Genomic DNA, 72,089 nt, shown 5'->3' with positions numbered 1-72,089 from the left:
CAAGAGTGGGGTGTACTCTGTGGACTGTAAGTTCTCAGTTCCTCCACAGTGACAGAATCAAAGGAAAGGAGTTTACTCCTCTCCTAGCCAGCACTCTGGTGTGGTAGCAACTGCAAGTACTCTGTTCTCCCCAGAATCTGCCAATAGGGTTAGCTCTCCAGAGTCTCCACCAGCTCCACTGCAAGCACTGTTCCTCAACCCAGGAGAGACACTCAGGGCTGCAACTCAGATCAGCTGCTCATTTCCCCCAGAGACTTTAAGTGGAGAGCTCCAAAAATGGATGCTGTTGCTTCAGTGGCTGCTGCTGGTTGGTCCAGATCATGTTCTCTTCTCCCCTAGGTGAAAGAGCTTTCTCACTGATCTTTCAAGCTATCTTTGGCGTTTGTGGGTTGAGTAATCTAGGAACTGCTGTTGCCAGTGGTGCCCTGAAGCCTGTTCTGGGTTCTGTCCCTGCCATGCTGCGTGATTCATCTTGGGCTGCACTCTACTCCACACCCAGTGTGATAAACCTTTCCTGTCAGTCTCCCAGGCTGCCTTGGACTGGAAATCTCTTTCACTCTGTTGTTTTGTGGCTTCTGCTGCTCTAGAATTTGTTAAAAATCATTTTTCCAGGTATTTTATGAGCTATGGGGGGAGCTTCTACCAGTCTGTCTTTCTATTCTGCCATTTTGGCTCTGCTAACTCCTTCATTTTAAAGAGGGAGAAACAGAGGCCAAGAGAGGAGGAGTGACTTGCCCAAGGTAACACAGCTAAGGCAAAGCAGAACTTGAACTCTGACTCTGGTCCTCTGACTCCAAATTTAACATTCTGTCCATTCCACCACTCTGTAGTTGGCTGGGAGTGGGGACAAGGAGTACTTTACCTTTGTGAAAATAATTGGATCTTGGAAAATAGGCCTCTCAGCTCAGCTCTTCTAATTTATTCCCAATAAGACTTTGGGACATTCAGTTCCTTTCTTTGAATATTAATTTCCTCATCTGTAAAATGAAAGGGGTTGAAATAAATTATCACTAAGGTCCTTTTAGGTAAGACATTTTATGTTCTAAGATCCTTTTTCACTATGAGACCTGTAACCAATCTAAGATCATTTTCTTGTTTTGAGAGAGAAAAATCCCAAATCATTTGGCTTTTAAAAGACTCCAAGCCAGAAGTGTGCTGGTAAGTATTTCACAACTAGCTCTGTGAAAAAAAAAGTAAGCAGGACACACTTTTAAATTTATTCTGCCATTATCAGCATTTTCTCCATCACTTTCTTAATTTTGTTGTGTTCAGTCATTTTTCAGTCGTGTCTGACTCTCCATGATCGAATTTGATGTTTTCTTGGCTGAGACAAGCTCATTATACAGCTCATTATACAGATGGGAAACTGAGGCAAAGAGGGTGAAATGACTTGCCCAAAGTCGCACAGTTAGGATGTATCTGAGGTCAGATTTGAACTCAGGTTTCCTGACTCTAGACCTGGCACTCTAGGTTTCCCAGCACCACCTAACAGCCCTACCATCACTTCCTTTAGTCTTGACATTCATTAAAATATGAATCAAGCCTCAATTTGTAGGGTCTGCCAATGAATTAATGAATAAACAACAATAATTATTATTATTCTGCCCTCTGCTTTTATGAGAAAAAGACAATGAACCAGTAAACCAGCATTATTCCAAAGGATTTAGTCCAAAAAATTATCCCTGGGAACTTGTAAGCACTTAACTCAAGCCCTTATACCTTCTCCATCTCTGTCTCTAATCATCTGTCTCACACATTGAGAACTAATGAAATATTTGCAGTAGTGATCCCAAGTGATTTGTGAATTAGAAAGGGCTCATGACAACATGATAAAGAATGTTATTGATAGTAAAGAAAACCTTTATTTTGGAAGCTCTCTTTCCTCATCTCTACCTGCTGACTTCCCAGACTTCTTTCAAGTCTCAGCTAAAATCCCATCTTCTGTAGGAGGCCTTTGTCCATTGAACCTCCTTATTGCTTGGGCCTTCTCTCTATTGATTACCTACAGTGTATCCTGTCTACAGCTTGTTTGGATATCATGTTGTCTCCCTATAAGACTGTGAACTTCCTGAGGTCAGGGACTATCTTTTACTTTTCTGTATCCTTAGCACTTAGTACAGTGTCTGGAATGTAATAGGTACTTAATATATGTTTATTGACTGACTAATGAGCAGCGAGGTGACTCAGTGAATAGAACTCCGGGCCAGAAGTCAGGAGATCATGAGTTCAAATTTGGTGTTTTTATATTTACTAGCAGTGCGACCCTGGGCAAATCACTTCACCTCGTTTACCTCAGTTTCCTTATTCGTAAAATGAGCTGGATAAGGAAATGGCAAAGTACTCCAGTATCTCTGCCTAGAAAACCCCAAAATGGGGCCATGAGTCAGACACAACTGAAAGAACTCAACAACAACATCAACTGTTTGACTGCCTGATCTTTGTGAAGTCACTCTGCCTCTCATTCTTCTCATCTATAAAATGGGTATAATAACTCTCACACTATTGCCCTCACCATGCTGTTTGTTGTAAGGACAAAAGCTTTGTAATCTTTAAGGTGGTAGATATAAGTACTTTTTAAAAAGCACTTTGGTTTTCGGTTTCCTCATCTGTAAAATAGTAGCAAGAATTCTTGTCCCACTTTGACCTCTGATTTGTTGTGAAGAGACAAGTTGTTTTGTAAACTTTGAAGTTCTGGTGACATGAGTTATCAGAGCTATTATTTGGAGAACATCAAAGAAAAGGTGAGTTAACTGTCCTATGGCTTAATTTGGAAGCTGATTTTACTGCATTCTTATTCTTTAGGGGGAGGTGATAAATATTCTGTAGAATGTTTATTTAATCAGAAGAACATATTACTTACTTATTCTACATAATAGAAGCTTCCTGAATTAGTCATTATCCAAAAGTCACAAAAAATTGCGTGGTGTCTGGTTCTAAATTGTAACTGTCCCAGACAAGCAATAAGGTAGAGAATTTAGAAGCCCCCAGAATTGCCCTTTGGTAGGCCAGAGGTTGGTAGGTTGCCTGTCCTGTCTGAGGCTCTTGGGCTTTGGGCCTTCACCCTTGTCTCCAGTCTTTTCCCTCCTACTGTTCTTTACACACAACACACACACACACACACACACACACACACACACACACAAAACCTAGATCCTAGGGCAGCCCCTTCAAGGAGCCCTGGGAGTCATTAGTACCACCCAGGGAGCAAAGCTCAATAGTGAGAAAAGGCAACCAGACAAGGATGGCTGAAAAGCAGTTATTTCAGGGTCTGGAGGCTGTAGTCAGAAAGGAGCCCAGGGGCTTGGCAGGAACTCCCCCAACCTGTCCTGGTTACTTCCCTAATGGAGGGAGAGCAAATAGGATGGTTGTTGCTTCAGAAGCAACAGGAAAGGAAGCCTGGACTTATACAATCATAGAAAGCCTGAGCTGGAAAGAGGCCTTATACCAGAGAAAACTAGAATTAGGAATGACCTCAGATATAGGATCCCAGAGCTTGGTAGGACCTGAGAACATAGAATGTAAGATTTGGAAGGGGCCTTAAAACAGAGAATATGAGACTGGGAGGGGCCTTTGAACATGGAATTGGTGACAAACAATTGGAAAGCAGATGGCCATCAATTGGAAGATACCTAAACAAGTTATGGTATATTAATGTGATTGAATGCTATGGTGCTGTAAGAAATGAAGAAGGGGATGGTTTTAGGAAAATCTGGGAAGACTTCTGTGAACTGAAACAAAGTGAAATGAGAAGAACGAGAAAAAGCAACTTACAAAGTAACAGCAAGAGCATAATAGTGGTCAACTCTGAGAGACTCAATGACTGATCAATACCATGATCTATGAAAATTCCAAAGGACTCATGATAAAACATGCTTTCTACCTCCAGGTATAGAACTGATAGACTCAGAGTGCAGATCGAAGCATATATTTTTTTCTCTTTCGCTATTTTTCTTCTCTTTTTCTTTCTAGAACATGGCTAATGTGGAAACATGCTTTGCATGACTTCAGTTGTATAATGGGTACCATATTTCTTGCCTTCTCAATGGGTTGGGGAGGGAATAGACTCAGGGAGAGAAAATCTGTAAAAGAAAATAAAAAATTTCAAAAACAAACAGCAAATGTCAGAACTGTCAGGGACCTTAGAGCTGGGAAGTGCCTTAGAACACAGGATGCCAGGGCTGGGAGGGCCTTTCCAGATCATTTCTGTGATATAGTGGTAAGATGATTGTACTTGGAGTAAAAATCCTCCAATGTGAATCCAAAATCTGCCATATATTACCTGTGTGACTTTACATAAATTACTCTATTTCTTAATGTCGATTCTGGATTAGATTCATTAACCTGTAATGTTTTGACAAGTTCCTAAATCTCACATTTATAGCTGCGGCTATTGGTCCATGCCAAGTAGAATAAACCCTCAGGGTCAGAAGTGTTGGGGAAAGGAGACTTATTTTGTTGGCATTCTCCATTTATGTGGATCCCAGTCAGCATAACTACTAGGGATACTTTGTAACTAAGTCAGGAAACATTAGTAATCACCTACTATGTGCCAGATACTGTGTTGAGGGCTTTACAAACGTAATCTTATTAGGAGTGGAGTCTATAATGATAATTACATACTCAACTTGTAATAGCTCAAGGGCAGGGATGGAAGGGTTTATTAAAGAAAATACTGGGGGCAGAACCAAGATGGTGGAGTAGAAAGACACACATATGCTAGCTCCAAATCCACAGCCCATAAAATATCTGTAAAGAAGAACTCCCAACGAATTCTGGAGCAGCAGAAGCCACAGAACAATGGAGTGGACGAGAATACTGTTCCAGAGAGCCCTGAAAAACTCTCGCAAAAGGTCCGTCATGCCCCGGACCCGGAGCTGAGCCCAGCCCTGCCTTGGCCCCCCGGCACAGAGAAGAGCGGATCTGAACGGACTTCAGGGACGGAATCTCCAGCAGCCGCGCAGGTCCTCCACCCAGGGGCCCCAAAGGTTGGTGAGAGAGTCTTCTCGGCTTGCTGAGAAGGGAGTGGGGTGCCCCCATAACTCAGGCCCCCTCGGGAGGCAGCAGCGGAGGCAGGAGCAGACCAGGGTTCCCCAAGTAGGCAGGAGCCCGGATCCATTATTGAAGGTCTCTGCATAAAACCCCCTGAGGGAACTGAGCCCGTGAGGTGGCCCTGCCCCCACCTGAGCAGCTGAACTTAATCTCACACTGAATAGCAGCACTGCCCCCACCAAAAGCCCTGAGGCTGGGAAGCAGCATTTGAATCTCAGACCCCAAGCACTGGCTAGGAGGATCTGCAGGCAAAGTGGATGTGAAGAGAATACCCAGAAGTCAAGTCACTGGCTGGGAAAATGCCCAGAAAAGGGAAAAAAATAAGGCTATAAAAGGTTACTTTCTTGGTGAACAGGTATTTCCTCCCTTCCTTTCTGATGAGGAAGAACAATGCTTACCATCAGGAAAAGACACAGAAGTCAAGGCTTCTGTATCCTACACATCCAAAATAAATATACCATGGACTCAGGCCATGGAAGATTTCAAAAAGGATTTTGAAAATCAAGTTAGAGAGGTGAAGGAAAAACTGGGAAGAGAAATGAGAGAGATGCAAGTAAAGCATGAAAAGCAGGTCCACACCCTGCCAAAGGAGACCCAAAAAAATGCTGAAGAAAATAACACCTTGAAAAATAGGTAACTCAACTGGCAAAAGAGGGTCAAAAAGCCAATGAGGAGAAAAATGCTTTAAAAAGCAGAATTAGCCAAATGGAAAGGGAGGTTCAAAAGCTCACTGAAGAAAACAGTTCTTTCAAAATTAGAATGGAACAGATGGAGGCCAATGACTTTATTAGAAACCAAGAAATCACAAAACAAAACCAAAAATATGAAAAAATGGAAGATAATGTGAAATATCTCATTGGAAAAACAACTGACCTGGAAAATAGATTCAGGAGAGACAATTTAAAAATTATGGGCCTACCTGAAAGCCATGATCAAAAAAAGAACCTAGACATCATCTTTCATGAAATTATCAAGGAAAACTGCCCTGAGATTTTAGAACTAGAGGGCAAAATAAGTATTCAAGGAATCCACAGATCACCGCCTGAAAGAGATCCAAAAAGAGAAACTCCTAGGAACATTGTGACCAAATTCCAGAGTTCCCAGGTCAAAGAGAAAATATTTCAAGCAGCTAGAAAGAAACAACTCAAGTACTGTGGAAATACAATCAGGATAACACAAGATCTAGCAGGTTCCACATTAAGGGATCGAAGGACTTGGAATATGATATTCCAGAAGTCAAAGGAACTAGGACTACAACCAAGAATCACCTACCCAACAAAACTAAGTATAATACTTCAGGGGAAAAAATCGTCTTTCAAGGAAATAGAGGACTCTCACACATTCTTGATGAAAAGACCAGTGCTGAAAAGAAAATTTGACTTTCAAACACAAGAATGAAGAGAAGCATGAAAAGGTAAACAGCAAAGAGAAGTCATAAGGGACTTACTAAAGTTGAACTGTTTACATTCCTACATGGAAAGACAATATTTGTAACTCTTGAAATTTTCAGTATCTGAGAACTGGATGGGATTACACACACATGCACACGCATACGCACACGCACACAGACATAGAGACAGAGTGCACAGAGTGAATTGAAGAGGATGGGATCATATCTTAAAAAAATGAAATCAAGCTCTGAGAGAGAAATATATTGGGAGGAGAAAGGGAGAAATGGAATGGGGCAAATTATCTCTCATAAAAGAGGCAAGCAAAAGACTTTTTAGTGGAGGGAAAAAGAGGGGAGGTGAGAGAAAAACATGAATTTTACTCTCATCACATTCCACTAAAGGAAGGAATAAAATGCACACTCATTTTGATATGAAAACCTATCTTACAATACAGGAAAGTGGGGGATAAGGGGATAAGCAGGGTAGGGGGGATGATGGAAGGGAGGGCATGGGGAGGAGGGAGCAATTTGAGGTCGACACTCATGGGGAGGGACAGGATCAAAAGAGAGAATAGAAGTAATGGGGGACAGCATAGGATGGAGGGAAATATGGTTAGTCATATACAACACGACTATTATGGAAATCATTTGCAAAACTACACAGATATGGCCTATATTGAATTGCTTGCGTTCCAAAGGGAAGGGGTGGGGAGGGAGGGAGGGAGGAAGAGAAGTTGGAACTGAAAGTTTTAGGAACAACTGTCGAGTACTGTTCTTGCTACTAGGAAACAAGAAATACAGGTAAAGGGGTACAAAAAGTTATTTGGCCCTACAGGACAAAAGAAAAGATGGAGACAAGGGCAGAGAGGGATGACAGAAGAGAAGGCAGATTGGTGATAGGGGCAATTAGAATGCTCGGTGTTTTGGGGTGGGGGGAGGGGACAAAAGGGGAGAAAATTTTGTGAAAATGAATGTTAAAAGTTAAATAATAAATAAATAATAAATAATAATAAATTATTATATATAAATTATTATATAAAAGTTGAATAATAAATAAATAAATAATAAATAGATAATAAATAGTAAATAATAAATAAAGAAAAAAGAAAATACTGAGGAAGAACCTTCAGGGATCCTGTAGGGGAGCTATATAAGACAATAGAAAGAGGGGGGAGTTTGCAGTCAGGAGAACTATTTATAGCTCTTTTGTATCTAACATGGAAATAAATACATTTTCGGTACTCTTTACATCTGTCTGGTTTCTGGTCTTCATCTTTACCTCTCCCCTACACAAGTCTTGGCCTCAACCCATTGGACCTCCTCAAGGTGAAGTTTCATTTTATTACCTAGAACCCAGCTATTAACCAAGTCACTCTGGTCAGATGATTCTCTAGCCCACTCCTTCCTAATCCCCCCTCTAGGAATTGTCTTCCCTCATTAGAGCTTCTTGAGGGCAAGGACTTTCTTGTTTGCCTTTATTTGCAGCCCCAAATATTTAGCTTGGCGCCTGACATATAATAAGCATTTATTACATGCTTTGCCTATCAATCTATTTTGTTGTTGTTTTATTTCAGTCATGTTCCACTCTTTGTGACCCCATTTGAGATTTTCTTAGCAAAGATGCTTGAGTGGTTTGTCATTTCCTTCTCCAACTCATTTTGCAAATTAGGAAACTGAGGCAAACAGGGTTAAGTGATTTGTATAGGACCACATATCTAGTGAGTGTCTGAGGTCAGATTTGAACTCAAGTTCTCCCGACTGCAGGATCAGTGGTCTATCCACTATGATGCCATCTAGCTGCCCTCAATCAATCTAAAAAGACGTGAATTACCTACAAAATGGCCTACGTTTAAATTCTGCTCTGTTTCTACCCATGTGACATTGTACAGGTCACTTATTATCTATGTGCCTCAGTTTTTTTCTCTGGAGAATGAAAGGGTTGGATTAGATATCTTTGCGGATGGGGGTGGCAATAAGGATGGGAGAGACTGAATCTTTTCCTCTTAGCCCAAGCTGGAAGCCACTCACTGGCCTGATTCCAATACTAATTGACATGGAAGCTTTTACCTGCTCTATTCCCAGGGGTTCACCATATCTATGCTAAGTTTAGTGAGTACTCCTGATTGACTTAAGCCCAACTTCAGCTCAGAACTCCTGAACTTAAGCAATCCACTACCCTCAGCCTCCCCCAGGAGCAGGGACTATAGGCATGTATCTGTCAACTATCTGGGTAAGTAAAAGTGATTACATGATTTCTAAAGGTCATTTTCAGGTCTATCATTTTATTTTCTGGGCTCTAAAGTTCCTCCTAGTTGTAACATTTGATATTCTAATGGCCCTTCCAGCTCTGACAGTCTGTGTTCTAAGGTCCATCTGTCATTCCATGTTATAAGGTCTCTCCTAACTCTGACACCCTCTATTATAGGGTCCAATTTAGCTCTGATATTTTGTATTATAAAGTCCCTTCTCTCTTTGACATTTTGTGTTCCATGTTCTTTTAAAAATATGCCAGTCTAGCATTCTTTTGATGATGCATTTCAAGGGCTTTTTTTTTTTTTTAATCTCTATTCCCTGATCCCCTACAAGTCCATTCTACAACCTTCAAAAGTGGAAGTGAGTGAAACATTTCCAAATGCATGTTAGCTAAAGTGTCCAGGTTGTACCATTCCTAACTTCTCTGTAAAGGTTCTTCATATACCACCATCAAAACCATCAAGTCCAGGTTGATCCTTAAATGTTTTAGGAATATCTTCATCTGCCTCTGTGAGCACAGCTAGGAGATTAGCACCTCTTACATCGTAAAGGCTCCCACTTTTCGAGCCCAACAGGCATCATCTTCTTTCAACAGTTCATTTTAATGTTCCTCGAGTCCTCCACCCACTACCATATTGCAGCCATCTGCTCACACTGGCCTGCCAAGCAACCCACTTCCAATTTGACCCAGGTGCGGAGCCCCAGTCCTGGCTGAGCTGAAATGTCAGCCCAACCTATTAATGTCAGAGCTGCCCAGCAACATGGTACCTGTGTCTGGATTTGGTGCCTTTTATTTTTTTGGGAAAATTAGCCCAGACATGCTTTATAGGGCACCTTCACTTCCCCATGGTGACCATTTCTGGTTACATGACCTGGTAACTGCAAAAGCTGCCGAGTCTTGCCAGACTTACCTCTGTCTCAGTCCCCTTCCTGCTTTGCCATTCTATGGTTCAAGTTCCGAACAACTTAACTCTGAAACTCTGTTTTTCTTAGTCCTTGGGAATTCTGTGACTGATGGCTGCTGGTGCTTAGCAATCTCCCATAACTGATCTCCAGAGCAGGGATATGAAGAGTCCAGTGAGGATGGATTTCACCCCGAGGGGATACCAGGGACTTTTATAGAACTGCCTACACTACAGAATAGATATACACTTTCTTCATATTGGTATGGCATGACCAATGGGTCAGGAAAGGGTGGGGAAAAAGTAGCACTGTCACAGGGGCATAATGACAATAACATTGAATGTATAATCAAGAAACCTGTGTTTAAATCTTGTCTAAGACATTTAGCAACTTTATGACCCTGGTCAAGTCATCTTCCCTGCCGGGCCTTCATTTGTCAAGGATTGGGCTGGATTAAATAGTCTCTAAAGAAGCTTTCAGTTATAACATTCTATGCTTTGCAGAATACTTTTTCTTCCATTTTTGCACAGGAACTAGGGCCAGTGCTCCACAAACAGATTTCTCTGACCCCCTGACTGAAACAATGGGTGAATGACACTCCATCAGCCCAGCTGTGAGGATTTTTTATTGTAATTCAATTCGTCTAACTTATTGAGTTTCTTCTACATTTAGAATCCTGTACTCAACATTGGAAATACAAAGATCAAAATTATATGGTGTCTCTGTCCTCAACAATCTCCACTCTCTAGGGAACTATAATATCCACCATGCACACAGATAAGAATACTATGAGATAGAATTTGGAGGAGAAGAAGGAATAGTCTTGACAAGGTACTAGAAGAGAATCTACACAGGACTAGTCTATGAGAATGGCCAAAGTGGAGGGGGGCCGGAGGAGATTGACACATTAAGAGTAGTCCAGTTGGGCTAGCATGTCAAATACAGGAAAGTGAGAGCCACACAATGTAAGGTCTTGAATGCTAGGCTAAGGAGTTCCTGTTTCATCTGATAGCCAATAGGGAGCCACTGAAGAATTTTGAGCAGCAGAGCTCCATGGTCAGATCTTACCTTAGGAAAATTATTTTGATATATACCAAAGATTGGTGTGGAGAGAGCCTAAAAGCTAGGAGACCAATTAAGGGTAGTGACCATTCTTTAAATTCTCCAGAATGCTAATGATACTTCCAAGGATAAAATAACTTGTACAAACTCAATGTGTCCCCTGTTCCAAAAGAAATTGATTTATAATTGTGAGTCAAAAGGTAGGAATAGTTTAGTAACTTCTCCCCGCCCAATCCCTAATTATTTTCCAACATGGGTAGACAATTCTCAGTTCAATGCATTTGAATAGCTTCCCACAGTCTGCCAGTCTCAGTTATTGTCAGAAGTTGTTTCCAGCCATTAGTTTATCATCTCTGTCAGCTTGATGCATGTGAGTTGAAACCTCAGAGTGATTTTAGTTTGTATTTCTCTTAGCAAGTTGGAGTATTTCCCTAAATGGATTCTGACAGCTTGTATTTCTTCTTTTGAAAAGGAGCTTCTCATATCCTTTGTGCATGTGACAGTGTGTGCTTCGTGGGCATCTCAGGTGATGCTTGATGAGCTGAAGTAGCAAATGCAACCTATACCAGCTCATAGCCTGCCTCCCAGAGACTTATAGAAAATTAGGGTGTCACTTCTCCATTTATCAGCAAAGGGAGTGTACTTTACCATTTTGCCCACTAGGTGGCACTCAAATTCAACCTAGTAGTAAAAGCATGTTGGAGGTGGATGCAAAAGTTTCCCTCTACGTACACGGGTAGGCAGCCCAGCTCCTCCAAACCAACAGCTTTCAAAGACCAGGAAGGAAAAGGCCCATTTAGGTTTAAAAGGAATCTAGATTATACATATATAAGTTTAATTCTGCATTATGTAAATAGGATGATTTATTGGTAAAATGGGAATAAAAAAGGAATCCATTTCCCAAAGTTGTAAGAATCGAGTGAAATAACATATATAAAGGACCTTGGAAAACTGAAAAATAATTACATATTAATGCTATGTAGCCACCTATTTATTGTTATCATCATCATCTAGAAGCCCCATCCCAGCTGTCTTGAATATTTCCTGGTTGTCTTAACCCCAGATGTTGATATGACAAAGGTAACCAAATTTTCTGTTTCCCTGGTTGATTAGATATAATAAAATTGCAAAGAAACTGTCAGTAGCCTCATATATATATATATATATATATATATATATATATATATATATATATATATATATATATATATATATATATATATATATATATATATATATATATATATATATATATATATATATATATATATATATATGTATGTATGTATGTATGTATGTATGTATGTATGTATGTATGTATGTATGTATGTATGTATACGTATATATACGTATATATGTGTATATATATGTATATATATACCCCATTACCTTTTTTTATATCTATTTTCAGTTTTCAACATTCACTTCCATAAAATTTTGAATTTCCAATTTTCTCCCCATCTCTCCCTGTTCCCCCACCCCAGGACAGCATGTATTCTATTTTTTCCCTCCGATCTCTCCTCCATTCTATCACCCCATCCCCTCCCTATCCCCTTCCCTTCTATTTTCCTGCAAGGTAAGATAGATTTCTATACCCTATTGTCTGTATATCTTATTTCCTAGGTGCATGTAAAAACAACCTCTAACATTCATTTTTAAAGCTTTGAGTTCCACATTCTCTCGCTTTCCCCCTCCCCACCCACCCTCATTGAGAAGGCAAGTAATTTGCTAAAGGTTAAATATGTGTGGTCATGCAAAGCATCTCCATAACAGTCATGTTGTGAGACACTATATTTCCCTCTATCTTGCCCCGCCCTTCATTTATTCAGTTCTCTCCTTTGACCCTGTCTCTCTTACCAAAGTGTTTGTTTCTGATTATCCCTTCCCACAATTTGTCATCCCTATTATCCACCCCGCTCTTATCCCCTTACCCTCTGGTTTCCTGTAGGGTAAGATAGACTTCCATATGCAATTGAATGTGTAGGTTATTCCCTCCTGATGAAAGGAAAGCTCACTTATTCCCTCTCACCTTCCCCTTCTCCACTGTAAAAACTTTTTCCTGCCTCTTTTATGTGAGATGATTTACTACATTAAACCTCTCCCTTTCCCTTTCTCCTAGTACATTCTTTTCAATGCTCAATTTTCCTTTTTTATGTAACATCCCTTCATGTTCAGCTTACTGTGTGCACCTCCCCCTCCCTCCTCCTTTCCTCCCTCTCTCTCTGTTTCTCTCTCTCTTCTTTTTCATGATTTTCTTGCATCACTCTCATTTCTCTTCCCAATTTTTCCTCCACTTCTCTTACTGATTTTCGAAATTCTTTTTGAGCTCTTCCATAGCCTGAGATCAATTCAGATAGAAATATATATATATATATATATATATATATATATATATATATATATATATATATATATATATATATATATATATATATATATATATATTCCAAGTCCTTCCTTCCATCCCTTACTGTAGAAGTTGGTATAACCTGTGTTATCCTGCTTTTGTTTCCACAATACTTGAATTGTTTCTTTCTGGCTCCTTGTAGTATTTTCTCCTTGACCTGGGAACTCTGGAATTTGGCTACAATATTTCTGGGAGTTTTCCTTTTTGGGATTTCTTTCAGGAGATGATGGGTGAATTCTTTCCATTTCCAGTTTTCCTTCTGGTTCTAGAATATCAGGGAAGTTTTCCTTGATAATTTCTTGAAAGATGATGTCTAGGTTCTTCTTTTGATCATGGCTGCCAGGTAGTCTAATAATTTTTTAATTATCTTTCCTGGATCCATTTTCCAGGTCAGTTGTTTTCCCAATGAAATGCTTCACATTTTCTTCTATTTTTTCATTATTTTGGCTTTGTTTTATAATATTTTGATTTCTCATAAAGTCATTAGCTTCCATTTGCTCCATTCTAATTTTTAAATAATTATTTACTTCAGTGAGCTTTTGGACCTCTTTTTCCATTTGGCTCACTTTGCTTTTTCAGACATTCTTTTCCTCATTGATTTTTTTGGACGTCTTTTGCCATTTGGGTTAGTCTAATTTTAAAGTTCTTATTTTCTTCAGCATTTTGGGGTTTTTTTCTTTTAGGAAACTCTTGTTTCATTAGTTTTTCATGATTTTCTTTCATCACTCTCATTTCTCTTCCTGATTTTTCCTCTACTTCTCTTATATGACTTTCAAAATAATTTTTGAACTCTTCTATGGCCTAAGAGCAATTACTATTTTTCTTAGAGGCTTTGGATGCAGGAGCTTTGACTTTGTTGTCTTCTTCTGGATGTATATTTTGATCTTCCTCATCATCAGTGACTTAAGAAAATACCTCTTCACTGAGAAAGTAAGAATCTATAGTCTGTTTCTTTTCCCATATTTGCTCATTTTCCCAGCCAATTACTTGACTTTTAAGCTTTGTTCAGTGGAGGGCTCCAGAAGCTGCCTCCACTTCAGCAGCCTGCCTGGAGCTAGGACTGGTGCTGGGAATGGTCCTGGGTCCATGCTGGGGTTGAAGTTGGGGCTGGGGCTGGACCATGCTCCCCTCTCAGCCAGGTGAGAGACCCTTCCCACTGACATTTGAAGCTGTCTTTAGTGCTTGTGGCTTGAAAAGTCAGGAACCCACAGCAACCCCAAGCAATTCAGTTCCCTAAGGCCTACTCCTACTCACTTCATGCTGGTGTGGCCCACACTGAACTGTGCTCCACTCACATGCTGGGGAAATAAATCCTTCCTGTTGACCTTCCATATTGTCTTGGGCTGGAAATTTGCTTCAGTCTCTCATTTTGTAGCTTCTTCTGCTCTAGAATTTGTTTAGAGTAATTTTTTTACAAATTTTTAAGAGGTTTGGGGGTATAGCTGTAGCAGGTCCCTGTTTCTACTCTGCCATCTTAGCTCTGTCCTCTATATCTAATTATCTTCCAACCCCTTCTGGTTTCCCCCCACTGGGCCAAGGAGATGAAATAGGAATAAGGGAGATGTTTCAGCATCCAACCCTTCATCCTGCACGAAAGGAGTGAAAGCAGAGTCACAGGGAGGATTGCTAGGGTTTGAAAGATACTACTGAGGTGTTTGGAAGCTGCAATGGTTCTCCACCTGGTCCCAACTTGACTCTTCATAGCTTACTTTTTGCTGATATGATTTTATTATTTAAATCACAGATGAGAACAAAAACAAATACAAATGTACAAGATATAATGCCAATTGCTAGATTTCAGATGAATGCAGGACCCCTACCACTGCTCTTTCTGGGATTTTAGCTCTCTTGCTACAGCTCCTGGGCTGGACCACAGGAAGAAATACAATGGCCAATAGCTGGATCTTGATCCAAATTCAAGTACTTACTAGCTATGTGACACTTAACTTTTTTTGCTTCAATTTTCTCACCTGTAAAAACAGATAAAAAGCCTTCCAGGGCTATTAGGAGGATCAAATGATATATATATATATATATATATATCTGCAAAGTTCTTAGCACAGTGCCTGGCATAGAAGTTGTGTTTGTTCATAAATGCTTGCTTCCTTCCTTCCTTTCCTCCTTCCTTCCTTCTTTCCCTCTTTCCTTCTTTCCCTCCTTCCTTTCCTCCATCCTTCCTTCTCAATCCTTTCCTTCCTCCTTCCTTCTTTCTTTCCTTCCTTATTTTCATTTACATCATTTTAGTCTTTATATTGCTTTCCTGGTTCTATTTTCTTTGCTCTGCATCAATCCATGATCAATTCTATCAGTGGGACCACTGGGTCAAAGGGTCATTTTGGTGACTTTCTTTTCATCTTCCTACCTTCTTGTCACTGCAAAGTGACATTTTGGTCACTTATTTGTACAGTTCTGAATTTCTTTCCAGAATGGTTGGACCATATTCCAGTTCCACCAATAGTGTCCCAACATGCCTGTCTTCCCACAGCCCCTCCAGCATCTAGTATTCTCATCTTTTGTCATCTTTTCCACATTTCTGGATGTTCAGTAAAACCTCAGGGTTGTTCTGATGTGCATTTGTCTTATTATTAGTGATTGGGAGAAATCTTTAATATCAGACCATTATTTTTTGTTTGTTTTTGTTGCTGTGCAAAGTGTTTGTTCTTAGCCTTTAATCACTTGTCTACCATTGCCCTGTTTTCTAAAGTCCCTTCAAGGTCTTCCATGCTATGATGCTATCTTTCCTCATTACAGATCTAATAGATGAGCTGAGGAAGCAAATGCCCATATGGAGTGGCCACCAATTGCAAGCTGAGAGACATTTTGTAGAACCAGGAAGGTTCTTGCTAACTGTATTGATCCTGATAAGACTATTGTCCTTAGGGACAGTGCTGATTTCCAAGTGCCATGCTTTAGGAAGATGTTTAGAAAAGTTGAGAGTGACATGCTTTAGAAAATATATTTAAATATCAAAGCTGAAAAATGCCCAGAGTAGGGTGACCAGGATGGTGAGAGGATTCAAGATCACACTGTATAAGGTCAGTAAATATCTTAGTTGGAGAAGAGAAAACTAAAGGGAGGAGGGGAACTGGATTACTGTTTTCAACTTTTTGAAAACATGGAAGAGAGACTAGCTTTGTTCTCTCTGGCAGTGGAGGACAGAAGCTGGAGCAATGGGGTGGCATCTACAGAGGTATATTTAGAATTAATATCAGTAAAAACCCTTCTAATGATGAGAGTTATCCCAGAGTGCCACTTGTACGTCAACAGGAATTACTGGCTTAATTCTTAGAGTCAAATCACAGATAAGTCAGGGTGTATCCTAATAATCATCTTTGGCACCAGTCATGCTTCACCGTATGTGGTGTGTGTGGCATATATTTCTTATCTTCCCTGTGAGAACATAAGCTCCTTGAGCAGGGTTGGGGAACCTGCAGCCTTGAGACCACATGTAGCCCTCTAGGTCCTCAAGTGTGGCTCTTTGACTGAATCTAAACTTCACAGAACAAATTCTCTTAATAAAAAGATTGGTTCTGTAAAAATCTAGACTGAGTCAAAAGACCACACTCAAGGACCTGGAAGGCCATATGTGGCCTTGAGTCCCCAGGTCCCCACCCCACTTAAGGAAGGGGGAAAGAATGTATATTGATGAAGTGCTTACTATGTGCCAGGGACTTACTAAGTACATTACAGACATCATCTCATTGGATTCTGTAAATTACTCTGGGTTTTAGGTGCTGTTATTACTGCGCTCATTTTGTTCTTGAGGCAACTGAAGCAGACAGAGGTTAAATGAATAGTCCAGAGTCACACGGCTATGTAAGTATATGAGACTGGATTTGAATTCAGGTTTTCCTGGATCCAAACCCAATGCTGTATTCCTTGAACCACCCAGCTATCACTGTTTTATTTATATTCTATCCCAGGACCTTTTGCTTAATAAGAGCTTAATAAATGTTTGCTGAATAAGGGAGAAACATTTTGAATATAACCAAAATGACAGAGATTCAATGCACCTTCATTCTCAAAGAGGACCAAAATGATATCGCTATGCTAGCATTGGGTTTCAATGCGTCCAACTATGACTGATCAGATCAATAGGAGCTTGGAATGCTCTACCACAGGTTGGACACAAATAGTCCGTGTCAGCATTTGGGATGGATACTCTAAATTTGTGCATCCTGTGTTTCCTTTGTGCTGTATCAATTCTGTAGAGCACAGCATCTTCTCTGATGTGGGCATGCCATGCTGAGCAGTCCTGTGCCAGTGTCTCCTATGCCACACAATCAACTCCAAAGTTCTTAAGAGAGATCTTAGTATATAGACTTAGAAGGGTTGTTCTGAGAATCAAATAAGATAACATTTATAAAATACTTAACACAGTTCCTGGAAAATTGTTATTGTTTTTGTTTTTGGTATTTCATTTTCAAAACTAACCAATGACGTCACAGGGTAGTACCTTCACTTGTGTGTGAATTGGATTTAAGTGAGGCAGAGTTGTGCAAGATTGTCAGCCTCACTCTTCCTTCCAGAGTCATTGAAGTCCAGTAGCAAGACAAAAGTCAGGATGATTGGCAGTGGATATGTTTGCTGTCTTCAAAGTCTGACCAAGTTCTAAGCACTCCACAGAGCCTTCTTCAGTTGCCTTCATGGCCATTGGAACAAATTATTCTCATCCACACATTCTGTCGGGGAAATCTCCACATGTTTGGGGTAGACACCCCTCTAACTTACTGATGGCTTTTAGCTCTGTCAATTACCCTCAACATAATGCCAAGATGGCTTTACCAGGGTGTGGTTGCTGTACATGCTGCAGTTTCTTGGAGCCACAGGGGAGATCTTCTGATGGACACCAAAGTTGGATAAACAGTCTTGAAAATGGCTTGGCAAGCCCTCATATAAGAGGTACTAGCTCTCCATCAACACCTCATATATAACCTGGCACATAGTAGGTGTTATATAAATGCTTACATTATTATTATTATTATTCACCATAGAGTGGTAAGAAGTAGAAGGGAACTTAAAGCATAGAACACAGAATGTCAGACCTAGAAGGGACCTTAGAATGTCAACCATAGAATGTTTAGGACTAGAATGGGCTTTGAATATACATTGTCAGAGCTGAATGGGGTCATAATACATAGAACATCAGAGATGAAAGGGGTTTTTAAGCATCACACAAATAATGCAAGATCTGGAAGGAACCTCAAAACAAAGAATGTTAAAGATGAAAGGAAACTTAGTACATAGAATATAGAACATCCAAGCTGGAAGGAGCCTTAGACTACCAGATACTGAACATTAATAACTGGAAGTTACCTCAAAATATAGAACATGGAATGTTAGAGTTCAAAGGGCACTTAAAAATAGAACATAGAAAACATGAGCTGGAAGAGATCTTAGATTATTGACATTCACATATTAAGAACTGGAATGGACCTTAACACATAGAACATAGTATGTCAGAAATGGAAAGGGCATGAATTCTTAGAACATAGATTGTTGGAGTTAAAAGAGATCTTAGCCATAGAATACTAATAAATGGAAGAGAGCTTAAAACATGGAACAGAATATCAGAGAGGGCAGGGGTCTTGGAATATTAACTATAGATTACTAAGACTAAGAAGAGATTTTAAAACAGAATATAGAATGTTAGAGATGGGAGGAGACTTAAACACTCACAAGATCTTTGAGCTGGAAAGGCTTTTAAAATATAGAACATAGAAGATTGGAGATGGAAAGAGCCTTAAAACAAAGAATATAGAATGTGAGAACCGGAAATAGCTTTAGAATTTTGATCATAGAATGTTTAGAAGTTGCAATTTCTAGTTGGAAGGGGCCTAAAACATAGCACGTAGAATGTCAGATCTCTAAGAGGCTATGAACTAATGGGTATAGAATTCAAAGTCGTTAGGAGTCTTAAATCATAGAATATTAACTGTCAGAACAGGAAGGTGTCTTAAAACTTAGAACACAGAATATCAGATTTGTGGGGTTCCTTAGCCTATCAAGACATAGAATGTTGAGAAGTGGAAGAGACTTTAAAACATAGAACACAGAATTTCAGAGATGGAAAGGGCCTTCAAAGAAGCTAAAATTATTGACCCTAGAACATTAGAACTAGAAGGAATCTTAAAAGAAAAGAAAATGTAAGAGATGTAAGGAGTATTAAAACCTAGAACATCAAATCTCAAAATTGGAAGGTGAGTAGAAAAATAAATCAGAGAGCTGAGACAGGCCTTAAGCTATGGACATTTGCAGATTATGAACTGGAAGGGACAATACACTATAGAACCAAGAATGTTAAAGTTGGAAAGGACCTTAGATAATTAAAGATAGAATATTTAAAGCTGGAAAGTAACCTGAAATAGAGCATATAGAGAGTCAGAGTTGGAAGGTGGCAAAAAAGAAATGTAACACAGAATATAAGAGCTAGACAAGCCTTAAAACACAGAATATAGAACGTCAGAGCTGGAAACGGCTTTACGTTATCAAATGCAGAATGTTAAAAACTAGAAAGGAACGCAAAATACGGAAAAAAGAATGTCACAGTTGGCAAGTGGCCAAAAAACAGAATAGAGAATATCAGAGCAGGAAGAGGCCTTAGATTATTGACTTAGACTTTTAAAAGACCTGGGAAGGATTCTAAAATATAGAATAAAGGATATCAAAACTGGAAGAGATCTTAGGCTATTGACTAGAGACCATGGAATGTAGGTTGTTCACTCTGGAGGACATAAAATGCTATGTCTTAAGCGTCTTAAAATAAAAAATGTAAAATTAAATTAAAATATAAATGAAATATAAATTTTAAATTATAAAACAGGATATCTGAGATGTAAGAGTCCTTGTACTATTGATTGCTGATTAGTAAGAATTGGAAATGATCTTTAAATATAGAAAATAAAATTTCAGACCTGGAAGGAGCCTCAGACTATTTACCATAGAAGGTTTAGAACTGAAAGGCACTGTATAATAAGGAACATTGAAGGTTAGAAAAGGAAAGAGGCCTTCAAAAATAGAATTTAAGAAGTGGAAGGGTTTTTAAAAGACAGAAAATAAAATGTCAGAGCTGAAAGGGACCTGAAAGCATAGAACACAGAATGTTAGAACTGGAAAAGATTTTAGATTATTGAATATAAAATGTAAAAAAACAAAAGGGAGCATAAAATTTAAAATGTCAGAGAACAAAGAGGCCCTAAAAATAGAATATAGATGAACAGAAATAGAAGGAGTCATTAACTATTGGCATTAGCATGTTAAGAGTTTAAAGGACTGTTAAAACATTAAAAAAGAGAGTGTCAGAACCAGGAGAGGTTCTAAAGGACATAGTACAGAGTGGTAGAGTGAAAAGAGTTCTTAAAACATAGAACTTGGAATTGCTGTGCTTGGAGTGACCTTGTTACAAGTTGAAAAAGTGGAAGGCTCTTTGAAATCAAGAACTGAGTACATATCAGAATGGGAAGGATCCTTACAAGATGGAACATAGAATGTGGCAAATGGAATTAACCTTCAGGTCTCAAAGGACCCTTAGACTGTTGATCATAGACTGTTTGGAACTGGACAAATTTAAAATCAAGAATATAGAATGTTTAGAACTGGAAGGAATAATAAAATACAGAACATAGGCTATTTAGAACTGAAAGCAACATTATCATCAAAATCACAAAAGGTCAGAGCTGAAAGAATCCTTAGAAGAGTGACTATGGGATGCTTAAAACAGAGAGGATAGACTCAGAGCTAAACGTTCACTTAGACCCTTGGCTGAATCTGGATGAACCCTTAAAGTAGAGAAATATAGAATGGCAGAGGTAGAAGCACCTTTAGACTATTGAACATAGAATATTTAGAAATGTTAGGCCCCATAAAATAGAGTTAGAATGTTAGAGCTGGAAGTACCTTAGACTATTGGGTGAAGAATGTTTACAACTGGAAGGAGCTATAAAATAGCAGAACATAGAATACTTAGAAGTGAAAGCAATCTTATACTAAAGATCATAGAATGTCAGAGTTGGAAAAAGCCTTATACTACTGGATCCAGAATGATTAAAAGGTGAAGAACACTTAAAATAAAGAATATAAAATGTGTAGTACTGGAAGGGACTTTAAAATAGAGAACACAGAATAATTAGAACCGGAAGGACTCTTAAAATACAGACTATAGAATGACATAACTGGAAGGACTCTTGGCCATAGAATGTTTGGAACTGGAAGGAACGTTAAAAAAAAAGCAGAAGAGAGAAAATTTAGAACTGAAAGGAACCTTAAAATGGAGACCATAAAATTTCAGACCTGGAAGGACATTGACTAGTAGTGTATTGACCATAAATTGTTTAGAATGGCAAGGACCTTAAAAATAGAGAACAAAAAAAAATGTCAGAACTAAAAAGACTTTAGACTATTAAGCATAGATTGTTTGGAATTGGAAGGAATCTTAATTTATAAACCACAGTATGTCAGTAATGGAAGGACCCTTAGTTTATTGGGCATAGAATGTTTTTTAAATTATTTTGTTTTCAGTTTTCTACAATCACTTCCATATATCTTAGATTATTCTTCCTCTCCCCTTCCCCTCTTCCTCCCCAAGACGGCATGCAACCTTATATGGGTTCTACACATATATTATTATTAAATACGTTTTCACCTTAGTCATGTTGCGTAGAAGAATTAAAATGAATGGGAGAAACCATAAAACAGAAGAAAACATAATACAAAACAAAATGGTCTGTTTCTATCTGCAATCCAATTCTATAGTTCTTTCTCTAGATGTGGAAGTTGTTTTGCCTCAAGAGTCCATTGGAAATTTATTAAGTCCATGCATTGCAATGAAGTACTAAGTCTACCAGAAAAATTCCTCTCACACTGTGGTTGTTGTGGTGTACAAAGTTCTCCTGGTTCTGCTCCTTTCACTCAGCATCAGTTCATATAAGCCTTTCCAGACTTCTCTGAGGTCTTCCTGTTCATTGTTTCTCAGCACAAGAGTATTCCATTACATTCACATACCACAACTTATTCAGCCATTCCCCAATTGATGGGCACTCCCTTGATTTCCAGTTCTTGGCCACCACAAGGAAAGCTACTCTAAATATTTTTGTGCATGTGGGATCCTTTCCAATTTTTATTATCTCTTTGAGATACAGTCCTAGAAGCGATATTTCTGGGTCAAAGCTTCCTTTTATGGTTCCTTCTACTTTTAAACATTTTATATCCAATACCCTCAAGGTCCTTCTAGCTCTGACATTCTATGTTTCCTATTTTAAAGTTACTCCCAATTGAGATTCGGAGCCCAGGCTGGACTGGAAGGTCCACGGGAGGGATCTGTTCCGCGGGGGTAAGACCCCGGCGCACAGCGCAGCGCGGTCGGCGCGGCAGGGCAGAGGGGACCCGAGGGGCCCGAGAGCGGTGGGCGAGACCAGCGGAGCAGGAGATAAGCCAGGCCGAGCCAACGATATCAGCGCAACAGCCTTTGAAATCTTCAGCCTAAAGACGGGACTTCAGTGGGTCACTACTTGAACATCCAGAAGCTGGGATGCCGGAGTGATCAGTAAGTGCTCTCCCCTCCCCCCCGATGACCGTGAGGGAACCATAAAATTCTTCCCCAGATTGATCCTGGATCAGTGGGAGCAGCAAAAGGGGGCGGGTGGTCTCATAACACCAGAGGCTGGAGAGGTGGCAAAGGGGGATTTTTCCTACCGTGGTGGAGGCTATCTGGAGGGACAGATGACCCAGGGCAGAGAAAAATTCGCACTGAGACCCAGGCAAGCCGCAGCCCGGGAGACGAGCCCCAGGAGGGGCGGGAACACTCATTAGCCTCTAGGCGTCCCCCAGCCCTCCAGGGGAAAAGGGAAGACAATAGGGAAGCTGGGATCACCATCCCCGGACCTTGCCTTTGCCTCAGGCCAGCTGAGGAGATATCCTGAGACCAGACCACACCTCCCACACACCTATCAAGCTAACCCCAAGGTTGATCTGGGAAACAACAACAACAACAAAAAAAAAAAAAAAAAAAAGCCTGCTTTTAGCCTAGACAAACATCAACTCAACTTAAAAGATCTGTATCTTCTGACTGAAAGAACCAAAAGCTACAACACTCAGCCAACATCATGAATCGGAAAAAGCAGAAGAAAAGTGAAAAAACCATAGAATCTTTCTATGGGGATAAGGACCAAAACACAAACACCAAAGAGGTCAGAGCTGAGACTGTACTTCCATCTGAAACCTCAGATGGGACTATGAATTTCTCGCAAGCACAACTAGATTACCTGGAACGTCTGAAGAAGGATATAAAAGAAAAATTGGCCAATGATTTTAAAACCATAAAAAAAGAATTCACTGATGAGAACATCAATCTGAAAAAGAAAATTGAAGAAATGGAAAAGGAAGTTCAAAAATTAACTGGAGAGAATAATTCCCTAAAAGGAAGAGTTAATCAAACGGAAAAGGAAACTCAAAACCTAATAGGGAAAATTGATCAGATGGAAAAGGAAACCCAAAACCTAACTGGGAAAATTGGTCGAATGGAAAAAGAAGTACAAAAATTAAATGGAGAAAATAGCTCCTTAAAGGGAAAAATTGGCCAGATGGAAAAGAAGATGCAAAAGCTAACTGAAGAAAACACTACGATCAAGATTAGAATTGGGCAAGTAGAAACTAATGACTCAATGAGGCAACAAGAATCAGTCAAACAAAATCTAAAGAATGAAAAGATAGAAGAAAATCTAAAATATTTAATTGGAAAAACAACTGACCTGGAAAATAGATCCAGGAGAGAAAATCTAAGAATTATTGGCCTGCCAGAAACCCATGATGAAGAAAAGAGTCTGGACAATATCTTCCAGGAAATCATCAAGGAAAACTGCCCAGAAGTACTAGACTCAGAGGGCAAAATAGTCATCGAAAGAATCCACCGTTCCCCACCGGAAAGGGATCCCAAACTCAAAACCCCAAGAAATATAGTTGCCAAATTCCAGAGCTATCAAGTGAAGGAGAAAATACTACAAGCAGCCAGAAAGAAACAATTTAAATATCAAGGTCACACAGTCAGGATCACACAGGACCTTGCAGATTCTACATTAAAAGATCGAAAGAATTGGAACCCAATATTCCGTAAGGCAAAGGAGTTGGGACTCCAATCGAAGATCAACTACCCAGCAAAGTTCAGCATAACATTTCAGGCAAGGAGAAAGTCATTCAACGAAATAAGGGATTTCCAGAGCTTCCTGACCAAAACACCAGAACTCAATAGACAATTTGATCTTCAAATGCAGGTCTCCAGAGAATCATAAAAAGGTAAACAGAGGGGAAAAAACAAAAACAAAAACTTGCAACTCAATTAGGGCAATCTGCTTACCTCCCTGTAAGGGAAGATGATACCTGTTAATCTTGAGAACTGTGCAGCTATTATGATAAAAGGGATATATGTAGAGGGAACGGGCATAAAGTAAATGATGTCATGTCAAAAATATGATTTAAGTATGAGAAGGGAATGTAATAGGAGGTGTGGAAAGGGGGAAGCAGAAAATGGCAAATTATATCACAGGAAGAAGTACAAAACCATAGTAGAGGGAAGGAGGGGAGGGAGATGAGCATTGTTTGAGAGGTACTCTCATATGATTTGTTCAAAGGAGGGAACAATAACCTTAAGCAGATAATCCTAACTAGCTCTATAGGTAGTAGGAGGGGAAGGGGAAAGAAAGGGGAGGGTGGCTAAAAGGGAGGAAAGAAGCAATAAGAGCAAAGGGGACTAAAAGGGATGGGGGCTAAAAGAAGGAGGGGAAGGCTGCAGGAGGAGGGGGAGAAAAGTGAATACTATTGAGGAGGGGAAGGGAGACGGGAGAGTTAAAAGCACAAATGGTGGGAAAGAGGGTGGAGGGAAATACACAGATTGTAATCATAACTGTGAATGTGAATGGGATGAACTCTCCCATAAAACGGAGACGGATAGCAGAATGGATTAAAAGCCATAATCCAACAATATGCTGCTTACAAGAAACACATTTGAAACGGGGGGATACACATAGGATAAAGGTCACAGGATGGGGCAGAATATATTGTGCTTCAGCTCATGTAAGAAAGGCAGGAGTAGCAATCCTAATCTCAGACAAAGCAAAAGCAGAAATAGATGTAATCAAAAGGGATAAGGATGGAAACTATATCCTACTAAAAGGCACCATAGACAATGAAGCAATATCATTACTAAACATGTATGCTCCAAGTGGTATAGCATCCAGATTCTTAGAGGAGAGGTTGGGGGAGTTGAAGGAAGAAATTGATAGCAAAACTATACTAGTGGGGGACCTCAACCTCCCCCTCTCTGAACTCGATAAATCCAACCTTAAAATAAACAAGAAAGAGGTTAAGGAGGTAAATAAAACTCTGGATAAGGTAGATATGATAGATCTTTGGAGAAAATTAAATGGGAATAGAAAGGAATATACCTTTTTCTCAGCGGTACATGGAACATTTACAAAAATTGACCATGTACTAGGACATAAAAATCTCACAATCCAGTGCAGAAAGGTAGAGATAATCAATGCATCCTTTTCAGATCATAATGCATTAAAAATTACATGTAATAAAAGGCCATGGAAAGAGAAACCAAAAATCAATTGGAAACTAAATAATCTAATTCTAAAGAAGGGTTGGGTTAAAGAAGAAATCATAGAAACAATCAACAACTTCATTCAAGAGAATGACAATAGTGAGACAACGTACCAAAACTTATGGGACACTGCAAAAGCAGTTATTAGGGGAAGATTTATATCTCTGAATGCTTACATAAATACAACAGAGAAAGAGGAGATCAATGACTTAGGCTTGCAGTTGAAAAAGCTAGAAAAAGAACAAATTGAAAATCCCCAAGTAAATACCAAATTAGAAATACTGAAAACCAAAGGAGAGATTAATAAAATTGAAATAAAGAAAACTATTGAATTAATAAATAAAACCAATAGTTGGTTTTATGAAAAAACTAATAAAATTGATAAACCTTTGGTTAATCTGATCAAAAAAAAGAAAGAAGAAAACCAAATTACTAACATTAAAATTGAAAGGGGTGAACTCACCTCCAATGAGGAGGAAATTAAAACAATAATTAGAAACTACTTTGCCCAACTTTATGCCCACAAATTCCACAATCTAAACGAGATGGATGAATATTTTAAAAAATACAAATTGCCCAGATTAACAGAAGAGGAAGTTGAATACTTAAACAACCCCATCTCAGAAAAAGAAATTGAACAAGCCATCAATGAACTCCCTAGGAAAAAATCTCCAGGGCCAGATGGATTCACAAGTGAATTCTATCAAACATTTAAAGAACAGTTAATTCCAATACTACATACACTATTCTTGAAAACTGGGGAAGAAGGAGTCCTCCCAAATTCTTTCTATGATACAAATATGGTTTTGATACCCAAACCAGGAAGAGACAAAACAGAGAAAGAAAATTATAGACCAATTTCCCTAATGAATATAGATGCAAAAATTTTAAATAAGATTTTAGCAAAACGAATACAGCATCTTATCACGAGATTAATACATTATGATCAGGTAGGATTCATACCAGGACTACAGGGCTGGTTCAATATTAGGAAAACTATTAGCATTATCGACCACATCAACAACAAAGCTAACAAAAACCACATGATTATCTCAATAGATGCAGAAAAAGCTTTTGACAAAATACAACATCCATTCCTACTAAAAACATTGGAGAACGTAGGAATAAAGGGAACTTTCCATAAAATAATAAGCAGTATCTATCTAAAACCTTCAGCAAGCATTATATGCAATGGGGATAAGCTAGATGCATTCCCAATAAGATCAGGGGTGAAACAAGGTTGTCCATTATCACCACTATTATTCAATATGGTACTAGAAATGTTAGCTGTAGCAATTAGACAAGATAAAGATATTCAAGGAATTAGAATAGCCAAAGAAGAAACTAAGTTATCACTCTTTGCAGATGATATGATGATTTACCTAGAGAATCCCAGAGATTCAAGTAAAAAATTACTTGAATTAATAAACAACTTTGGCAAAGTTGCAGGGTACAAAATAAACCCACACAAATCCTCTGCATTCCTATATATTAGCAACAAAGTTCAACAGCATGAGATAGAAAGAGAAATCCCATTTAAAGTTAGGGTAGACAGTATAAAATACTTAGGAGTCTACCTGCCAAAACAAACCCAGGGACTATATGAACACAATTACAAGACACTTTTTGCACAAATAAACTCAGATTTAAGTAAGTGGAAAAACATTAGTTGCTCATGGGTAGGCCGTGCTAATATAATAAAAATGACAATTCTACCCAAATTAATATACTTATTTAGTGCCATACCAATTAAACTATCAGACAATTACTTTCTAGAGCTGGATAAAATAATATCAAAATTCATTTGGAAAAACAAAAGGTCCAGAATATCAAAGGGACTAATGAAAAGAAATGCTTGGGAAGGTGGCCTAGCGCTACCAGACCTTAAACTGTACTATAAAGCAGCAATTATCAAAACCACTTGGTATTGGCTAAGAAACAGAGAGGTAGACAAGTGGAATAGACTTGGCACTCAAGATGCAGTAGGCAAGGAATATAGCAACCTTCTGTTTGATAAACCCAAGGACCCCAGCTTCTGGGAGAAGAACCCATTGTTTGACAAAAATTGCTGGGAAAACTGGATAACAGTGTGGCGGAAATTAGGCATAGACCCATACCTGACACCGTACACAAGAATAAAGTCCAAATGGGTACATGATTTAGGTATAAAGATTGATACCATGAACAAACTGGAGAAGCAAGGAATAGTGTATTTATCAGATCTATGGAGAAGGGAAGAATTCTTTACTAAAGTAGAGATAGAATGCATTATGAAATGCAAAATGGATAACTTTGAGTACATTAAACTGAGAAGTTTTTGCACAACCAAACCCAATGCAACCAAAATCCGGAGGGATGTAGTAAATTGGGAAAAAAATTTTACAGCTAAGCTCGGGGATAAAGGCCTCATTTCTAGAATTTATAGAGAACTGACCCAAATGTATAATCATACAAGTCATTCCCCAATTGATAAATGGTCAAAGGATATGAACAGGGAATTTTCAGAGGAAGAAATTAAAGCTATCTATAATCATATGAAAAAATGCTCTAAATCACTATTGGTTAGAGAGATGCAAATCAAAACAACTCTGAGGTACCACATCACACCTATAAGATTGGCAAACATGACAGAACAAGAAAATGATAAATGCTGGAGAGGATGTGGGAGAGTTGGAACACTAATTCATTGTTGGTGGAGCTGTGAGCGCATCCAACCATTCTGGAGAGCAATTTGGAACTATGCCCAAAGGGCTACAAAAATGTGCATACCCTTTGACCCAGCAATATCGCTACTAGGACTATATCCCCAAGAGATCATAAAAATGGGAAAGGGTCCCACATGTACAAAAATATTTATAGCAGCACTCTATGTAGTTGCCAAAAACTGGAAGTCAAGGGGATGTCCATCAATTGGGGAATGGCTGAATAAATTATGGTATATGAATGTAATGGAGTACTATTGTGCCATAAGAAATGATGAACAAGAAGACTTCAGAGAGGCCTGGAAGGACTTATATGGCCTGATGCTGAGTGAAAGGAGCAGAACCAGGAGAACTTTATGCACAGCAACAACCACAGTGTGTGAGAGTTTTTTCTGGTAGACTTAGATTTTTGTAATAACACAAGAACTTCTGAAAAAAAAAAATCCCAATGGTGGACCTCAAGGCAAAATGCCTTCCACACTCAGAGAGAGAAATATGGAAGTCACTCACATAATGTAGCAGATCATGTTTGTGTATGTGTATCTGTTTGTGTATCATGTTCTGATTTGTTATACGGATTCTTTCATTTATCTTAGTCTGACTACATAGCATGACTATAGTGAAAATATACTCAATAGGAAAGTATATGTAGAATCTATACAGAATTGTATGCAGTCGTGGGGAGGGAGGGAGGTAGTGGGGGGTGGGTGGGGAGGGATAAAATCGCAATTGTATGGCAGTGATTGTTAAACATTAAAAAAATAAAAAAATTAATAAAAAAAAAAAAGAAAAAAAAAAAAGATCGAAAGAATTGGAACCCAATGTTCCGTAAGGCAAAGGAGTTGGGACTCCAACCAAGGATCAACTACCCAGCAAAGTTCAGCATAACATTTCAGGCAAGGAGAAAGTCATTCAACGAAATAAGGGATTTCCAGAGCTTCCTGACCAAAACACCAGAACTCAATAGACAATTTGATCTTCAAATGCAGGTCTCCAGAGAATCATAAAAAGGTAAACAGAGGGGAAAAAACAAAAACAAAAACTTGCTACTCAATTAGGGCAATCTGTTTACCTCCCTGTAAGGGAAGATGATACCTGTTAATCTTGAGAACTGTGCAGCTATTATGATAAAAGGGATATATGTAGAGGGAACGGGCATAAAGTAAATGATGTCATGTCAAAAATATGATTTAAGTATGAGAAGGGAATGTAATAGGAGGTGTGGAAAGGGCGAAGGAGAAAATGGCAAATTATATCACAGGAAGAAGTACAAAACTATAGTAGAGGGAAGGAGGGGAGGGAGATGCGCATTGTTTGAGAGGTACTCTCATCTGATTTGTTCAAAGGAGGGAACAATAACCTTAAGCAGATAATCCTAACTAGCTCTATAGGTAGTAGGAGGGGAAGGGGGAAGAAAGGGGAGGGTGGCTAAAAGGGAGGAAAGAAGCAATAAGAGTAAAGGGGACTAAAAGGGAGGGGGGCTAAAAGAAGGAGGGGAAGGCTGCAGGAGGAGGGGGAGAAAAGTGAATACTATTGAGGAGGGGAAGGGAGACAGGAGAGTTAAAAGCACAAATGGTGGGAAAGAGGGTGGAGGGAAATACACAGATTGTAATCACAACTATGAATGTGAATGGGATGAACTCTCCCATAAAACGGAGACGGATAGCAGAATGGATTAAAAGCCATAATCCAACAATATGCTGCTTACAAGAAACACATTTGAAACGGGGGGATACACATAGGATAAAGGTCAAAGGATGGGGCAGAATATATTGTGCTTCAGCTCATGTAAGAAAGGCAGGAGTAGCAATCCTAATCTCAGACAAAGCAAAAGCAGAAATAGATGTAATCAAAAGGGGTAAGGATGGAAACTATATCCTACTAAAAAGCACCATAGACAATGAAGCAATATCATTACTAAACATGTATGCTCCAAGTGGTATAGCATCCAGATTCTTAGAGGAGAGGTTGGGGGAGTTGAAGGAAGAAATTGATAGCAAAACTATACTAGTGGGGGACCTCAACCTCCCCCTCTCTGAACTCGATAAATCCAACCTTAAAATAAACAAGAAAGAGGTTAAGGAGGTAAATAAAACTCTGGATAAGGTAGATATGATAGATCTTTGGAGAAAATTAATGGGAATAGAAAGGAATATACCTTTTTCTCAGCGGTACATGGAACATTTACAAAAATTGACCATGTACTAGGACATAAAAATCTCACAATCCAGTGCAGAAAGGTAGAGATAATCAATGCATCCTTTTCAGATCATAATGCATTAAAAATTACATGTAATAAAAGGCCATGGAAAGAGAAACCAAAAATCAATTGGAAACTAAATAATCTAATTCTAAAGAAGGATTGGGTTAAAGAAGAAATCATAGAAACAATCAACAACTTCATTCAAGAGAATGACAATAGTGAGACAACGTACCAAAACTTACGGGACACTGCAAAAGCAGTTATTAGGGGAAGTTTTATATCTCTGAATGCTTACATAAATAAAATAGAGAAAGAGGAGATCAATGACTTAGGCTTGCAGTTGAAAAAGCTAGAAAAAGAACAAATTGAAAATCCCCAAGTAAATACCAAATTAGAAATACTGAAAACCAAAGGAGAGATTAATAAAATTGAAATAAAGAAAACTATTGAATTAATAAATAAAACCAATAGTTGGTTTTATGAAAAAACTAATAAAATTGATAAACCTTTGGTTAATCTGATCAAAAAAAAGAAAGAAGAAAACCAAATTACTAACATTAAAATTGAAAGGGGTGAACTCACCTCCAATGAGGAGGAAATTAAAACAATAATTAGAAACTACTTTGCCCAACTTTATGCCCACAAATTCGACAATCTAAACGAGATGGATGAATATTTTAAAAAATACAAATTGCCCAGATTAACAGAAGAGGAAGTTGAATACTTAAACAACCCCATCTCAGAAAAAGAAATTGAACAAGCCATCAATGAACTCCCTAGGAAAAAATCTCCAGGGCCAGATGGATTCACAAGTGAATTCTATCAAACATTTAAAGAACAGTTAATTCCAATACTACATACACTATTCTTGAAAACTGGGGAAGAAGGAGTCCTCCCAAATTCTTTCTATGATACAAATATGGTTTTGATACCCAAACCAGGAAGAGACAAAACAGAGAAAGAAAATTATAGACCAATTTCCCTAATGAATATAGATGCAAAAATTTTAAATAAGATTCTAGCAAAACGAATACAGCATCTTATCACGAGATTAATACATTATGATCAGGTAGGATTCATACCAGGACTACAGGGCTGGTTCAATATTAGGAAAACTATTAGCATTATCGACCACATCAACAACAAAGCTAACAAAAACCACATGATTATCTCAATAGATGCAGAAAAAGCTTTTGACAAAATACAACATCCATTCCTACTAAAAACATTGGAGAACGTAGGAATAAAGGGAACTTTCCATAAAATAATAAGCAGTATCTATCTAAAACCTTCAGCAAGCATTATATGCAATGGGGATAAGCTAGATGCATTCCCAATAAGATCAGGGGTGAAACAAGGTTGTCCATTATCACCACTATTATTCAATATGGTACTAGAAATGTTAGCTGTAGCAATTAGACAAGATAAAGATATTCAAGGAATTAGAATAGCCAAAGAAGAAACTAAGTTATCACTCTTTGCAGATGATATGATGATTTACCTAGAGAATCCCAGAGATTCAAGTAAAAAATTACTTGAATTAATAAACAACTTTGGCAAAGTTGCAGGGTACAAAATAAACCCACACAAATCCTCTGCATTCCTATATATTAGCAACAAAGTTCAACAGCATGAGATAGAAAGAGAAATCCCATTTAAAGTTAGGGTAGACAGTATAAAATACTTAGGAGTCTACCTGCCAAAACAAACCCAGGGACTATATGAACACAATTACAAGACACTTTTTGCACAAATAAACTCAGATTTAAGTAAGTGGAAAAACATTAGTTGCTCATGGGTAGGCCGTGCTAATATAATAAAAATGACAATTCTACCCAAATTAATATACTTATTTAGTGCCATACCAATTAAACTATCAGACAATTACTTTCTAGAGCTGGATAAAATAATATCAAAATTCATTTGGAAAAACAAAAGGTCCAGAATATCAAAGGGACTAATGAAAAGAAATGCTTGGGAAGGTGGCCTAGCGCTACCAGACCTTAAACTGTACTATAAAGCAGCAATTATCAAAACCACTTGGTATTGGCTAAGAAACAGAGAGGTAGACAAGTGGAATAGACTTGGCACTCAAGATGCAGTAGGCAAGGAATATAGCAACCTTCTGTTTGATAAACCCAAGGACCCCAGCTTCTGGGAGAAGAACCCATTGTTTGACAAAAATTGCTGGGAAAACTGGATAACAGTGTGGCGGAAATTAGGCATAGACCCATACCTGACACCGTACACAAGAATAAAGTCCAAATGGGTACATGATTTAGGTATAAAGATTGATACCATGAACAAACTGGAGAAGCAAGGAATAGTGTATTTATCAGATCTATGGAGAAGGGAAGAATTCTTTACTAAAGTAGAGATAGAATGCATTATGAAATGCAAAATGGATAACTTTGAGTACATTAAACTGAGAAGTTTTTGCACAACCAAACCCAATGCAACCAAAATCCGGAGGGATGTAGTAAATTGGGAAAAAATTTTTACAGCTAAGCTCGGGGATAAAGGCCTCATTTCTAGAATTTATAGAGAACTGACCCAAATGTATAATCATACAAGTCATTCCCCAATTGATAAATGGTCAAAGGATATGAACAGGGAATTTTCAGAGGAAGAAATTAAAGCTATCTATAATCATATGAAAAAATGCTCTAAATCACTATTGGTTAGAGAGATGCAAATCAAAACAACTCTGAGGTACCACATCACACCTATAAGATTGGCAAACATGACAGAACAAGAAAATGATAAATGCTGGAGAGGATGTGGGAGAGTTGGAACACTAATTCATTGTTGGTGGAGCTGTGAGCGCATCCAACCATTCTGGAGAGCAATTTGGAACTATGCCCAAAGGGCTACAAAAATGTGCATACCCTTTGACCCAGCAATATCGCTACTAGGACTATATCCCCAAGAGATCATAAAAATGGGAAAGGGTCCCACATGTACAAAAATATTTATAGCAGCACTCTATGTAGTTGCCAAAAACTGGAAGTCAAGGGGATGTCCATCAATTGGGGAATGGCTGAATAAATTATGGTATATGAATGTAATGGAGTACTATTGTGCCATAAGAAATGATGAACAAGAAGACTTCAGAGAGGCCTGGAAGGACTTATATGACCTGATGCTGAGTGAAAGGAGCAGAACCAGGAGAACTTTATGCACAGCAACAACCACAGTGTGTGAGAGTTTTTTCTGGTAGACTTAGATTTTTGTAATAACACAAGAACTTCTGAAAAAAAAAAAATCCCAATGGTGGACCTCAAGGCAAAATGCCTTCCACACTCAGAGAGAGAAATATGGAAGTCACTCACATAATGTAGCAGATCATGTTTGTGTATGTGTATCTGTTTGTGTATCATGTTCTGATTTGTTATACGGATTCTTTCATTTATCTTAGTCTGACTACATAGCATGACTATAGTGAAAATATACTCAATAGGAAAGTATATGTAGAATCTATACAGAATTGTATGCAGTCGTGGGGAGGGAGGGAGGTAGTGGGGGGTGGGTGGGGAGGGATAAAATCGCAATTGTATGGCAGTGATTGTTAAACATTCAAAAAATAAAAAAATTAAAAAAAAAAGTTACTCCCAATTCAAAGCATTCTCTGTACCCTAATATTAGGGTCCCTCCAGTTCTAAGCATTCTATTGCCAATTCTAAAATTCTAAAATATGCCATTCTAAAATTCTTTTGCCAAAAGTCCAGTGGTCATTTGATACCTGTCGTTCTATTTTCTTTATTTTAATGTTTCTTTTTGTTCTAAACATTCTAGGTTCTCCATTTCAAAGTTACTTCCAGTTTTAAATATTCTATAGCCAATAGAATCCTCGGAGCCCTGACATTCTGTGTTCTGTATTTTGAGTTTTCTTTTAATTCTAAATATTCCATGTTCTTTATTATATAGTTACTTCTACTGCTCAACATTCTATAACCAATACTCTAAAGTTCCTTCCAGGTTTGACATTCTATGGTCCCCATTTTAAAGTTACTTCCAATTCTAAACCTTCTTTATTCTCTATTTTAACTTTGTCTAATTCTAAGCATTCTATGTCCAATAGTCTAATGATCATTTGAGGCCTGACATTCTATATTCTCTATTTTAAGGTTCCTTTTAGTTTTAAACATTCTGGGTTCTCTATTTTACAGTTCCTTCCAGTTCTAAAGATTTTATGGCCAAGAGTCTAGGGGTCCTTTGAACCTATTCTATGTTCTGTATCTTAATGGTTATTTCTACTTCTAAACATTCTATACTTAATACCCTAATGGTCCTCCTGGATCTGACATTCTATGGTCCCTCTTTAAAGATTATTTTCAGTTCTAAACATTGCATTGTCAATCATCTAAAGGTCTTTTGAGATCTGTCATTCTATGTTCTTTATTTTAAGAAGTTTGTTTGCTCCATATATTCTAGGTTCTCCATTTTAATTTTCCTCCCAATTCTAAACATTCCATGTCCAATATTCTAAGGTCCATTGAGCCCTGACATTCTGTGTTCTGTATTTTAAGTTTCCCTTTAATTCTAAATAATCTGCGTTCTATATTTTATGATTACTTCTACTTCTAAACATTCTATACCCAACAATCTAAAGGTCCTAACAGCTGTGACATTCTATCTTTTTCTATTTTAAGGTTATTTCCATTTCTAAACATTCTCTATTTCCTATTTTTAGTGTCCTTCCAGTTTTTAACATTCTGTAGTCAATCTTCTAAGGTTCATTTAAGCCCTGTCATCCTATGTTCTTAAATTTAAGGTTCCATGTAATTGTAAACATCCTATGGCTCATGGTTTAAGTGTCCTTAGACCTCTAACATTGCATTTTCTATATTTTAATTTTCCTCTTAGTTCCAAAAAGCTAAGCAGGAAGCCCTGGGTGGTCTGAAGCTTCATATCAGCTCAGGACAGGAATCCAGTGGAAGTGAGTGAAAGAGAACAGCAGAAACTCAAGTAACTGCAGCAGTCATACCTGACATTATCAGCCCACAGTAGGTGAGTCTGTAACTCACCTACTTAAACTTCTGGGAGCCAAGATGGCAGAATGATTGGTAAATGCTATCCCCCCCACCTTGTTGACTTTGAAAAACTCAAGGAATATTTCCCTAGGAAAAATCCTGGAACAGTGGGATCAGTTGAAAGGGTAAACAGTCTCAGCCCATGAGGCTAGGAAAACCACAAAGTGGGGTCCCTCTTGCTGTGGTGAAAGGGGACCAGTACAAGATTGGGGCTGTCTCAGAAAGCCCCATCTCAGCAAACCAGGAGGAGACCCTGAGTGCCAAGGGGGGTGAAGCCCCACAATTGGCAACACCAGGACCTCAGGGGTGCCTCAGCACCCTAGGGCAATTGGGAAGACACTTGCGCACATGGAGTTCACCAATCACTTACCTTGCCTATATTCCAGTTCAGCAGAAGAGACTTCCAGTGGCCAGGCCACCCCTCCCCCACACTTAACGCAAGGTAACTCCAGGGTAACTCTGGGGAAAGCCAGAAAGACTTCACCTGGCCTCTGCTGTGGCATACCAGCTGCTCAGCACCAGATAAGCTGCAGCATTTTAGCTTCTAGATGAAAGAATCAGAAGCCACAGCACACAAAGCCTGAAGTTCTAAGCACAAGAACCATGGGACAGAACCCCCTGTGCCCCAGAAGCAGAGACGAATTTTAAAAGTCAGAAAAAAGGTGAGCATCATGAGCAAGAAGCAAACCAGAAAAGAAAAGACCATAGAATCTTTTTGTGGGGACAAGGACCTAAACATGAATACCAAAGAGGTCAACATTCATTTCCAACTTCAGAAGCCCAAAGAGCATTCTCGGAAGAGATCAAGAAGGATTTGAAAAGTCAAATTAGAGAAGTAGAAGAAAAACTGGCTAATGATTTTAAAAATATGAAAAAAAGAATTCACTGAAGAGAAGAGCTCCTTACAAAGGAAAACAGGACAAATGGAAAAAGAAGTCCAAAGCTTAACTGGAAAAAATAACTCCATAAAAGAATCAATTGGGCAAATGGAAAAGGAGATGCAAAAGTTAACTTGAGAAAACAATCTATTAAAAATTAGAATTGGGCAAGTAGAAGCTAAAGACTCGATGAGATATCAAGAATGAATTAAACAATCTAAAGAAAGAAAAAATAGAAGAAAATGTAAAATATCTCATTGGAAAAACAACTGACCTGGAAAATAGATCCAGGAGAGAAAAATTTATGGAGTATTGGTCTAACAGAAAGCCATGATGAAAAAAGAGCCTGGAAAATATCTTTCAAGAAATTATCAAGAAAAACTGCCCAGAGGTCCTACATCCCGAGGACAAAATAGTCATCCAAAAAATCCACCATTCACCTCCTGAAAGGGATCCTAAACTGAAAACACCAAGGACTATCACTGCAAAATTCCAGAATGATCAAGTGAAGGAGAAAATACTGCAGCCAGCCAGAAAGAAACAATTCAAATCTCAAGAAGCTACAGTCAGGATCACACATGACCTTGCAACTTCTACATGAATGATAAGAGGAATTGGAATAAGATAGTCTGTAAGGCAAAGGAGCTGGGAATGCAACCAAGGATCAATTATCCAGCAAAACTGAGCATAATATTTCAGGCAAGGAATTGACATTCAATGAAATAAGGGATTTCCAGACCTTCCTGATGAAAAGGCCAGAGCTCAAGAGAAAATTCGATCTTCAAACACAAGTCAGAAGAGAGGCATAAAAAGGTAAATTGGGTGGGGGATCTTGTTATTCAGTATGGACAAACTGTTTACATACCTATAAGGGAAGATGATACTTGTTCATCTTGAGAACTGGATACTTATGATATTTAAAAGGGATATACAGAGATAGAAGGAATGGGCATAAATTAAATTAAGTGATGACAAAAACGTGATTTAAGGGTACGAAGGAATTGTAAGAGGAGATGTGAAAAGAAAGAGGGAGAAAAAAGGTAAATGACGTAACAGGAAGAGGTTCAAAAATATATTATAGTAGAGGGAAAGAAGGGACGCAAATGAACATCTTTTGAGATTTACTCTCATCTGATTTGGTTTAAGGAGGAAACAACAAACTCAGTTAAGGATGGATATCTAACCAGCTCTACAGGCAGTAGGAGGTGAAAGGGGAGAGAAAAGGGAGGGGAGGCTAAAAGGGAGGGAAGAAGTAGTTAGGGAAAAGGAGAGTAAAAGGGAGGGGAGCTGAAAGAAGGAAGGGAAGACTGTGGCAGGTGGTTGTCAAGAATCAAAACTCTATTGTGGAGGGTAAGGAAGAAAAGAGAACTAAAAGTATAAATGGGGGGAAAGAGGATGGATGGAAAGACACAGATAGTAATCATAAATGTGAATGTGTATGGGATGAACTCTCTCATAAAAGGAAGGTGGATAGCAGAATGGATTAAAAACCATAATCCAACAATATGTTGTTTACAAGAAACACATTTAAAACAGAGGGATACACACAGGGTAAAGGTAAAAGGTTGGAGCAGAATATATTGTGATTCAGCTGATGTGAAAAAAGGAGAGGTAGCAATCTTAATCTCACACAAAACAAAAGCAGAAATAGATCCAATCACAAAAGATAAGGAAGGAAACTATATCCTGCTAAAAGGCACCATAGACAATGAAAAAATATCATTACTAAATACATATACTCCAAATGGCGTAGCATTCAAATTCTTAGAGGAGAAGTTAAGGAAGTTACAGGAATAGACAGCAAAAATATACTACTGGGGGACCTGAACCTCCCCCTTTCTGAACTTGATAAATCTAACCTCAAAATAAGCAATAAAGAAGCTAAGAAGGTGAATAAAACTCCGGATAAGGTAGATATCATAGATCTCCAGAGAAAAATGAATGGGGATAGAAAGGAATATAGTTTTTCTCAGTGATACATGGCACATATACAAAAATTGACCATATACTAGGGCATAAAAACATCACAACGTAGTGTAGAAAGGCAGAGACAGGAAATGCATCCTTCTCAGATAATAATGTAATAAAAATTACATGTAATAAAAAGCCATAGAAAAATAAATCAAAAATTAATTGGAAATTCAATAATCTAATCCTAATGAATGAGTGGGTTAAACAACAAATCATTGAAACAACCAACAACTTCATTCAAGAGAATGATAATAATGAGATAATCTACCAAAAGTTACGGGATACTGCAAAAACAGTCCTTAGGGGAAGTTTTATATCATTGAATGCCTTGTTGAATAAAATAGAGAAGGAGGAGATCGATGAATTGGACATGCTGCTGAAAAAGCTAGAAAAAGAACAAATTGTAAATCCCCAGTTTAATACCAAATTAGAAATACAGAAAACCAAAGGAGAGATTAATGAAATTGAAATTAAGAAAACTATTGAACTAACAAATAAAACTAAAAGTTGGTTTATGAAAAAATCAATAAACTTGGTAAGCCTTTGGTCAATTTGATTTTAAAAAAAGAAGGAAACCAAATTACCAATAGCAAAAATGAAAAAGCTGAGCTCACCTCTAATGAGAAGGAAATTACAACAATAATTACAAATTACTTTGCTTAACTGTATGCCCATAAATTTGACAATATAAATGAGATGGAATGAGGTGAGAAGAAGTTGAATACTTAAATAACCCCATTTGAGAAAAAGAAATTGAACAAACCATCGATGTAAATCCCTAAGAAAAAAAGTCTCCTGGGCCAGATGGATTTACGAATAAATTCCATCAAACATTTAAAGAACAACTAATTCCAATATTATATGAACTATTTGGGAAAACTGGTGAAGGAGTTGTACAAAATTCTTTTTATGATAAAAATGTTGTTCTGATACCTAAACCAGGAAGAGCCAAAACAAAGAAAGAAAAGTTTAGACCAATTTCTCTAGTGAATATAGATGCAAAAATTTTAAATAAGATATTAGCAAAAAGAATACAGTAAGTTATCAGAAGAATAATGCATTATAATCAAGTAAGATTTATACTAGGAATGCAGGGCTGGTTCAATATTAGGAACACTATCAGCATTATTAATCATATCAACAACAAAACTAAGAGAAACTACATCTCAAGAGACGCAGTAAAAGCTTTTGATAAAATACAATACCCATTCCTATTAAAAACACTGGCAAGCATAGGAATAAATGGAACTTTCCATAAAATAATAAGCAGTATCTATCTAAAACCATCAGGAAGCATTATTTACAATAGGGATAAGCTAATGCATTTTCAATAAGATCAGAGATGAAACAAGGATGTCCATTATCACCACTATTATTCAATATGGTATTAGAAATGTTAGCTTTAGAAATAAGAGAAGAAAAAGAAATTGAAGAATTAGAATAGGCAAAGAAGAAATTAAGTTATCACTCTTTGCAGATGCTATGATGATATACTTAGAGAATCCCAGAGATTCAAGTAAGAAACTACTTGAAATAATAAACCTTTGGCAAAGTTTCAGGTTACAAAATGAACCCACATAAATCATCTGCATTTCCATATATTACTAACAAAGCCCAGCAGCAAAAGAAAGAAAGAGAAATCCCATTTAAAGCTAGGGCAGACACTATAAAATATCTGGGATTCTAGCTGCCAAAATAAACCCAAGGATTATATGAACACAATTAAAAAACACTTCGCGCAAATAAAGTCAGATCTAAGTAAGTGGAAAAACATCAGTTGCTCATGGATAGGCAAAGCTAATATAGTAAAAATGACAATTTTGCCTAAATTAATTTTATTTTTCAATGCCATACCAATCAAACTACCAAAAATTATTTCCTAGAGGTAAAAAAAATATCAAAATTCATCTGGAAGTACAAAAGATCTAGAATATCAAGGGAATTAATGAAGAGAAATGTTAGCGAAGGTAGCCTAGCCATACCAGGTCTCAAATGGTATTATAAAGCAGCAATCATCAAAACCACTTGGTACTGGCTAAGAGATAGAGGGTAGGTTAGGTACTCAAGACACAGTAGTCAATGAACATAGGCATCTACTTTTTGATAGACCCAAGCACTCCAGCTGGGAAAACTCGATGTGTGTGGTGGAAACTGGGCATAGACCAAAACCTGACAGTGTACACAAGAAAAAAGCCCAAATGGATACATGATTTGGTATAAAGTCTGATAGTATAAACAAATTAGAGGAGCAAGGAACAGCATATTTGTCAGATTTGTGGAGAATGGAGTAATTTTTGACCAAACAAGAGATAGAGAACATTATGAAGTGCAAAATTGATAATTTTGATTACATCAAATTGAAAAGTTTTTTCACAAACAAACCCAATATAACTGAGACTAGAAGGGAGACAGAAAACTGGAAAAGAATTTTTGCAACTAATTTCTTTGATAAAGGCCTCATGTGCAAAATATATAGCGGACTGAGTCAAATTAATAAGAATGCAAGTCATTCCCCAATTGATAAATGGTCCAAGTATATGAACAGGCAGCTTTCAGAGGAAGAAATTAAAACTATCTATAGTCATATGAAGAAATGCTCTAAATCACTGTTGATTAGAGAGATGAAAATCAAAACAACTCTGACGTACCACATCACACCTATTGTATTGGCTAGCATGACAAAATAGGAAGATGATAAATGTTGGAGAAGATGTGGGAGAGTCGAGACACTAATTCATTGTTGGTGGAGATGTGAGCTGATCCAACCATTCTGGAGAGTAATTTGGAACTATGCCCAAAGGGCTATAAAAATCTACATACTGAAGAGAATTCAGGGAGCAGTTGGCAGCAGGAGTTCCCAGATTGTTCAACCCACAAACGCCACAGACAGCTTCAAAGGTCAGTGGGAGGACCCAGTCACCCAGGAGAATGAAGCACAATCTGGACCCTGGTGACAGCCACTGCAGCTTCAGCTTCCATTTTTGGAGCCCTCCCCCTAGAGTCCCTGGGGGAATTGAGCAGCTGATCTCAATCTCCGCCTTGAGTGGTAGCCCTGGCAGATGTCCACCTAAAGCCCCTGGGGGAACTGAGCCACTGACCTGAATCTCAGCCTTGAGCTCAGTCCTGACAAAGAACTCAAAAGTCAAGTAACTGACTGGGAAAATGCTCCCAAAAAGGAAAAAGAATAAGGCAATAGAAGGTTACTTTCTTGGTTAGCAGATGTCTTCTTCCAACCTTCAGGATTAGAGGAAACAATTTAAGTCTTCAGAGGAAGACCTAAAAGTCAAGGTTTCTGCATGGAAAACTTCAAAAATAAATATGCAGTGTTCTCAGGTCATGGAAGAACTCAAAAATGATTTTGAAAATCAAGTAAGAGGGGTGGAGGAAAAGTTGGGAAGAGAAATGAGAGCGATGCAAGAAAACCATGGAAAGCAAATCAACAGCTTGGTAGAAGAGACCCAAAAAATGCTGAAGAAATTAACACCTTAAAAATAGACTAACTCAAATGGCAAAAGAGGACCAAAAAGCCAATGAGGAGAAGAATGCTTTAAAAAGCAGAATTCCTCAGATGGAAAAGGAGGTTTAAAAGCACACTGAAGAAAATAGTTCTTTAAAAATTAGAATGGAACAGATGGAAGCTAATGACTTTATGAGAAACCAAGACATTACAAAACAAAACCAAAAGAATGAAAAAATAGAAGATCATGTGAAATGCCTCATTGGAAAAACAAATGACCTCGAAAATAGATCCAGGAGAGACAACTTAAAAAGTATGAGACTACCTGAAAACCATGATCAAAAAAAGAGTCCAGACATCATCTTTCATGAAACTATCAAGAAAAACTTCCCTAATATTCTAGAACCAGAGGGCAAAATGAATATTGAAAGAATCCACCAATCACCTCCTGAAAGAGATCCAAAAAGAAAAACTCCTAGGAATATTGTGGCCAAATTCCAGAGTTCCCAGGTCAAGGAGAAAATATTGCAAGTAATTAGAAAAAAACAATTCGAGTACTGTGGAAATAAAATCAAGAGAACACAGGATCTGACAGCTTCTACATTAAGGGATCAAAAGGCTTGGGATATGATATTCCTGAAATCAAAGGAACTAGGATTAAATCCAAGAGTCACCTTTCCAGAAAAACTGAGTACAATACTTCAGGGGAAAAAATTGTTCATTCAGTGATATAGAGGACTTTCATGCATTGTTTTTTTTTTATTTTAAATGTTTATTTATTAATTTTCAGTTTTCAACATTCATTTCAATAAAATTTCGAGTTCCAAATTTTCTCCCCATCTCTCCCCTCCACCGCACCATAACATCTTGCATTCTGATTACCCCTTCCCTCAATATGCCCTCCCTTCTATCATGCCCTTCCCTTCCCTTATCCCCATCTTCTCTCTTTTCTTGTAAGGCAAGATAGATTTCTATACCCCATTACCTATATTTCTTATTTCCAAGTTGTATGCAGAAACATTTCTCAATATTAACTCCTAATACTTTGAACTCTAACTTCCAACATGACTATTATGGAAGTCTTTTGAAAAACTACACTCTATAGGCTATATATAGCCTATATTGAATGGCTTGCCTTCTCAGTGGAGATGGGTGGAGAGGGAGGGAGAGAAGTTGGAGTTCAAAATATTGGAAACAAACGTTTTCAAAATAAATTATTTTGGGGGTCCATCCCAAATTTCTTTGCTTTCAAAAATCATATTGCAGTACGTTCTCTCACTTCTCAGACACGGTAGGTAATTGAGTTGACCTTCCTTCATAAATGAAGGTTCTTCAGTTGGTTGCTTGCAAAATTGATTATTTGGTATTGAAATTACCTAATTCAACTTTGGAGTTTCAACCTTGGGATTTATTTCTGTTGACAATATGTATAGTTTGCTGTATGCTTTCAAAACATTCTGGGCAATACTGCTTCTTGCATTGTGATATTTGGACTTTTAAATTTATGTTATTCTAGGACATTTATGATCTTAAAATGATCCCTCTACATGTCGTCTTCATGGTTTGTTACTTGCCTTTACGTAGAATTCATGGATTTTTTTCAATATTTTGTCCTTCACTTTCTTTATTCAAAGCAAAAATGTCTTTTTTTTAGGATCGAAATCTGTAGTTTTCCCTTCTCGAAAATCTACTACTTTGGAGATAGTCTCTCTCATATATTCTAAGATATCTGTTCTGTTGCCTTTCTGATATATCTTCTGTAAAAGCCATGCTTTCTTACATAATTTTCATCGAATTATCTCCTTTTAAACATTATATTTCTCTTTTGAACCATTTTGAAGTCTCTTGCTCTTGTTCCATGATCTTGGGGGGACTTCAAAGTATATCATCTTGCTCTCTTTTTCATTGAGGGTTTGTGATTTGCTTTCTTCTGAAGAAAGATTTTTCAATTATTTTCAGTCTTCTGTACCCCTTGGGAAGCTTGTTGAACCCTTCTCAGAATAAGATTTTTGAAAGCATAAAATAAAATACAAAGGAAATAAATTACATCAAAACAGTTATTGAGGGGTAGAGCCAACATGGAGTAGAAGGACGGACCTACTCTAGCTCTCCCACCCATAGCCCATAAAATACTTGTAAAAATGACTAAACAAATTCTAGAACAGCAGAAGCCACAAAACGACAGAGTGAAACAGATTTCCAGGGCCAAACAGCCTGGAAGACTGAAAGCAAAGGTCTATCCCACTGGACTCAGAGCGGAGCATAGCCCAGCCTTGGTCACGTGGCAGGGACAAGATTGGAGCAGGCTTCAGGGCTCAGAGTCACAGGCAACAGCTGCAGTTCCCAGATTTCTCAACACACAAATGCCAAAGACAACTTCAAAGGTTAGTAAGGAAGCTTTTTCACCTGGATGAGAAGAGAACACAGTCTGGCCCCAGCCACAGGGCAGCAGTGGTTGCTGTGGCAGCAGCGTCTATTTTAGAATCCCTTGGCCTAAAGACCCTGGGGGAATCAAGTAGCTGATCTGAATCTCAGTCCTGGGAGGCAGTCCTGGGGTGAGGAGGAGTGCTAGCCTGGTGGTGACTGTGAAGAGGGAATTCCATTCCCAGATCATGAACAGGAAAGCTTGGGGTTGCCTCCAGACCAGAGAGCAGTACAGGAGAGGAGTAAACTCTTCTCCATTGATTGTGCTACCTTGGAGGAACTGAGAACTTACAGGCCCCTAGAGTATACCCTACACTTGACAAAGGACTCAAAAGTTAAGTAACTCACTGGGAAAATTCCCAAAAAGAGGGGAAAAAATAAGACAATAGAAAGTTACTTTCTTGATGAACAGGTATTTTCTTCCATCCTTTCAAGTGAGGAAGAACAAAGCATACCAGCAGAGGAAGACTTAAAGTCAAGGCTTCTAAATCCAAAACCTTCAACAAAATGTGCAATGGTCTCAGGCCATGGACGAACTCAAAAAGGATTTTAAAAATCAAGTAAGAAAGGTGGAGGTAAAATTGGGAAGAGAAATCAGAGCAATGCAAGAAAATCATGAAAAGCAAGTCAACAGCTTGCTAAAGGAGACCCAAAAAACGCTGAAGAAAATAACATCCTTAAAAATAGACTAACTCAAATGACAAAACATGTCCAAAAAGCCAATTAGGAGAAGAAATGTTTTAAAAAGAATTACTCAAGTGGAAAATGAGGTTCAAAAGCTCACTGAAGAAAATAGTTCTTTAAAAATTAGAATGGAGCAGATGGAAGCTAATGACTTTATGAGAAACCAAGAAATTACAAAACAAAATCAAAAAAATGAAAAAGTAGAAGATAATGGAAAATGTCTCATTAGGAAAACAACTGACCTGGAAAATAGATTCAGGAAAGACAATTTAAAAATTATGGGACTACCTGAAAGCCATGATCAAAAAAAGAGCCTAGACATCATCTTTCATGATATTAAGAAGGAAAACTGCCCTGATATTCTAGAACCAGAGGGTAAAATAAATATTGAAAGAATCCACTGATCACCTCTTAAAAGAGATCCTAAAAGAAAAATTCCTAGGAATATTGTAGACCAATTCCAGAATTCCCAGGTCAAAGAAAAAATACTGCAAGCAGCCAGAAAGAAACAATTCGAGTGTTGTGGAAATATTATCAGGATAACACAAGATCTACAAGCTTCTACATTAAGGGATAGAAGGGCTTGGAATATGATATTCCAGAAGTCAAAGGAACTGGGATTAAAACCAAGAATCACCTACCCAGCAAAACTGAATATAATACTTCAGGGGAAAAACTGGTCATTCAATGATATAGAGGACTTTCAAGCATTCTTGATAAAAAGATCAGAGCTGAATAGAAAATTTGACTTTCAAACAGAAGAATCAAGAGAAGCATGAAAAGATAAACAGGAAATAGAAATCATAAGGGAATTGCTAAATTTGAACTATTTACATTGCTACATGGAAAGATAACATTTGTAACTCTTGAGACGTTTCTCAGTATTTGGGTAGCTGACGGAATTATATACATATAGACAGAGGGCACAGTGTGAGTTGAATAGGAAGAGATGATATTTAAAAAAAATTAAATTATGTGGAGAGAGAGAAGTATGTTGGCAGGAGAAAGGGAGAAACGGAATGGGGTGAATTATCTCTCACAAAAGAGGCAAGAAAAACCTTTTTCAATGGAGGGCAAAAGGGAAGAGGTGAGAGGGAAAAAGTTAAGCTTCCTCTCATCACATTTGGCTTAAGGAGGAAGTAACATGCACACTCAATTTGGTAGGAAAATCTAACTTACACTACAGGAAAGTAGGGGAGAATGGGATAAGTGGAGTGTGTATGGGGATGATAGAAGGCTGGGCAAACGAGAGGAGGGAGTAATTATAAGTAAACACTTTTTGGGAGGGACAAGCTCAAAAGAGAGAATAGAATAAATGGGGGGCAGGACAGGATGGAGGGAAATACGGTTAGTCTTTCATAACTTGACTTTATGGAAGTCTTTTGCATAACTACACATGTATAGCCTGTATAGCATTGCCTGCCTTCTCAATGGGGATAGGTAGGAGGGAGGAAGGGAGAGAAGTTGGAACTCATAGTTTTAGGAACGAATGCTGAGAATTGTTCTTTCATGAAACTGGGAAATAAGAAATACAGGTAATGTGGTATAGAAATCTATCTTGCCCTACAAGAAAAGGGAGAAGATGGGGATAAGAGAAGGGAGGGGTGCAGTAGAAGGAAGAGTAGATTGGGGAAAGGGGTAATCAGAATGCACGGTGTTTTGGGATGGGGGAAGGGAGAGATGGGAAGAAAATTTGGAACTCAAAATTTTGTGGAAATGAATGGTGAAAAGTAAAAATAAATAAATAAACAAAAAATAAAGAATGCACTCAGAGACTTCTGATACACATTCCAGCTTTAGATTCAGGATACTGTGTCTGATCTCGGATAAGTCCCTTCCTTGGGTCTTAGTTTCTTCCTCTGTAAAAGGAAGAAGCTAAACGAAATGACCCCTGAACTCCCTTCCAACTCTAGAGCTAGGATTCTGTAATCCATCAACGATGATGATGGATTTTAGAGTCAAGGAAAGAGAGTCCTGCATGCCCCTCTCTTCCGTCCTCCCCCAGATCTTTTCCTCTGTTATTTCATACTTTTCCCAGGGAAGGAAACTTCATTGGCTATCTAGAACGCCAGTTTAGAAAACTGATGCCTCACCCTGGAAGGGGAACAAGTGGTGGGCTCATTGCTACCTACAGTCCAGCCCTTTGTCAGAGGAGGGTTGGATGGGAATGGAAAAGAAGAATAGATCTTGACACAGTCATGCTCACTCTTCTGTCCCTACCACCTCTCCTACCCAATACGCCTTGGCCTGATTAGAGTGGCTTACCTGCGACACTTCTTTCACTCTCCCCAACTGTATAATTAAAATAAAAAAGATACTGTGTGATTCACAGACTCTCAAGAGAACTCAGAGGCAATACCTCACTTTACAGAGAAGGAATTCAAGGTCCAAAGAGTCCCAGAAGCACAGAATTAAAGCCACCGGAGCTGGGCACAATCTCAGAGGTAGTCTAGTCCAATCCACAATGGAGCAAAAATCCTTTCTGCAACAAGCTGGAAAAGAAGATGATCCCACTTCTTGTCTTTGGATCCTAAGCCCCCTGAGATCAAGGACTCTGCCTTCTCTTTCTTCAGGTCCCTTTTGAACCCTTATTGAATGTCGGTGTTTGATAGTAGTCGTGGTCAGATTCAGGATGCCATAATAAATGGATCCACAAAGACCACCTATTTACCTGATCAAAGGTGGGAGAAGGGAGGGGAACTTTGGGCACTCCATTGGAATTTAGATGCAGAGAACAAAGTCATGTAAGAGGAAGGTATCCTGGATTGGGTCTGAGCAAATGGGTTCAAGTGTGAGCTCAGCTAGTAGCTCACTGAGTGAACTCATAATTCACCTTTCTCTATCACTGTAGAAGAAGAGATTTAGATTAAATGATTTCTCAGGGCCCCTTCCTCTCTAAACTTTGTGATCCTAACGGAAAGTCAACCCTTTAAGAAATGTCTGCTGTTCTTTGTGGGTCAGGGTAGCAGACAGGCTTTTTCTTCTGACCCAGATCTTTGGGGTAGTTGAACCATGCCATTAAACCATGCACCCACTTGCAGGCACACACACACACACACACACACACATACACACACACACACACATACTTATGGTCTGAGCTGTAGAGTTCTGAGCAAACACTGTCCTGATATGCACAATCTCATTGTAGCGCCGCTGTGCCAGCTAGACAGGAGACTCAGACACTGCTTTATGTCCCTGTAATAAATATGAATAAAATAAAAGGACAGAAAAATCCTGCAGCCAAAACTTCCGGGCATGAGCTGTCTGCAGGTATTCCCTGGAGATGTTTGTCTTCCAAGATCAGGCCTCTCTTTTTTATATGGGCTGTCTCACAGGGCAGTTTTCAAGCAACGAAACAGGGAGGTGTGCTGGGAGTGGGGGAGCAATTGAGGGGAAGGGAGAGGGTTCCTGACTTGCTATCTAATATGAAGCAATCCAGAGCAAAGTCTGGTGCACTGAGAATAGTGAAGCAGATAGTAACGTAGGAGGTGGGGGAAATGGGAAGGGGAGAAAGATCACTAACTTAGGAGTGAGAAGACCCCACTTAACTCTGGCCTGACTCAATTTCTTTTTCTGCAAAATCTGGGGCTTGGATTAGATGATCCTTAAAATTTCTTCCAACTCTGACCTTTGATAACCTTGTGAGTTAGAAAAGCTGTTTTAGGCTGGAGAAAATAGAGGAGTCAGCCATCTTCCTTGGAGCAGGGCAGGAATTGGGGGATAGGCACTGAGGAGATAGGGAATTGAATTTGACCTGGCTTCTTCTTGGTGCCTGGCTCTATTCAGCACATGTTTCTAAAGAATGCATTAGGAATTGAATCCACCCTCCCACTCCCAATAGGTGATGACCTTTGCTCCCCAAATTGGAGTGCCAGTGCTTCTGGTCTGCTAACCACCTGATGAAGAGACAGACAGTTGATTGGCTATATGGCTCGAAGAGCCATTCTCTTGCCTCTGGCTCTTCTTGGGATGGCTAGTATTGGAGGAGGCAAGAACTAAGACCTTAGGAGAGAAAGGTCTCAAGCCCTTTTCTCTTTACCAAGGGCTGACATCATGGAATCCATGAACACATGCTGCTTCTGTCTCTGTTGTATCTATTCTAATGGGGTTTTAGATAAAGGAGATATAGGAGGTCTAGGAACTGGTAGGTTTTGAAAGACCGGGAGAGTAAGCCACCATAATTCTGCTATCTGCATCTGTGCCAGGATTTGCCAGAAGCCAGATGAAGAGGAGTGAAGTTCCAGGTAGAGTTACATGCCTGGCTCAGTCCAGGAGTAGCTGTGATGCAAACTCATCCATCAGCCATGCTGTATCAGGAAGAGAGAAATGCTTTGTAGAAACTCCTTTGTCTGAGTCCAAAGACTAAGGTGGTCTAGGGGAGAATGTGCCCCTCCATCTGTTCTGGGCAGCTAAGTGACTCAGTGGATAGAGCATTGGGTGTGGAGTCGGGAAGACATGAATTTAAATCCAGCCTCAGACATTTATTAGCAAGTCACTTCACCTTTGTTTGCCTCAGTGCCCTCGGCTGTAAAATGGTGATAATAATAGCACCCTCCTGGTGTTATCGTGAAGAGAAAATGAGATAAAAATTGTAAAATAACTTAGCATAGTGCCTGGTGTAAGTGCTATATAAAATGTTGTTATCATTACTATATCTTTGCAATGAACTTGTTGTTATTCGGTCATGTCTAACTATTTATGACCCTGTGGACTATACTGTCCGTGGGGTTTTCTTGCCAAAGATACTCGGGTGGTTTTCCATTTCCTTCTCCAGCTCATTTTACTGATGAGGATATCAAGGCAAACGTGGTTAAGTGACTTGCCTAGGGTCACACAGCTAGTAAATGTCTAAGGCTGGAATGGAATTCAGAAAGATTCATTTTTCTGATTTCAAGCTCAGTGCTCTATACCACCTAGCTGCTATATGTGTGTATGTGTGTGTGTGTACTTATGTAAATGTGTAAATGTGTATATTTATGCACACACATATATAATCCAAAAACAAAAGAAAAAACATGATGATCATCACCAATGGGTTCTATTTTGAATATTTCTGAGTCCCTAAATGTGTATCATTTAACATCAATTGATACTCAATGTCTATGTAACTGAAATTTTAATGCAAAATGAAATAACAAAAAAACCTCAGAATAATAAAGACAAAAGAAATAGATGAAAACAATGCAAATGATATCATACTTACCAATCAAATTGGCTTGCTATGGAAAGGTGAAAGAGAATCCAGGAGGGCCATTTTCAGTTTCTACATTTTGAGAGGCATGATACATCAGGTTATCACTAATAACAGATTACAGTATCTGAGAGGAGAACATAATAAAACATGTGCCAACTATACAACTGCAAAGAGACATCACAGTGCCTCTCGTCTCTTTGTGTTTAGGTGCTCCCAAAGCACATGAAATTTCAATTGTTCCTTGTGATACAAAGAGATGCCTCTTATGCCAAAGCAGGGATATTAAAGAAAACTCATTGTACAGTTGAATTCTCATAATTCGAATGGATGTATCTCAGAGTATTCCTGTACTTTTGGCACTGAAATTGTACCAGAGTTGATCCCAATGTGGATGACACACTAAACTGTGGGAAGATGGTATCATGTTAGGACAGAGGAGGCCCAATCTCTCATAAAAATCTATAAAGCTGTAAAAATACAACAGAATGAACAATGATAAAGAAAAACAAAAGAAAGTCAACTACAAACTTCTCCATCCAGTCCAGACCAGGATGTTCAATCTAGGATTGACTCTTGAAGAAACTCTGATCAGAGATGAGCCACAATATGTGGAAGGCACAACGTAAAGCAACCTAGTCTCACAGTAGCAGCAACTGTCCCAATGCCCGAGTCAAGAAAATTCAACATTTAGGCAAAAGTTCTACCTCTAGTTACGCCTCTCTTTTGTGGTTGAAGCAAAATCCAAAATCCAATTTACTTGAAATTTTTTTTTTATTTCAAATTTTTCTCTGATCTTTTTTTCATGGTCTTTCTGCAGAGTTGATGACTTTTCTCCTTAACTCTCTTCTATGCTCTGATTCTGTCCTAAATAAATTCCTGTTTGTTTATTAATGAATTAGAAGGAGGAGGGGGATACATCAAAGGAGGCATGGAATGAAGGTGGCTAGTTAATTTCTAGGTATCTCTCTTTAAGGATACGGGAATATACCATAGGTTTTGCTAACTTGTAGACCATATACAGGGGTATGGTACGCTCTCTTACAATGTGTAACAAGCACTTTACAAAAACTTTCATGGGGTAAATTATCTCTCATATATACATGTGCATGGGCACATGAGCAACATGCATGGGCACTTGCGTATACATATGCACAACACGTACATACCCACACACACAACACACATGAGCACTCACACATATGCACACATGGCAATCGCATGTATGCATGCATGCACATGCACACATGGGCACACGTGCAACACATGCATGAGCAACCATGCGTGGGCACTTGCGCAACACATGTTCATGGGCACCCATGCACATGCACACGTGCATAGGCACCCATGCGTACGCACACATGCATGAACACTTGCGCAAACGTACGCATGGGCACCCATGCATACGCACATGTGCATGGGCACTCATGCAGGGGCACTCGCGCAACATGCATGCATGGGCGCTCGTGCAACACACGTGCATGGGCACTTGCGCAACACACGTGCATGGGCACTCATGCATACGCTCATGTGCATGGGCGCCCATGCATACGCACCCACGCATGGACACTCACGCATACGCACATGTGCATGGTCACTTGTGCATGGGCACTCATGCATATGCACACATGCATGGGCACTCATGCATATGCACACATGCATGGGCACTCATGCATACTCACCCATGCATGGGCACTCACGCATACGCACATGTGCATGGTCACTTGTGCATGGGCACTCATGCATACACACACATACACATCCACGCATGGGCACTCACGCAGCCCACACATGGGCACTCATGCATACTAGGTCAACCTCTAAAGGTGGTGGGATACCTAGTAAACTTCAAGCTCAGGCTGGGGCAGACTAGATATAGAGTAGAGAAGTGAAAATTAATTTACCTTATTCTAGTTCATATTCAGGCCAGCTGTTCCCCAGATGGGTTCCAGATTGATAGGATTAACTCACATAGGGTAACAGGCAGAGTCTTTGGAGATCTGGATGTTCATGTTTCTGGTGGTAAGGGGTAGGGCAGCTAGTAAGTCAGAATGTCCTGGTGAGGTGGCTGGATAGCTTGACACTAAAGTTGGGGCCAGTAAGAAAGGGAATAGTAGAAATATGACCTATTCAGACTTAGAAGTACCAGTGTGCTTAGATGATGTCATCATCTTTTGGAAGACTGCATGAATAGGAGAAATGTCTCAGGAAAGCTTCAATTAGCAGTGAGAAGACAGATTTTGTCTAAGGTTGTCAACTGACAAGTTATACATAGTCTCTGTCCATCATGTAGGTCTCAGTAAGGAGCCAGAGCTGACCCACAGAATAAGAAGCACTTGGTCAATGACCACGTCCAAAGCATTTTTGAAAGCTAATAACTTGTCTTGAATCTAATGACCACCATATCAAGTTTGTAAGGAATTAGGTTTCCTTTGCTCAGCCTCTCAGAGTTCTTACTTGTGAGTATATATAGGAAGAACTAAAAACAATCAGACAAGAAAGGTCAATATGATCTATCCTCTGTGAGACCATTTGGAGAGAATTTTGGCTAGAAGCATAAAGAAGCTTTTAAGGGCTTGGTCAACTGACTCAGCCATGTAACAGTATAAATTTATGCAGACTCAGTAACCCTTTTTGTTCTCCCTGGGAGAAATAAAATTCAGTACCTTGAAGACCCTGGAAGGCATGGGATCAGTCTTGTAGTCAGATAATAATGGTCTTGGAAACCTAACGCATTTTGTCAGTAAAGAACTTCTCTCCTGGAGATCTTTATTCCATGTGTAAACTGGAGATTTTGGATTTGAAGTGGCCTGTCACTGACAAATTCCAGTACTCTGGAGGTAAGCCACAAGTATGAATTGATGATACACTGGCATATTCTGATTTGCACCACATTGGATGGTGCGATACCCATAGAAGAGTGGTTCTTAACTTTCTTTGTGCCATGGACACCTCGGCAGTTGGGTAAGGTTTGTGGACCCTTTCTCAAAATCATATTTTTGACATCCATAACGTAAAATACCTACAATCACAAAGGAAATAAATTGCATCAAAATTTAGTTATCAAGATATTGCAAAAAAAACCCAAGTTCCTGGAGTCCAAGTTAAGAACTCCTCCCAAAGAAGGGGCGAAGGTGGTTGGTGACATGCGTCTTTGCCACATGACCAGAAAGTCCAAGACTTGCACTAAAGAACATGCTGTCTCAAGATAGGAACAACATTCCATTGAGCTAGTCTTTACTCTAGTGGTTCATGGAGATGACTTTCTATCATAAATGAAGAATTGTAGAGCCATCCTTTCTTACAACCATAAAGTGTTAGGACCATCAAACAACCTATGGAAGGATGGGATCCTGGCAAGAATTAAGAGGCAGCCTCAGTATTTCAGTAACCCACTGCTGAACATGGTGGGCACCCAAAGTTCTTAGCACAACACTCAATGAAGGCATCTGAAACTCAACATGTCTAAAACCAAACTCATTATCTCCCCATCATCCCGTCTTCCAAAGGGGAAGAGGTCATCACGATCTTCCCAGTCACCCAGGCTCACAATCCTCACGTTTTCCTGAATTCTAAGAAGGAATTGTTTGTGGGGGGAGAGAGACTTTGTTTCATTCTCACCCTCAGGCGTGATAGATGAGCAACGACCTTTCAACTTATTTCAAGGTCAGGAAAGATTTATGCCGAAAACCACATCTGCTTTGAAAGCTCATGAAGTGCATATGAAATCGTATTGAAGACAGTGTAGACACTTTACAGAAAAGCATCTTCAAGAATCTACAAAGATTCCATCAGAAAGGTACAGCATTCCAATAGGAAACTCTGTAAGGCTCCTAGAAAAGGGAAGAAAAAACTTCCAGCAACCAGGAGCTGGGAGTAATGACCTCTTTTCTCACATGTACTATCTAGTCTGAAGCCCTCTTTCCACTGCCTCAGAATGTACTCACGAGAGAACATGTTTCTGGTTTGGAAGCATGTGTGTGTATTTATACATATGTATATATTGAAATATATATTCATGCATGTATCTCCACCTCTAACTTATCTCTCCACATGCGCACACACACACACACACACACACATACACACTCATATATGCATACTGGAGAATGCAATGGAAGAGAACTCCATTATCTCTGCCAAGAAAACCACAAATGGGGTCATGGAGAGTTGAATATGGCTGAAAAATGACTTAACAACCACAATATGAGAGATATGGATATGGATTTTTAAAAACAAATTGTTCTTAATCTCCCATGTTAGTGAACTAGGGTGGTAGTCAGTGGCAACTCCTTCGAAAAACCTAAGGCAGCATGTTCTGCCTGTTTTCAGTACATGTGGGAGAGGTTAGAGAGACTGCTTATACAAAGGCATTTTGAAATGCAGTGGAAAGGTCCTGCTTACAGCCATTCTGATTCCTTCTGGTCCCTTAACGTGTAAGGAAAAGGAGCCCGTGACTTCCTGCTGAGCCAGAAAAAAGCTAGAAAAAGGACAAATAAAAAATCTTCAAATAAATAGAAATTAGAAATTCTGAGAACTGAAGGAGAAACTGATAAAGCTAAAATTAAGAAAACTATTTAACTGATAAATAAAATCAAGAGCTGGTTTTATGGAAAAAACAATGAAATAGGTAAACTTTTGGCTAAGTTGATATTAAAAAAGAAGAAAACCAAATTACCAGTATCAAAACGAAAAGAGTGAATTAACTACCAATGAAGAAAAAAGCAAAACAATAATTAGAAGCTGTTTTGCACTCATTGCCAATAAATTTCATGGTCTTAGTAAAATGGATGAATATGTACACAAATATAAATTGCCCAGATTAACAGAACAGGAAATAAAATACTTAAATAGTCCATTTCAGAAAAAAGAAATTGAATAAGTCATGCATGAACTCCCTAAGAAAAAAGTTTCCAGGCTCAGATGGACTTACAAGTGAACTCTATCAAACATTTAAAGAACAACTGATTCCAATACTATATAACTTATTTGAGAAAATGGACAAAGAAGCACTTTTACCAAATTCTTTTAATGATATAAATATGATTTTGATACCTAAAAAGGAAGAGAAAAAATAAAGAAACAAAATTACAGATAAATCTCCCTAATGAATACAGATTCAAAAATTTTATATAAAATATCAGAAAAGAGATTACAGGAACTTTTCATGAGAATAATATACTATGATGAGGTAGGATTTATGACAAGAAGGCAAGTCTTGTTCAGTATTAGGAAAGCTATCAGCATAACTGACGACATCCATGAAAAAAACTGACCAAAATCATGTTTTCTCAATAAATGCAGAAAAAGTATTTGACAAAATAAAACACCCATTCTTATTAAAAAAAAATAGAGAGCATAGGAGTAAATGGAGTCTTCCATACAATAATAGGTGGCATCTATCTAAAACTATCAGTGATCATTATATGTAATGGTTATACGCCAGAAGCATTTCCAGTAAGATCAGGGGTGAAACAAGGATGTTCATTTTCACTACTGTTATCCAATATTGTACTAGAAATGTTAGGTTTAGCAATAAGAAAAGGAAAAGAAATTGAAGGAATTAGAATAGGTAAAGAAAAAACAATGCAATAGCTCCTCACAAATAATATGATGGTATACAAATAGAGAATACTAGAGAATCAATTAAAAAACACTTAAATACTAAAGAACTTTGTTAAAGTTGTAGGATATTAAATCAACCCACATAAATCATTGTCATTTCTGTATATGACTTACAAAGTGCAACAGCAAGAGAGAGAAAGAGAAATTTCATTTAAAGTTACAGTAGGCATTTTAAAATATTTGGGATTCTACCTGCCAAGACAAACCCAAGGACTATATGAACACAATTACAAAACACTTTTCACATAAATAAAAGTCAGAAAAATATCAGTTACTCAAGGATGGGCTGAGCTATTATAATAAAAGTGACAGCTCTACCCACATTAATTTCTTTATTGAGTTCCATACCAATCAAACTACCAATTTTTTTTTTGTAGAACTGGGAAAAGATAATAACAAAAATCATTTGGCAGAACCAAACCTCCAGAATATTAAGGAAATTAATGAAAAGAAATGTAAGGGGAAGTGACTTACCTGTACCAGATCATAAATTGTATTATAAAGCTCCAGTCATCAAAAGTATTTGCTATTGGCTAAGAAATAGAATGGTGGTTCAGTGGAATAGGTCAGGTCCACAAGACACAATAGTCAATCTCTATAGTAATCTACAGTTTGATAACCCAAAGACTCCAGTTTCTCAGATAAGAACTCACTATTCAATAAAAAATGCTAGGAAAACTGGAAAATAGTACAGCACAAACCAGACCTATATCAACATCATGCACACTACATAAAGATAAAGTCATAATGGGTACATGACTTAGCTGTAAAGGCTGATACTATAAGCCAACGAGGAGAGCAAGGAATACCTTGCCCATCAGATTTATGGAAGAATTTATGAGTAAGCAAGAGATATAGAACATTAAAAACGCAAAATGGATACTTTATTTACGTTAAATTGAAAAGCTTTTGCAAAACAAAGCCAATGAAACCAAGACTAGATGGAAAGCAGAAAACTGGGAAACAATTTTTATAACCAGTGTCTCTGATAAAGGCCTCATTTCTAAAATAAATAGAGAACGGAGTCAAATGTACAAGAATACAAACCGTTCCCAACTTGATACCTTTGACCTAGTGGCACCACTACTACATCTGTATCCCAAAGGAGATTTAAAAAAATGAAAAGGACCTATATGTACAAAAATATTTAAAGCAGCTCTTTTCTGGGGTAAATAGTTAGAAGTTGAGGGGATACCCTCATCAATTAGGGAATGACTTAACAAATTGTGGCATATCATTATGATGGAATACAATTGTGCTGTAAGAAATGATGAGCAGGAAGCTCTCAGAAAAACTAGGAAAAACTTGGCATGGGCTGTGCAAAGTGAGCTATACTGCGTAAAAAGTAACGACAATACTATAAGATGATCAGCTGTGAATGAGTTAGCTATCCCAGCAATACAGTGAGCCAAAACTACTCCACAGGATTTATGGTGAAAAATGACATCCATTCCCAGAGAAAGAAATGATGATGTCCGAATACAGACTGAAGCATACATTTTATTTTAATTTCCTCATTTCTCTTTAGATTTTTGTCTGTTTTCTTTGGCAACATGACTATTAAGGATACATTTTATATGACTACATATGTGTCACTTAGGGACCATGTAATTGTTTGTCTTCTGAAGTATAGGGGAGGAGGAAGACAGAAAATTTGGAACTCAAAGTTAGGGAAAGATAAAATACTAAATAAATAAATTGAAAGAAACTTACAAAAATAAATGCTGAAAACTGTCTTTGCATGTAATTGGATAAAAAATTATTAAGTGCAAAATAAAAAGTTAAGCAGTATACTGACAGAGGGCTTAGAGCCCTTGGCCTGGAGTCAGAAACAGCTCAGCTCAAACATGACCTTGGACACTTCCCAGGTTTGTGACATGGGGGAGGCTCTTCAGCTTTCCTTGGCTCCCTTTCCTCTCCTCCCAAATGAGGATGGTAAGAGCACTCACCTTACTGGTTTATGGTGAGGATTACAGGAGGCAGTGTTGGCCAGGGGCTTAAAGCCTTAAAGCTCTTAATAAATGGTAGCTAATTTCTATATTCTGAAGGCCCTTTAATTCTCAACAAACTGTGTTATTCCAGCCTCTCCTTCTTCTGATGTAGTATACTGTAAAGGGCTCTCCCATAACTGATATCCCTTCTTCGAAGTGGCCTGCCAGGTCTAACAATCTGTGTCATCTCCCAAACTAGACATTGGCTATTCCAATCTCTCTAACAGCTTTGTTGTTCTATGATCTAAGGCCCCATCCTTATCTGAAAGTCTAGGATTTGTTTCTTTTAATATATTTTTAACTATTTTATTTTATTTTATTTTATATATGGTAATCACACAGGCATTTCAAAGGACAAAAGTGATTCCATTCAAATTCTGACAGCTTAAAACCTTACTTTTAAAAAAATTGATTGTTTTAAAGTTAAATACAAAAACAAGCACACAGTAAGAAAATAAGAAGTAATGTACAATCTTACAAATTAAACTTAAATGCAAAATAAGAATATCAAAAAGCATTACCATGTGCACATCAGAAGGTAAAAAAAAAAACCTCACTTTTAAAAAAGACTCTGAATTCATTCCTAATCATAATAACACTAATACTTGTCTTATCTGATGATGGTACTACACAAAATTACATGTTTGAATTTCCTTTTTCTTTTACTCATACAATCCATTCTGTTCTCATGTTTTCTTCTAGGCTTTGTGTTGTAGGGTCTAAGTTTTAATTTGCAACAACAATGAAGACCTGACATAAATTTTATTGAAATGTAGTTTTTATCACAAGTATTTTCTGTTAGTGTTTAATAATTTGTCCAGTCCCTGCCCTTACATCACTCTGCTGAACAGAAAAGAATTACAATCTTGTTTTTAAACTGCTGCTGGTCCATAGATTTGTGTGTAAGAAGATCTCTCCCATGAGCAGGTGAGCAGAATGCCTAGTCTGGTTAGGAAGACTCACTTTCCTGAGTTCCAGTCCAGTCTCAGAAATTTACTATCTGTGTGACCCTGGACAAGTCACTAAAAGAATAAAAAAGAGAAGTAAATGACAGCTCTTCCAAGGTGCCACACTCTAAGAAGGGGGGGGGGTGGTTTACTGCTCTTCTGGCCTGTGCTCTTGTCTGTCAGTGACCATACCCAATCTTTTCTGCCCTGGACTGTGAGGAAGGTTAGTCCCTTCCCCACTGTGGCCACCACCTCTAATGTGTTAGTGCTCCTCCTTGGCCTGGGCCTGCCAGCTAGGACTGTGATCTGTGTCCCAGTACAGGCAAGGCAACATAGGCCTGCCCCAGTGCCAGGAAAGAGACCCCTTACAGTGTGGAGCCTGAGAGCTGTGGGAACAGCTGCTGACACTACCTAGTGGCCCCCAATGCCAGCTCTGGGCTTGAGGGGGTGGTCTGCACAGTGGCCTGCTTGGGACTGTGCCCCACTCTCACACCACTGGGACAGGACTTCCCTCCCCACCTTCTAAATTGTCTGGGCCTGGAAAATTATTTCACTATTTCCTTTTGTGGCTTCTGCTGCTCCAGAATTTGTTTTAGGACGTTGTTTAAAGGTGTTTGGAAGGGTCTGGGGAGACAGCAGGCAAGCCATCACCGTTTCTCAGCCATCTTTTCTGCACCCCAGCAATGGTTGATTTTTATTAAAAAAAAAAAAAAACCCAAGAAAACAAGCAATCATTCCCAGAGGATGAAGGCTGACAATGAAGAGGAATGAATGAGAGACAGTGTCGGATAGTGGTTAGAGAGCCAACCCAACAGCCAGGAAGACACGTTCAAATACCGACTCTGATCTTTCAGTTCTGTACCTGGGCCAAGTAGTTTAACCTCTCTGGGTCCCAGGCAACTCTAAAAATTTAAGAGGCAGAGATGAAGCTGACTTATATGTGTGGTGCCTCCCTTTGGCCTCTAATACATCATAGCTGCCAAGACAAAAGGATAATCCTATCCTACTAATATTTCTTCTTTTGTGCTTGTTCAAGCTTAGCTTACTTCTGGATTCTCTAATTTTTAAAATGCTTACTTACTTTATTAATTTCACTTTTGCTATTTTGTTAATGTATGGTTTTTAGGATATGATTTTTCAACTGTGGACTGCTCTAGCTTCATCCCCCAGATTTTCATATATTATTTCTTAATTATATTTTTCTTTTCTCTTGTTGTTACTTATTTCTACAATTTATTCTTTAGCCCACTCCTTACAGAAGATTTCATTGTTAAATTTTATTTCAGTCAATATCTTTTGGTTGTGATCTCTGAACCAGTTTCTTCTTGCATTATGGCGTATAATGTATGAATTGATCACTTCTACCTTTTTGTATTTGTTTGCAATATTGTGTGCCTAAGCACATGACAGACTTTTAAAAAATTTCCATGTGGTGCAGAGGACCATATTTATTATTTGGCCATCTCATTTAGAAGACGTAACAAATCTTTTTTTGTCAAACAAAATTTATTTGGTTTTGACAATTATTTTGAAAATTTTCAGTTCCAAATTCTCTCCCTTGCTCCAGCCCCTCCCCCTCAAATTTGAGAGCTGAAGGAATAACTCAATTATACATATGAAGTTACGCAAAACATATTTCAATATTAGCTTTGTTGCAAAATATAAACTAAGAAAATTAAAGTAAGTTTTAAAAGTACACCAGTATGCACTCAGAATTCTCAGAAATCTCTCAGATTTTCTTTGACTTTTATTCACCTCACATTGCATCCATTCATATATATATACATATCTTTCCAGGTTTTTCTGAAAACATTCCCTTCATGATTTCTTAAGCCTCAATAATGGTATTCCACCAAAATCATATAGCACAATTGCTTTAGCCATTCCCCAACTGATGAGCATTTCCTCAGTTTCCAAGTCTTTTCCAACATAAAAAAGAACTGCTATTAATATTTTTGTACATATAGGTCCTTTCCCTCTTTTTAAAAATAAATCTCTTCAAGATACAGGTGTTGTATTGATACTGCTGGGTCAATGGATAAGGAAAGTTTGATAGCTTACTGGAAATAGGTCTCAACTGTTCTGCAGAAGAGTTGGATCACTTCACAACTCCACCAACCATGCCTCAGTGTCCCTAGCTTTCTACATCTCGTGCAGCCTTTGTCAATTTCCCTTTCTATCATTTTAACAATCTGATAAGTATAAAGTGCTGTCAATTTATATTTCTCTAATCAATACTGGTTTAGAACTTTTCTTCATGACTAAATATATCTTTGGTTTCTTCCAATAAAACTGCCTCTACATATTTTTGTCCATTTGTCACTTGGGACTAGCTAATTTTTATATAAATTTGACTCTGTTCCCTGTATATTTGACAAATGAAGCTTTTATCTGAGATATTTGATGTAAATTTTTTCCTCATTTTTCTGTTTTACTTTTTAATTTTGCTGAATCTGTTTTGTTTGTCAGAAAACTTTACATTTTATGTAATGAAAATTATGTTTTCCTTCCTGTGATCTTCTCTGTCTTTTCTTATTAACAGATCTGACAAGTAAATTTTCCCGTGTTCGTCTGACTTGCTTATGATGTCACTGTTTACTTTTAAATCATGCATCCATTTTGAACTTACTGGCGGTCGTTGGTCAGTTCTTGTGTTTCTTCCTTAAAGAGGACCAAATTCACATCTCACCCTTGAGGTCAAGGTACAATGTATCCAACTGAGGAGGATCAGACAAATAAAATCTCAGAAGTCTCTGATCAGTCAAAAATAGTTCCTATGAACACTTAGAGTGGAAATGTCTCTAAAGTTATACATCTCACATTTCTTTTAAGCTACTGCAATTCTGCTTTGCTGATAAGAGTATGGTGCCTTCTTTGATATGGGCATGCCATGCTGGGTTATCCTGTGTTAGTGCCTTACATTGGATACCAGAATTCTTCAGAGAGATCTTGAGAGTGTCCTTGTATCACTTCTTCTGAACTTCATGTAATCATTTCCTTGTGTGAGTTCTCCATAAAATTGAGTTTTCGATGAATGTTCATTTGATATGTGAACAACGTGAATAGCCCTTTGAAGCTGTGATCTCTGCAGTACAATATGAACTTTTAGGATTTCTACTAGAGAAAAGACCTATGTTCAGGACTTTCTCTTGCTAGATGACCTTCACAATCTTCCCAAGACGGATCAAATGGAAATAATTCCATTTCCTGGCATGGAGCTGGTAGACTGTCCAAATTTCACAGGCTTACCACAAGAACTCAACACAATAGCTCTGTAGAGTTACGCTTTGGTCTGCAGCTTCACACATCTTCTACCTCACTTTTGGTTTCAGAGCCTCCCAAACACAAAGCTAGGTCTTTGTGTGTGTGTGCATCATCCTGATCATATATGTGCACAGCTCTGGAAGTATATTGCCAAGGTAAGTGAGCTTAGCCACTTGTTATATGTTGTGAGATGTTGACCTAAACCTAGTTTCTTCCTAACTGCTTTCCAGTATTCCAACAGTTTTTTTTTTTCTCCCAAGTAGTTAGCTCTTGCCCCCAAAGTTTGGATCTTTGTGTTTTTCAAACACTACATAACTATGTTTATTAACTGCTAGATATTATATACTTAATCTACTGCAATGATCTACGACTTTATTTCTTAGCCCGTATCAGACTGTTTTGATAATTACCACCTTATAACACAGTCTGAACTCTGGCTGCCTTATATCACTTTTTTTCCCGTTGACTCCATCGATATTCTTGACCTTTTGATTTTCCAAATGAATTTTGTTATTATTTTTCCAGCTCTCTAAAATAATTCTTTGGTAGGCTGATTGACTTGCCACTGAACAAGCAGATTAATTTGGGTAGAATTGTCTTTTTTATTATATTTACTCAGGCCTACACATGAACAATTAATATTTCTCCAATTGCTAAAATCTCTCTTTATTTTTGTGAAGTATTTTGAGAATGTGTTAATACAATTCCCAAGTTTGTCTTGACACCCAGATTCTCAAATATTTTATATAATCTCCAGTTGTTTTAAAAGAACTTTTAGAATCTCATGGACTATTGTATATTCTATTACCTTCATTATTATTTTTCTTATGTTATTTCAAAAAGTCCCATTACTTGTACAATAGTGAATCTTTGTGGTAATAGTAGGTACTCCAGCTTCATTGCTGGTCTTACTGCAAGGGCTCCTAGTTCATTCCCATTACAGATCACGTTTGCTCTTGATTTTCGATAGGTGCTACTTATCACTTTATGAAAAGCTCCATTTAAAGACAAATTAATTAATTATAAAAAGCTCCATTTATTCCTGAATTTTCCAGGATTTTTAACTGGAATGGGTGTTACTTTTTTGCAAAAGTTTTTTTCTGCCTCTATTGATATAATCATACCTTTGATTAAATTTATTGTTGACATGGTCATTTATTCTTACAGTCTGCTTAATATTGAACAAGACCTTTGCTCCCAGCAGTAATCCAACCTCATCAGAGTATTCAATTGGTTTGAAATATTACTCTAATATACTTTCTAGTATTTTGTTTAAATTTTTTATATCAATATCGTTAGGAAAATTGACTTATACTTTTCTTTCTCTGTTTTTCCACTACCTGTCTTAGGTGTAAAAACGATACGGTTGTCACAGAAGGAATTTACTTTGATGCCTTTTTTTGAAAATAATTTTTTGGGCTGAAATTAACTGCTCTTTAAATGTTTTGTAGTATTCACCTGTCAATTGATCTGGGACTGTAAATTGGTTCTCACAGAGTTAGCTCATCTATGCTTGGTTAAATATTTTTTTAAAAAAAGATAGCATTACTTAGTTATTCCATTTACTCTTCTCTTAATCTCAGCAGCTTATAACCATTTCACTTAGATTGCTAGTTTATTGGCACATAGTTGCATCACGTAGCTCCTAAATTTTGCTTTAATTTCATTATCATTGATCTTATGTTCACCTTTTTCCTTTTTGATTTAGTTTTAATTTGGTTTTCTTTCTTCTTAAAATCAAGTTTCCTTTCATAAATCAAGTACCTAGTTTTGCTTATCAGTTAAATGGTATTATTGTTTTCCACTTTATTATCTCCTTGAATATTTAGTGTTTTAAATTTGTTGTGTAATTGAAGAGTTCTAATTAGTTTTTCTCTTAGCTGATTTAATTATATTAAATTTATTGGGAAAACTTAACTGGTTGGCATGCAACCCTCTTTCTGAAATCATGGCTGAACTATAACCATAAGTTAGCAATGGAAACAAGAGTACTACAAAAATCAAGAAATCAGTCTGAGATAATCTATTGACTATATGGAATTTATAGAAAAGGATGTATATTATATTTTTGTTTTCAAATCGTCTGCTATAGTCACTTAGTTTAAAATTTATGATAATCTCACACACATGCACATACATAGGCAAGCTTTTTTTTAAAAAAGTCAGTTTTAATTTTTTTTCCATCAAAGCTTACAACTTACTAGAATTAACCTGAGAGAATGTGAAATCCAAGAAGAAAGACTACTGCCTTGACCATTGTACTAAGCAATGGATCCAGATTCAAATATGATTCTTCTTATCTCCAGTCAATCAATAAGCATTTATTCATTGCCTATATTTCGATGAAGTGCATTCATCCTTGAGGATGAAACAAAAAGCAAAAGACAGTCCCTGCCCTCCAGAAGTTCATAATCTAATCAAGGAGGTAGCATGGGAACACGTATGTACAGACAAGACACACAAAGAATAAATCAAAGGTCAACAGTAGCAAGGTTCAAGAGTTAAGCAGAAGTGAGAAATGCTTCCTGTATAAAGCAGTATCTTAGGTGGCACTCTAGGGAAACCGGTATGCAGAGATGGAGACAATTGCAGACATGGAGGAAAACCAGAGAAAATGGCCCAAGTGAGAGATGGAATTTCTTATCTGTGAAGCAGAAAAGAGGGCAGTGCTTTCGGATCAAAGAATTATGGGAGTGGGGGTGGCTGGCAGCTTTAAAAAGTGTAACAAGATAGAAAACGTAGGGGCATATTTTAAGGTCTTTGAGCATCAAAGAATTTTATGTTTGATCCTGGAGGTGATGGGGAGTCAGTGAAGACTACTTTGTGTGTATCGTTGAGGGATAGAGGGGGAAATGGTCATATACACTTTAGGAAGATTACACTGGCAATGAAGTGGATGAAAAGTTAAAGGGGACAGTCTTGAGGCAGGGAAACCATCCAGCAGACTTCTGCAATAGTCCAGGAAACAAGTGATAAGGACCTGCACCAGTTGGTGGCACTGTTAGAGGATAGAAGAGGACAAACATGAAATATGTTTCAAAGGTAGAAACATTGGGCCCTGGCACCGCATGGATTGGACTGTAATGGCTGAGAGAATGGGAAGAGATGAGTTTCCAAGCTTCTAGCCTGGGTGATTTGGAGACTAGTTGTGCCTTCCATAATAATAGGAAAGGTAGGGAGAGGAAAGGGGGTAGGAGGAAAGATAATGAGTTAGCTTGGATGGTGATTATTTTCAAATATCAACTTCATGGGGAGATAGAGAGGACAAACTTCTATTAATTATCTACTAGGTGAAAAGTATTGTTCTAAGCACATTATAAATATCACCTCATTTGTCCCTTAAAACAGCTCTGAGATTGGTTTGTATTATCATCCAACTATAGAGCTGAGGATATCAAATGGTTACAAGAGTGTTCTATATGTATTCTTTACGGGTGTAAGCTTTTCCCTATGCTGTAATATTTTTCTCTAGAAGCCAGATGTGCCTATTATTCACATTGTACTAAAGTGGACCACAAGTACTTTTTAAGGCACCTACTATATAGAAGGCTACAGTTAGGTGCTAGGATACAAATATAGTAATCAAACAGCCCTTGCCTTCCAGGAACTTAAACCCTTTCACAAATACAACATGTACATACATAATAATGTACAAAATATAAACAAAACACAAGTTAATTGTTTGAGGGAAATGAATGATATTTCTGTAACATCCCCCTCTCCTCACCCCGAAGTATTCAGGGAAGGCAACAAGTAGGAAGAGGAGTCACATTAACTGAACTTTGAAAGGAGCTAGGTATTTTTAGAGGCAGAGATAAAGATTGCTTGCATTCCAAGAGAGAACCACAGACTATACAAAAGCTTGTAGATGGAAAATAAAATGTTATGTGTGAAAAAGAACAAGGAGACCAACATGAGTGGCCCTTAGGGTACACAGAATGATAAGTTTAGATAGGTAGGTGTTAGCCATTACGAATGGTATGCAATGACAGAGTTTGATCCTAGATCCCATATGGGCTATGGAATCACTGCATGTCATTCAGCGAGGCATTGGTGTAATCAGAACCATCGAGAAAGAGTTTCACTTTGGCAGCTGAGGAGAGGTTGGAATGGAGAGGGGAAGGACATCAGCAGGCCATCTTGGAATATGATTATTAGTCCAAGGGAGATGGGACCAGGTTATGTAAGTGGAGAGATAAGAATGCTTGTCTGAAGTACTTTGGCTATTTTTTCAAGACTTGACAACTGTGGGTATATAGGAGCTGGGGTTGACTGAGGACAGTGGGATTACTAAATGAGCCTCTACAATGGACATCACTTTTCCTGGAATGGAATCCATCTTCAACTCTGCCCGTTTTATTTCAAAGCTAACATAAAATCATTCCTCTGCTCCTATATCTTTGCCAAGAAAACCTAAAGTGGAATCAGGAAGAGTGAGAAATGACTGAAGGGCCTGAACAATAACATCGAAAAAATGTGGGGTTCATTCAGCTTCAGACAGATTGTAAATATATTAAATCATGTTCACAATGTAAATAAACATATGCCAATATTAAGGAATTATTATGTCATCTTGACAAAATCCAATTCTCATTCTTCTTAAATGTTCGAGAAAGCATAGGAGTAAATGGAACTTTCTTTTACCTACTAAATCATATCTATCTAAATGCAAGCATATTAATTATATAATGAAAAAAATCTAGAAGTCTTTCCGTTAAAATCAGAAGGGTGCTTATTATTGACAGTAGGAGTTCACATAATTCTATAAATGCTGGCTTTTATGTTAAGTCAAGAAAAGGAGAGGGAATGATTGTTAACAAAGATGAAAGTATAGAATCATTGTGTTCAGGTGATACGATGATTTCTTTAGAAACTTAAAGATTCAAATAAAACATTTAAGTAATTGATAAGTTCAGAACAGTTTCAAGAAACTAAGTTAATCCATCTAAATGGTCAACATTTCTGTATTTCAACAAAGAAACCCAACAGGAAGAGCTAGAAAGAGAAACTACACTCAAAAATAACTAAAGAAACTTTAAAATATTTGGAAGGTTATCTACCCAGATGCAACGAGATGAATCCAAGTATAAAACACTCTGCTCAAATAAAGATGGATTGAATACTGGAATGGATACAAGTTCCTCATGGATAGGTATAGCAATTACAATAAAAATAACAGCATCATTTAAATTATTTTACTTAAGTCCTACTGTACAAAACAAACTACCACAGTTATATGTTGTAGAACTAGAAAGATAATAGACAATATCATATAAAAGAAGAAGAGGTCAAGGATCTCAGTAGTAATAACGAAAAGAAAGTGGCAATGAGGCAGCCTGTCAGTACAAGATCACAAACCAGATTATAAAGTAATAATCATTAAAATGACTTAATATTGCATAAGCAATTGAGAGGTTTGTCAGTGAAACAGATCAACATACCTACTATACAGGAGCAAACAATCACAGGAACATAATATGTGACAAACTGAAGAGTTCATTTACAGTGGGAAGGACTCAGTGTTGAAGAAAAATATTAGGAAAATGGACAGCAGTATATCAAAAATAGCTTTGAAATAATAACATATCACATACTAAGATAATCTCCAATACATACATGACTTAAAAAAACATGGTCGCAACATCACGAAAGTAGAACACAGAGAAGGAAATTGTCTTTCAGATCTATGATTAGGGGAAGCATTTAATAAAAATTAAGCAATAAATACAATAGAAGATAAAATGTAAAATTGTAGTCCTATAAAATTAGTCATTCACCCTTTATTAAGTGCCTACTATGTATCAAGCATTGTGCTAAGCTCTAGGAATAGATACACACAAAAACAAGACTGCTTCAGCCCTCACAGAGAAAAAGAGAACCTAGAAAAGGAAGCTGAAGAGTTAGGGGAGGTATCAGGAAATGCCCTCCACATGAGAATGATAGGAAAATTAGGCCAGTCCCAAAGTACTATAGTCACTGGAGAAATGAGTTTATTTCAGCTGAGTTCTCTCCTTCCATGAAGGTTTTCAGCTTCATGACTGTGCCCTCCAATCAGTGAAAAAGAGGGTGGTGATGAAGTGGTATACCAAGGCTCATGCGATCTTGAAGGGTGATGAGATTTTCCCAATAAGGAGTTTCCTGAGCCTGGTGGAAACTTCAGTCAGAGAGGGCCCAAAGTAGTGCACCCAAAAGAGCAATGATTTGTCAGTTTTGCAGATACAAATTCACCGTAAAGAAAATCAGAAGGACAAATAACCAGGAAGGGGGAGGGGGAATTTTTGCTGGGAATTTTTCAGATAAAGGTCACATATTCAAGCTTTATGAAGAATGGATTAAAATTTATAAAACCAAAAACAATTCTCCAATAAGTAGTCCAAGATATCAGCAAACAGTTTTGAAGGGAAGAAACCTAAGCTCCCTACAACCATTTGAAAAACGCTCAGAATCATTAAGAATTAGAAAAACTAAATTCAAGCAGCTTTAAGAGCTGTGGACAAACCGGAATGACAGTGCACTGTGGGTGAAGGTGTAAAGTGATCTGGTCATTCTGAAAAATAATTTGCCACGCATGACTCCAAATGTAGACCTTGTAGATGCCCTTTGATCCTCGTGTTGCCCTACTGGATTTATACCTTAAAGGCATTCCAAAAAGTGGAAACAGATTGAGATACACAACACTATTTATAGGAAGGCTCCTTTCATGATACTAGCATATTCCTACTAGGATACGGTTAAACAAATTGAGGTATACGAATGTAATGGAAGCTATTGTGTCAAAAGAAATGAAAAACTTTTCTTAAGAACTTAAAAAATACCATTCTGATTGATGCAGGGAGAGATGTTAGCCAAAGAAACATGTGAAAAAAATTAAACAGAAACAATAACATTATACAGAAAAGACAGTTTTGATTGATAACCCCCTGATCAATGCCATGACAAACTCAAATCTGAAGGACTGAAGACAAAAGACAACACTGAGTCCTGTCAGAGATGCGTTTAACTTCAAATACAGAGATTCATAAAATTTCAGACATGAGCAATTGGGGGAGGATTTGTTTCATGAACTAGGCATTTCTGTAGGGAGAGTTTTATTTTTCTTTGCTGAATTGGAAGGAGGAGGGACAAGCTGAGAGACACAAATCATAAATCCTTGTTAGAGTAAATGAGCAATTTTTCAAAATTGCCTTTAGACTCTTTGGTAAATTCTTGCAAATCTTTGACCTTTTCAGCTGACCCTATGATATGACATCAGAGGTCAAAGGGAACCACTGCATAAACTGGTCAGCACCTTCTCTATCTCTTAAATTCTCAGAGTTGCCTGGAGCCCAGAGAGGTTAAGCTACTTGTTCCAAGGGACAGAACTGAAGTTTCAGAGTCAGGGTTTGAATATGTCTTCCCGGCTTTTAGGTTGGCTCTTTACACAGTATACAACACTGCCTCTCATTAAATCTTATTCACTGTCAGCTTTCATCCTCTGGGAATGACTGTTTTTGTTTTTAAAGAAATAACCATTATGAAGGTGAAGTCATGATGACAGAGAAAATGCAGGGACGCACCTTCTCTCTCCCCTACACCGATCCAAACACCTTTACATAATTCTCTAAAACGAATTTTGGAGCAGGAGTACCCACAAAAGGACAGCATGAAATAATTTTCCAGCCCCAGACAATTTAGAAGGTGGACAGGCAAATCCTGTTCCAGTGTTGTGAGAGTGGGGCTTAGGTCTGAAGAGACCACAGTGCAGACCATCCCCCCATGTGGCCATGATAAGTTCCCTAACCTCTCAGAATCTGAGTTTCCTCACTTGTAGAATAGGAATGATAACATCTCCAGGGAATCTGTGAAAGTCAATGGACGTAATGCATGTACAGTACAGGCTTAGAGTGCCCACAGCTGCTACACTTATACTCCAGATTTAGAGGTAGGCCTGAGGGATGGAGCAGGAAGTCCCTGTGGCCATCACAGATCATGAAGCCTCAACAGTGTTTGTTCCTCCATGATGATAAGTCAGGATCATTTAGTTCACATTATTCAATTATTTTTCAGAAGATGGCATTAAATATAGTGATAGAGTTGGCTAAAAAACAACAAAAAACTCTCCCATCCAAATCTTGTAATTTAGACACCCACCTCTCCTATGGGCTGAGGAGTTCAAAACAGGAGCCTCATAAATTCTATCTAGAATGAGAGCCAGCAACTCAGGATTGGGTTTCCTTGGAAACAGACTAGTGTCCATGTCACCTGGTGTTTAGGCTCAGCTGATGCTGCTTTCACAGAGAATGAACACTTCCTCAGCAGAGACTCACAGTCTGAAGGGAAGGGCTCCTGCCTAGATTCTATATAGAAATCTTGACCTCCTCTAGAGACTTAGTGAGGACCATCCTCCTCTTGAATGGGAAGAGGAAATCTAGGCATGGCAGGATACAGATGGAGTGTCACAGGGGGAGCACAGTAATCCTTAAAGGACTCCTTCAGCACCCCTCCCCCTCTGCCTCTACATTCCTAGGGGAGATGCACAAATTGACCTCTGAATTTCTTCCTGAGACCAATGTTAGGATCCCCTCCTGCTGCAGAGTCTTTGCCAGCATTCTTTCTCCCCTTCCACTCCTTCAATAAGCGGTACGCATGGATGGTTTCCAGTTATTTTAGAAGAGAGTTAGAGGAAGAAAGTGGTAATGAAAGTGTGCTGTCTTCATCCTGGGATTAGCCCTAGATTGGTAACCCCCAAACTCTGCCCAGGTTACCTCCCACACTCTTTCAAATGCTGTCAAATGTGACAGAGGCTGAGCCCAAACATAGAACAAAAGGAGAACCAAGGGAGGAAATGGGCATGGAGCCATGCCTGTTTTCTCCAAATCTTAAACCAGAGGCCTTTCCTCTACTAGAGACCTGCACAACTAGTTGCCCACCAAAGGATCTTGGGCAGCCCACAAAAAAATGTAGAGGATGTTTTCCTCTGTATTTTTTGTGAACCCCCCCAAAATCCTTTGGAGTGCTGTGGCTACTGGTTGTGAAGGCATGACCTACTATGTCACATGAATGAGTGGAGTTTTCAGGTCATTGGTAGAGAGATTTGGAGGTAGGACAATGGACATTTTGGGTTTCTGCCAAAGCCCCCTTTCTAAGATGTTCCCTATTGTACCTACGTCATCTGTAAGCCTTATGGACAAGTTTCACAGTTTTCCGTGTCAGTATCCCTTTAGCATCAAAGTATTGAGCTTCTTAGAGAATCAATAGTTTATCAGCTGACTCTGCCCCAAACCAGGCTATGGGAATCAACACAGCAGGCCAGAGAATAGATTGGGTTCTTCCAGTGCTGGAGGAATCCATGGGCTCTGCCTTGTGGAACCTTGTAGGGATGGGCTGCACTGAGTTATCCCTACTTGTCATGGCAGCGTCTGCTCAGGATTCATGGCATACTTGTTGTAATAACTTCTCAGAGAAGGAAGTCAAACGTAAGTGACTAAGGCACTTAAGTAATATGTATTGGACATTGTGATTAAGAATTGGTTATTTGACTTTATATCTCTAAATCCTAGAATAATTTGTGGCACATACTTGGTGCTTAATAAATCCTTGTTGACTCAATGACTTTGCTTGATTACAAATGTATCCTCGTAGTTAGCAGTACTTATTCTATGGATGACCACCCTTGTAGCCATGAGAAGACAAGGTGACTTCATCAACAGAAACCATTAAAGCTCTCTTACGGATGCCTATTTAAATAACGTACTACAGGAGAAAATGAGTGTAAAAAAATTTTCTCAGCAGTCTAAACATATCAAAGTAAGAGGATAGAAATCCACATATACAAAATATTTCTCTATATTGGCTATGATTTGAATCACAATGGGTTATCCATGATTTGCCAAATTACTGAAAAATTCAGAGCACATTATTGTATCAGAATACTGTTGTTCTACATGAACTGACAAATTTACTTGCTTAATATACACCTGGCAAGGCGTGAATTTTGGTGGAATGAAATGAGAAGAACCAAGAGAACAATTCATACCACAACAATATTATAAATGTAATCACTTTTGAAAGTCTT

The sequence above is a fragment of the Notamacropus eugenii genome, chromosome X (genome assembly GCF_028372415.1).
Source record: "Notamacropus eugenii isolate mMacEug1 chromosome X, mMacEug1.pri_v2, whole genome shotgun sequence".
Lineage (NCBI taxonomy): Eukaryota > Metazoa > Chordata > Mammalia > Diprotodontia > Macropodidae > Notamacropus > Notamacropus eugenii.
The sequence above is the reverse complement of the archived record's forward strand: the minus strand, read 5'-3'. Positions refer to the sequence as shown.